Raw genomic sequence first — 61,083 nt, 5'->3', positions numbered from 1 at the left:
CACAGGCATCGCCATTCCTCTGCATCCTACCACACCACTTACTCTGTTAATCGAGCAGTTCCCTCTGCCAGCCAGCAGAAAGAAGGGAAGAAGTCTCCTGCCACTACATAGTCTAGTGTTGCAGAAACCTGCAGTCACAAGGTTCACCCAGACCCAAGCTCTCCTGGGGGCAGAGGGAACAGGACTTCTGCCAACACTAGTTCTTGTATTAAGAGGGGAGAGGAAAGTGGTGCCCACCTGCCTTCTAGCACTGTGGAGGAAGCACAAGCAGAGGCACTCTGAGACCACCCTGCTGTGCAGTGCTTCCCAGGAAGCCAAGCACTACTTCCCAGGAAGAGAAACAACCCCTGCTGTTCTCTCCCCTCCAGCACCTGCTGTACATCAGCCGCCTTACACAGAGCCAGCTCTTGAGGCGGTTCACTTTTATGTCCATACTGAAAGTACATGGCAATTGATATCCTAATTGACAAGTAAACACAAGGGGAGAAAAAAGAAAAATTGACAAAAATCAATTACTACTTGTACAAAACCACAGCATGTGCCTTTGGTCAATCAGCAACTGTTGCTTGCTCACCTTCCTCTTAACATAAGAAAGGGTGACTAAATCAGGAATTGCTACTTCAGAGTTGAATTAGTATCAGCAAGGAGACATGAGGCAGGGATTAGCACGGGACAAAGCAGAAAACCCGCTCCTTGTTGCACAAACACAGATTTCTCATCCAAACACCATCTTTTTACAGGTGCTACCAGGTCAAAAAAAAAGCAGATCCTAGTAGTTTGGTGAGGGAAAGAGTGTTCGGCCAAAACGAGGATGTTCACAGGACCCCACAGTTCCCTAATACCACAGAGCATCAAAGCAGGCAGCCCAGGGAGTGGGAGCAATTGGTGCTGTCACCTCTTACTTGTGAAGTCATTTGACGCTGAATTCTCCTGCTGATCACCCACTGCTCCATCAGCTGTGGTCTTGTGTAGACATCTTCCCTCCCCAGCTACCCCCAACAAACCTTTTCATGGTCCCTTTTATTTCTGCCTTCATCACCCTCCTCCAGTTTATACCTAAGTAATCCACACCACTTTTGTTGTCACCCATAGTTTAGCAACTTTGTAATCTGACTCCCTATTTCCAGGCTCCTCCTCACATCACCAGGCTACCTTACCATCTCCTTCCAACAACCACAGTCAGTACACTTCTCTACCAAAGTCATCTATCAACTCTTTGCTTTTTGGTTTCATTACTCCTCTCCAATATATCTAGAAATAACTGTCAACCATTTTCCTTGTAACAATGCACCTTGTTTACGTAGTGGCTCCCAAACGTACTCTTCTTTTTCAGGGATGTGCATAACTATCATGCTGTCCATGCCTGCTCTACTTACTTACAGTAATTAGTGCCTGCAGACTGAGATTGGAGCCTCACTGAGCTAGCACTGCATCCTTGGACAGGAGACTCTCCTTGTGCCAGAGAGGTCCCAATCTAAATAGACAAGTGACAAAAAATGGTGGAAGGTAAGTTGGAATTTTTTTTTTTTCCCTTACAAACTGGGGAGCAAGGTGCAGATTAATGAAGTCAGCTGCTGGATCGTTTTATCTGGTAAAGCAAAAGTATGTAATTTCCAGTATTTTTCCCACTTTTATCTCCTCTTTCGGATGGAGTGATTTGAGAGACTACTAGTCAGAGATGGGTCGGTGCCCTGCAGTCAGAATGTCTTTCCCTCAAAGGCTTCCAGGTTGAAAGCTGTATCCAAGAACCTTCTGAGTGATACCAGATGCGTGTTCTTGTTGCCTGTGGCAGCTGCTGCAGCAGGCTCTCGGCCAACATACCTTTGTGACAAAAAGAATTGGGCAGACAAATGAGGTGAGAAGAGAGACTATTTTGACACTAACAAGCATGAGAACATGCTGCTAAATGCATTCAAGTCAGCCTGGCAGATTTGGACATTTAATCATCGATCTTTCTTAAATAAAAATCAATCTAAGTTGCACCATCAGTTATACCTTCTGGTCAGCTTCCCCCTCTTTTCCCCCTCCCATCAATATTAAGCTGTGTCTTCTCCCCCATCCCCCCCAGAGCAGCCAGCTACACTGTCTCATAATTAAGTAACTTGCTTTTGGCGATCAAGACTCTCATTCCTCCAACAGCTGCATGGGCAGATCCGAGAGTCAATTATCTAAAATAAATGCAAAGGTACCTGGACTGAGCTCTTACAACAATTGTTTCCTCCAGAAACCTAATATTTGGAGCGAAATTCTTAAAAAAAGACAGAATCTTAGACAACAAGAGAGAAAAATCCAGGACAGCTAAGTGCTGTGCTAAGTGACAATAAATACAGAGCTAGCTGCTACTGATTTTCTTTTAGAACTACAAGGAGGAGCAGGATATGCATGATGCATTTGAAATAGTCATCTAGACTGTTCCCTCCTTCACCCAAGAACCCAAACTCAGAGGTTCTGATTTGTGAAGAACCTGACTTCCCCAGGAATAACATCCTCAAATAAAAAACAAATTTAAAGCAAAAAAAACCCCCACAACCAAACAAAAACCCCCCCAAATTTAAAAGCAAATTTAAAACCAAACAAATCAGCCCAGGAGACAGAGCAATTCTTTAAAGTCTCATACCATATAGGTCGAGTGTGGTTCACAATAGTGCGGAAACGAGGTTTGACATAATCATAATATCCACTGTTTTTGTGTTCCTCCTGACACCAAACTAGATCAGCACCTGGATACTTCTCAAGTTCTTCTTTCAGCAAGTCAAAGGGGAATGGTGAGATCTGGAAAGAGAGGGTAATAACTGGCAAACCTTTCCCTTACATGGTGTTAGCCCGCGGTAGGAAAGCCTTTTATCTATCAGGTATTACAACCACCCATTGTAATTAACCATTTAGTACCCAACATAATTGCTATATGTTCTTTAAAGTGACTCGTATTTCTTCAATTCATTTCATGCTGTCAGAAGTGAATAGACACATATTTTATAGTTGTACCAGTATGAACAGAAGTAGGTCATAGTCCAGATCTCCTGCATTCCTACAGTTTTTCTAGTGAAGTAGCTGCGACAAGTCCTTAATCAGTGAATGACAATATAGCTGCAAAGTGTACTATTCACAACTTTAAACCAAGCAGATTGGATATACAAATTTAAGGTGCCATAATATTGTAACCTTCACTTTGTTACATTGTTCTGGAAAAGTTACCAAGCTTTCTGGGTCTCATTGTCCATGTCCTGGTTTAACCCCAGCCAGCAACTTAGCACCACGCAGCTGCTCTCTCACTTCCCCCCCCACCCAGTGGGATGGGGGAGAAAATTGGGAAAAGAAGTAAAAATTGTAGGTTGAGATAAGAACGGTTTAATAGAACAGAAAAGAAGAAACTAATAATGATAATGATAACACTAATAAAATGACAACAGTAATAATAAAAGGATTGGAATATACAAATGATGCGCAGTGCAATTGCTCACCACCCGCCAATCGATGCCAGTTGGTCCCCGAGCAGCGATCTCCCCACCCCCACTCCCCCAGTTTATATACTGGGCATGACGTCACATGGTATGGAATACCCTGTTGGCCAGTTTGGGTCAGCTGTCCTGGCTGTGTCCCCTCCCAACTTCTTGTGCCCCTCCAGCCTTCTTGCTGGCTGGGCATGAGAAGCTGAAAAATCCTTGACTTTAGCCTAAACATTACTTAGCAACAACTGAAAACATCAGTGTGTTATCAACATTCTTCTCATACCTAACTCAAAAACATAGCACTGTGCCAGCTACTAGGAAGACAATTAACTCTATCCCAGCTGAAACCAGAACAGTCTAGTACACTCTTGATGTGTTCCTTCTCCACAAGGCCATGAAGGATTAGATAATGTCTTGTAAGATGCAAAGTGCTATAAAAATGCTATCACCATCCTTTCTGGCACGTGATATCTATTTAAAAGCATAGGAACCCCTTGCTGAAAGTCTCCTCAAGGACCCTGTCTTCTGAGGATCAGGGAGCTCACCTGTTCAAGCCTGGTTATAGCTACTTGTTTCTCCAGGTCTTGATTCTTTCTCTCTTTCACAAGATCATAGTATACTTTTCCTGTGCAGAAAATCACTCGCTTGACCTCATGTGGTGCATGAGCTGCCAGCCCATTCTCAGGAATCACGCGTTGGAAAGTGGTACCTAGTTAGAGCACAAATTAGAAAAGTGATCTCAGTGAACTGCCATTGTAATAAAGCAGCCCAGGAAACAGTCCTTTACTGAGCAAGCAGCAGGTTGCAATGGTCATGGCGCTCTGCTGCCTATCTACTCCTACTTTTCAGACCAGTAATTCTGCTAAAGTGCTAAGCAGTTTAGTTTCAAGAAGTTAAAAGACTGTCAATAATCCACTCTTCCACACTTAGAAACATATTAACAGTGGATTCTTTTTTAGCTTTGTGTTGCACATTACACCTTCAATTTTAAATTGATTGGATAGCTCACCTTTACTTCCATTTTTTTTTTTTTCAGAGAATTACCTGAAATATTGTTTCTTCTTTCCAAGATGATCTCAACCACGTAACATTAATATAGGTTTAGAAAATTTTAGAACATTTTCATATAAAAAGCATAACACATATTCATAATGTAACTAAATCTGGCAACTGCAGAAATATTTACACAAGCACACACATTACTGCCATAAATTTATGTGATTTAAACCTCTGTTTGAGAGCTAAAATGGTGTTAGCCAAAGGAAGAATTAGCATAGTACTGAGCCATATGTTTAAGTGGTAAGATACAATATCAGATGCATATCCTCACTGCTAGATATCTTTTCCCCTGTGATATCATCTCCCAGGAGAACAATTTGCTTGGGATACATGAAACCGGAAGAGGAACTTTATGGTCTAAAAGATCCTTTCCTTTGCTCTCTTATATGCTTGATTAGAACTATTCCCACATTAACCAACTGCAAGGTAGCCGACAGTGGCATGACCTCCCAGTCTGAATTAGCACACCCACTTACCAGGAGAATAAGCTCCTGTTTGAACCATTTATCTTGGGGGGAGAAAAGCAGCAGCACGACCATATGAAAGAGGGACTGATTTATGTCAGAATTATCCTGTCTCACTGAACAGCAGAATTCTTCATTAAAAACGACTGAATCTGTGCTTCACTGGGTCAGCTAGAGTCAGTCTTCCTCTCCTTCTCAGCTTTCCATTAAAAATAGAGCAAAAAGAGTTAGCTGAGAGTCAGCAATGCTTTACTACTTGCTGTCCTCTTCAGCAGGAACATGAAAGTATGTCAGAATTCCATGTTAATTAGGAGTTTGGCCACTGTTGAGTATTAGCCTGAAGTAGAGGGGACTCCCAAGACAAAGTGACAAATCTCAATCTCTACAGAATTTCTAATCTGACTAATTCAACAAAGCTTTTAAACAATAATCAAAAACAGCAACTGCCTTTGCTTGAGAAGCAAACTTTACTCACCTACAAAAAGGAGATAATGCAATATTTATGCATGTTTATATACTGTAACTTGCTTTTAAAAAACCAAGCAGTTACTCTTTGCTGAAAGCAGTCAATACACCCACTAGAACTGGAGTCAGACCACCACACCTATTCTCTCCACACCTCTCTCACTCTGAATGATCACTTTAATCACTCACTCCATTTCACTACATTTCCTCATGCCACTCTAACACGTTCTAACCAGTGCATGGCAAGACAAATCCCTCCAGTTTTTGGTATTACCTCTGCAGTTGCTACATATCTCTTGGTGCTGACGGCATGCCAACAACAGCTGGAGTGGTAGCCTACAGCTCTGAACTCACTGATCTCACTTCAGATCACTGGCGTGACATGGCAGCCCCAGAACTGAGCATTGTAAGAAGAAATAGGACCCTCATTCTTCCAAATGGGCACAGTGTGATTACAACCTATCCCTCACATCTGGGGGCGGAGGGGCAGTACAAAGAACAAGTCAATTTTTATATGAAGAAAAAAAGAGCAGAGGGACCTAACAGCCTATTGAGAGGAATATCCCTGCAGAGAGGGGAATGCACTTTCCACTGCCTTTAAGATTAACGGTTGATTACAAGAGAAGCCTGTTAAAATTAAGAATCTGTACTTGAAAGCAGACTTTTCAGCAAAAGTCCATGCTAGATCTCACTACAACAGCCCCACAGAAATTGTGCCAAAGGAAAAGGCAAACTCTCCAGAGCAGATTCTCTTCTTCACAGTCTGACATGCGACTTGGTATAGCTCATTATTTGTCCACAATACTTTAAGGTGACCTACCAGACACCATTTCATCAAAACTGGATTTAGCTTCTGGATGCCTCAGCAGTGACTTGGGTGTCAAAATAATCAGCTGTAAGACAGAAATATTTCCAACGCTCAGGAACTGCTTTATCTACATTATTACATGCAACATTTGTAACACTATTCATACAAAAACCACAAACTGAATATGCTATAGATCAAATTAATGTGAATAGCAAACACAGTAAATTATTTTTTCCTGTTTTGAAAGCCTAGGAAGTTTCAAAATTATTCAAAAGATTTGGGTACTCCACTCCCTTTAAAGGTTCTCAAAAACCATTGCTTATGCTTCTTTTTTGAGAACAAAATGAAATCACAGGCTATGAACCAGTAATACATTCAACAGTTTTATCTTAGGTTTTTGAAGTTCCAGCAATTAGACATGCAGATTATAGTTATGTAACCTGTTAGGTACATTGCGTCTTGACAAGCTCATCTGAAGGTCTGCACAGCTAGAAGGAAGTAAAGCTGAAAATTAAGTTTTACTAAGTCAGAACTGAGTTTCATTCCATCAAATCAGCGATTTCAACCTGTGTTCAATTAAGGTTTTTCACCAATGATTCTTGTTCTTTTCAGCAGTATGTCATACACAAAGACAGACCCCTCTTTATGTGAGGGTTAATATACCTAGAATAATCAAGTCCATTACAGTAACTTTACCGGTTTTCTGAATGGCAGCAAGATCTGTCTTCTGAGGACGTGAAAGTAATTGGCTGGAGTTGAACAATTCACCACAATCCAGTTGCATTCATACAGCTGAGAGACTTCAAACTGCTCACTGAACTCCTGAGAGAGACATTAAAGGCATTAGAAAAACATCTAAAAGATCAGAAAAAAAGGCTTGAAAGCCATCCTTCTATTTCTGACTCTTAGCAACTCCCTTCCTCAAATAACTTAATTAGCAGATCTCTGCTGAGATTATATTACTAGCTAGGGAAGCATCCCTACAAATCATTCTCTTCTGTTTCTACTTCTTCCCAAAAATGTATGCAAATAAATGCAAAAAGCTTCCATTAATTTCGGCAAGCTGGGAAGTCCAGGATGGAAGGGTGAGGAGGACTAGGACTTCAGTAGGTGGAAGACAAAATAGAACCCCTTTGAAAGAATCATAAAACTATAATTCATTTTTTGAGTGTATGGTTAACTCTCTCTCCCCCCCATTTTTTGGTAGGTATCCTGTCCTCTTATACTATATTTTAATACATAAAATTCATATGGTTTATATTTATGTATTTTACAAATATGGGGGGGGGGTATCCATATCTACATGCATATATATTAGGTAAGCATATATATAGGTATAGGTACAATAATCTCATTACAGATTGGTACAGCACCTAACATGATTTCCTGGTCCATGGTTTGAGCTCCTACCTTCTATGATAAAATTTCTAACTAGCTTATTGCGTGCAATTGACAGTGCTTAAATATAGTCAATCAAACAGGTCTTTATTCTGCCAGTACACTGACAAAAATCACTTTTAGATGAGGAAGAACATGGCTTTGGAACTATCATTGCCCCAAGGGTAACAAACTCAGGGCCCAAACAGAAACATCCATTTTATTCTGCTTTTTTTTTAATTGGTGGGCTTTTCAATTAATGTATAGCAGTGTTTCTTAGGAAATCTGTAGTGGGGAAGTGGATGCCCAGTATCCTGTAGAGCCATGTACTTTATCTGTAGAAATGAATGACCAACGTATGAAGGTCTTAGCTGAATCAAATTTAGAAGTTGCTTATTTTCGTGTTTCCAGCAGTACTATTTAGCTCCACTGCAAAAAGCCAGGTGTAGTCTCACTTGGCCTCCTTCAGAAATTAGCTAGAGACACCTATTTGCAGCATGCACAGCAATATAAACAAGCAGAATCACTGGCCCTGAGGAACAGCCATAAAAAGATCATGCTGCCAGAGATTAATTGTATGTGACCTCAGCTTTGCAATGAAGCAGCACATACTGCATACTTCCATTACTTTTACTGGGATCACGTTAATGTTACACCAAGGCCTGAAGCTAAATCTTACCCCACTATACCTAGCTAAAAGGATGCTTCTTACAAAGAAAAAAATCTCCGAGATGTGAAAAGCAAAAAAAGGACATGGCCTTTGACAAATCTACTTACTGGATAAGCATCAGAATCATCATTGCTCATCTGCAGAAACCTCTCAGGCCTGGCTGATGAATGCTCTGGACCCTGGTAAAGGTATCATTTAAAACAACATTAAAAAGCCAAATCAGCAGTTAGACATCCGTCTAGGTCGCGCACTGCGTAAGTACCTCCTGTCACCCTGGCAGGTCTGTACCAGGCTGCACACCTGCCCCCCCCAGCCAAAGGCATCAATGGCAGCAGCAGTAGGAAGAGAGGACACGCTGCAGGACTGGAATTCTTTGTCTTCCATAAACTGTTTTCACAGGAGAAGATTAGGTTTCACATGGATTTCCAATGATTTTACCAGCTGTAAGTAATTTCTAGCTTCTGTATAGCTGCACAATGAAGACCAGTGAAAGGGCAGTAGGTCCATGGGGGCACAAGAACAACCTTGCTTATGCAGGGCAAAAAGGAGCAGAAGGAATGTCAGGAAGTGAAACACTGCATGCGTCAGTGTACTGCAGTGACTCACACTTCTTTGGGCCAAATCACAGTTGCATGCTGAACAGAAGCAAACACAGAAAGTTAACTGCCGACTATCTTTGCTATATTAGCAACAAAAGCAGACTCAGGATCTCTCTCCTACCATTGTTCACTGTTCAGTACCAGACAAAATAGCCTAGATGAATGCTTCAGCTAAAATGGATCAAAATACATGTACGCATTATCTGCCAAACTAACCTACGATTAATTTCTGCCTCCTCAGGAGGTATTTTACATTCTGTCAAAGTACTGAACACTCACATCCACTGCCTCACTAGCAGTACCCAAGGTAATTTCTTCTAGTGCACAAAAATTGTTAGATCCATTTTACACTAGCAAAACATGCATGCTGGCCATGGACTATATCAGGAATAAGGAGTGTAACAGAATCTGTTATCTTCCCTCTCATGTCCTTGTTTATAAAGGATGAGAGAAAGCTGTGAGGAGTACGAGAATGCAGCGTGCTTTTTTATTTATTGCTAATGCTGGCAGCCTTTGCTTGTTCAAGTGACAGTTACTGTTAAGAAGGACTTTCATTTTGGAGACAACTGCAAAGTACTTTAACCTGAAGTTATAAACTATTACAGCTCTCAAATCTCTCCATGACTCCTAAGCTAACAATGTTCATAAGGAGCTTTTTTCTTTATATGGCCGTCTCTCATCATAACTTCCTCTGTTGAAACCTTAACATATGATCTCCAAAATCACTCATTTTTTTGACAGCTAGTAGTCCACCTTGATTCAACACATCATCCTCCCTGATTTCAAGTGCAGGAGTCACATCTATGGACTAAGGGAATTCAAAGGAAAAAAACACTCCACCAGCAACAAAGGAGTAACACAAACAGCGAAGAACTGTGCCTTGCATAACTACTCTTTCGAAGTCTGTCTCCACCTTTGAGGCACCAAATAATCTGGTCATAGATGGGTAAAGGCTTGAGAACAAGAAGCAAAGTCACGCAAAACTATGGTGCATAGTAACAGTCCAATATTGCAATACCTCTGCTGTATACATCTATTTGCTGTAAATCAAATCCTACACTAAGTACAACCTATACATGCACAAACATAGTGCTTCGCAAGCACACTGAATTCAGTACGCTGGAAACAGAGATGTTACTAGCAAACAATTAAAGGAGAGACACGTGAGGCTTCCCTCATACACACATACGCTGCCCCAGCAACAACCTCAATCCAGAGCCTCAATGTTCACATCCATCTTTGATTTCTCTGCTGACACCGCCAGTCACGTTGCCAGCAACTGCTGCGTGGGATGGCTTAGGGTTTACTGTGACCACCTACGCAGTGAGACCTATACTGAATCCATTAGCTACTTTCAGATGAGTCCCCAAGGAGCCATTAGGCAGCAGAGTCTTTCAATCACAGCCAACTTGCCTGTGAATGCATGACCTAAAGGTGAAGGGATCCATATCCCATTACGAATCCTTCCCCAAATCATTCTGTCCCCAACACTGTAGTTATAGAGAGAATAACGCTTCTGTAATGGAAAGCTCCTCTGGGAAGATAACAGATTTCAACAGCCTGGTGGGATTCTTCAATATTATGAAAACACCTGACACTAGTAGCAAAATCAGCGTGTTTCAGAAGATCTGGGCAAATCTTAGCTGCCAAGTGGCTAAGAGAAAAGAAAGATTAACTGTATTTTAAGTAGCAGAGAATGAGATCCCTTCAGCGGAGCGCTTCCCCGCAGAGGATCACACCTCCTGCTGAGGGCACATTCAGGCTGTCTCTCAGGATTCATTTAAAAAAAATTAATTTATCAAAACTCTCGTGAACAGTGTCAGACCCTTTATTCTTTACGCACAAATGGGTATGGAAAGCTATTAATAAGATATGAATGCACCCCAGTGTATCAGGACAGGATTATAATTGATGGAAATAAACTGAACTGTTTGTGAGAATGGAAATGACGCAGTTTGTAGTGAAAGGGTCTAGAGCATTTATACAGATGGAGATTGCCACTGTGGCACATACTATGCTTTTCTTAATAGAAAACTAGAAACATACATGCATCAATTCACGAATGTTGATGCACTTGAAAAGGAGAAAATCAACATAGCCTGATATGATGTTCATGTAACTTTTAAAATAATTTAAAAGATTTGAAGAACAATTCTACTGCTGCTATGAACTTCATACATTATATACAGAGCGTGCCCATGCCCTTTCCCTTTAAGACACTGTCTAGTTCTTCCTACTAGCCACCAAAGAAAACAGTCAACAGCTAGGAGAAACATTTTCCTTTTCAGAAAGAGGGAAATTTCTTATTATATCAAACTTACTCAATGTCAGTGATTTTTGAAGAAGTTTTAAAGCTGTTTCATATCATTTCATTGCAAGAGAAGTTAGTGCAGAGTTTACACAGACATACTTCATGCAAAACAAAACCAAGCAAGTACTGCTAGACACTAATGATTTCTTTCTTACTGTACACTAAGAATCCAGCTTTCTAGGGAAAGAAGGCAGTGTCTTAGGGAAAGATAGAAAGATACCAAAAAAAGGGAAAGAAAAAAGAAAAGAATGGGGAAAAAGTGGGATGTGCCACTAAGAAGGACACAAAGCTAAGAGCTCAGAAATATTTCTCAGGTTTTTTTGGTTCTCACCAATCAATCTATCCACATTCTTTTCTGTAGCACTGAAGCAGTCCAACATGCTAAACAGTGCCTTCCTCCCCCCAGCTTTGTATCACTATTGGATCCCCAAGACACCTTTGGCTTTTACAGCCACAGAGGATGGCACAGTAGGCAGCATTTCCCTGCCACACATGCCAGCCAGCAGCTCTCACCATTCCTTCCATTCCATGTGGCAAGAGCAGGACGATCCCATTGTGACGAACCCACTTGGCCTGGCCAGAGCTGATGAACTGGTCTATTATACACTGCGCCGTGTTGTGGAAGTCGCCAAACTGGGCCTCCCAGCACACCAGGGCATTGGGACTTGCCATAGCAAAGCCAAGTTCAAAACCTGAGAACAAAACAAGTAGGAGAATTAGAAAAGAAACTGACTTGCTGAGAATTCTGTTTGTTTCTCATAAACACCCCCCCCCAAAACTAACAAAAAACCCAACCAAAACAAAAACCCAAAACAAGAGCATGAACTGGATTTTTGTGGCCCTGTTATAAATCATGCAGTTTTCAGTAGTACCATTTTCACCAGAAAGATTAGCAAATAACATTTTTCCAATCCTGACCCCAATCCTTCAAACTTTTCCTCAAACATTTAAATATCATAGGAGTTTCTAAATGAACACAAGTAAAACCCCTTGCTTAGCTCAGACTTTTGTGTGACGTTTTCCCAAGAGCTCACTGAGGTAGATACCATTTTTTCCTGTAAAAATCCACTTACAGCCCATTACTAGTTCAAGAAGCTACTTGTTAATTTTATGACTTGCACAGCCTTGCACAACAGTGTCTTTTTTTTTCCCCTCTCATATGCAGGCCCTGAACAAAATTATTGGTGACATCAATCTTCAGCCTATAGGCAGGATCATCGTCTTCAGATCTTCAAAAAAGCTTGAATATAATAGGTGCATGTGAGACACATCTGGGACTTGTGTAAACAATCCTTTCTTTGGCAGGGTTAAGGACCCTTTAGGTCTCTGCCTCAGTGGCAGAGAGGAGAGCAGAAGTGCTCTTCATGGGGAGGACATCACTACTTCAGCTAATGAAAACAGAGAGAGGTAACCTTCTCCCTCTCCACTCTGTGTCAAAGATTTCAGGTGGTTTACAGTAGCAGGTAAGTGCAGAAATTTCCCTAAACTTGTGCTGTTTGAACGGTAAATTCATCAGAGTAGAGCAGAAGGGCCACACATTCCCACCTCCTCAGCCATGTTGGGTTAATACAGCAGGACAGACGTACTGCAGCAGCCTGGCTGACAGCAGCTCAGGTGTTTTGCACAGAGCAAGCCAGGCAGCTCCTTGTCTGCTCTTAAAACTTGTCAAGGCCCAAACATAACTGAAGGCTCTCGACAGGCTCCACGAATATCTCTTAAAGGCAGAAATAAATTATTGCTCTGAGAGACCTGCTGCAGTATGATAAAGCCCCAGCCCTGCAACAGGACCTGGGGAGATGACCAGCAAAGAGAGAAAAGAAACTTAAAACTGCTACTGCAGTGTAAGCTAGGTAATCGATTCCTAGTAGCTCTGCAGAGGCAAAAGATAGAAAACTACAAGGGTGTTTGCATATGCTAGGTAGCCTCTGCTGTCTAGCATTAAAAAAAAAAAGCAGAATTTTGTGTCGAGTCAGAACGTGAAAACCTAGCTATGTGCAACGTACCTGTCTCAGTTTAATGACCACACTTAAATTTAAGGTATTTTTCTATACCACGTTCCATAGTGAACACCTAAATGTATCTAATAATATAAAAATATATATTTGATATCTGATCATATTTTCCTTTGATACTTCGATATAGCTGAGCCTGGAGGGCTGAGCGAATACCTGTATTCGTATTCTACACCTACAGTTTGGAATGATTAAAACCAAAAAAGTTAAAGCTCTCAGTAAAAAACAGTACTATGTAGCACTGCTCTGGACGTAGAGGTTCTGACTGAGGGAAAACTGATTCAATACACATAGAGAATAAATATTTGATGGGTAAATATGTTTTATGTTGAAGTTTTTAAGTTCTGCACAGAATATAAAGATCTGCTTCCAAATACAAAACTGCAACACAGGAAGACTCTCATTGAAGGTTACCCCAAGCAGAGCAACTAGCTTTGCTGTTGTAAAATTTTATTTAAAAAGCTATGATAATGAGCTGTAACTCTTTCCTGAGTAATTGCAAGACTGTAAAAAAACTCAGAGTGAACTAACAGATTGATATGGATTTCTTACGTCTTGCCAGTTTCTTTATTTTAAGATCCGCACATGTAACCTAAGTTGCAGAGAGTCCCATCCCACTACCATTGATCTACATGGAACTCAGCTTCATGTTTTTGCTATGTACAAGTTACTGTAATTCCCATTTTTGCCTGGTTTCCTTACTGTGACACGGTAGCTGCTCAAATGCCATTCTACAATATAGGCTTGATAACAAAACCAGCTTAGGTAAAATGAACAGTTTCTGGTAACAAAATATCTGTCCTGCTTAATTTATCCCACTGGGCCCCAGCTTCCCCCCACCTCCAAACACTCACAAGAGTAGTGTACATTTAATTAAGACAGAAATGCGCGCAAGACTGGCATTTGGTATGCAGAGAGAAATCCCTTCATATCTGAGAGGACAGTACACCTATCTAGATACTATGCATTAATTTGGGTTTCTCCTCCTTTTTTAACTTGCAGACATTCTCAGGAGTACAGGACAAAAATATCAATCTGTAAAACCTCATGCTGTGGATAGTATTCCCGAGACCCAAAGGTAGCTATGAGCCCAAATACAATCGTAAGTCAGGTACCTAATATGTCTCCTAAATATTGTATATCAGTAAAATCCAATGCTACTTTGTGACCACCAGTATTTAGTAAACTACAGTAAACTGTTGAAAAGCCATGATAAAACCCAAAGTCATTGGAACTATAGTTACTGACTCTGACCAAACTCACTATACAACTCTTCTAATTAGAAAAGTTTCAGGAACATCAAAAAACTCAGGCTTCCTGGAAGAGACAAACTTAGCATCTTGCCATTCTCCACCCACAGAAGGCTACGGGGTCACCAGCAAGTGATAGCTGACATCTCTCATATACTTACATTTGTGAGTTATACCCTGGTGACTGGAGGCTGCAGTCCCTCTAGGAGAGCCTCCCTTTGTGGAATTCAGTGGGTAAGAGAACTACTTCAAAGGGAACTATAATACCAAAAAACTATATAAGCAATAATAGAAAAATACCTAAAATACCTTTAAGATGGCCTGGCATTCCAGGCATTAAAAAAATTTAATACATTATGAGATAGAAGAGAACATGTGGTACGTACAGCATATGAGTTACTTTAATGTTATCAGTGCAAGGTAATTGACTTAGCTATGGAGGAAGATTTCAGGATCAAGTCAAACCTATTCAAACGTTCTTTGTCCTTTTTCAGTTTTGTTCAACTTTTACTTTATGTTCACTACCAGAGAGATACTCAGATGTCTAAGCTAAGATTGAGGTCTTCGCGTGCTGGATGCCACAAACATACACAACTAGTTCCTTCCCTGAAAGTTTTACTGTCAAAAGTGCAAACCAAAAAAAGAAAGAAAAAAAAGAAAAAAAAAAAGAAAAGAAAAAAAGAGAGTGAAGGACAAGCATTTCCACCTTGCAAAACTCAGAACTAATGAACGTGCGGTTACAGGAAGTTTAAACTAACTTGTCCAGTTCCACAAGGAAAACCCTGAACAAAACTAGTTGAGATTAGTCATGTATCAAATAACTCCCTCCGTAACATGAACTACAAGAACATCCTCCCAACACTTGACATGAAGGTTTGACATAGGTCATCTATGCACGAAACTGAAATTGCTTTAGCTTAACACGATGACTACAGCTAAATTGGGACTACAGGATTTCTTTCTTCTGCTCCAGGAACAGACTCTTCAGTCAATGTCAGTATACAAACTTTCCTGGAAGGTTAATAGAGGGACAACTGCAGGACAAATTAACTGCATGAGAGAAAAAGCAACAAAAGCTTCAAGTGAAATTCTTTATTCACAAAGAAAACAGTTTTACATATTGTTTTTATAGTGTGTCTTCATATTCTACTCCTTGGTAATTCCAACCCAGCTTTTTGTTTACCATCTCCATAACAAGAAATCTTTGAGTCACTTGGCTTCTGGACTGCTGAACTCTGAACAGTCCATCCATGACTCCAGCAGATGCTCATGTTCACACCAAAAGGCAACTAGTAAGTTAGAGGCCAGAAGGAGACTGATAAGTCAGACAGACGGCCTTTTGTTTGTGAGTCACCATGACAGTGCATTACCAAAGAGGATGGCTTTTGCTGACCATTCCTTTGGTCTGACTGCCTGAATGGCCTTTCTTTCAGAACATTTTTTAAATCTGTCCTCCTTATTTGTGTGATTCTATTGTTTTCAGCACAATGCAAACAGTGGAAAAATTTACACAACTCCTTCAATGTGTGTTCCCAAAGGTATCTGAAAAATAGATTTCCCTAGATAGGCTTGAATCCCATTCTAATTTTACACAAGCATTAAGAGACCATTTCCACTGATTGGGTGACATGGTTGAGAAAATATGCAATATGTTCAAGACTTATTTGCGCATATGCTGCTCTCTGTAAGGATGGAGCAATCTAGCTTTTAGAGAAGAACAAACTGAGGTCTTGACTGCTTGGAGTTATCAATAATCACACAGTGCTTTTCAAAGAGTATGGACCTCGATGCATACTTAAAATGTGTTCAGAGCACACAACATTGTTTCATATACCAAAATCACCCCTAAAATTCACATGGAAAAAAACAGTGTCATTTCTTATTTCCTATCTTGTTGCCTACTTTGTGCTAATAATCTCCACAAGGTGACAATGTCCCAGGTGAAGCTGCATTGAAGGGTGTGATCCTAACAGATACCTTTTGCAAGCTTTCTGACAGCCACAAAAATATCTGGGAAAATATATCCAAATGTAATCTATACATTTTTATTAACATTTTGAAATTATTTCTGCCAAGACTACTATTTCATGGAACATGTGTCTGTGGTATACCCATCTTTGGTAGAACTAATTTTCCACCAGGCAAATGACGAGTTCCTAACATTAAAGCTATTCCACCAGTGTTTATAGCAATTGCTAGGGAGTCTGTCAAGAATTACTACTCCTACCTGCATGTGGAGAAAATCATTTAAAGAGCAAGATCTGAACTGCTAAATTAAAAAAAAAAAAAATTATTGGCGGAAAGACGTCCAGACAGATGCAAGGTGAACAACCCAGGAGAGGGTGAGGTGCTTCTCCTGAAAGGGATTTTTTGGGGCACCAGATGAGTCAAGGTCAGGGAAGGTGACCCGAGCTAGAAAGACTCCACAGTTCTAGAGACAGGGCATGAACTGCAGGGGAACAGGTTCCTACCCAGGCCCCTCATTAGGGCTCAACCTCAGACCAGAGTAAAGGGTTAAAAAAAACGCAGCAGAGACCTTGCAAACTTTCATTGTTTGTGTCTGCAGAGACAAGAACGGAACATCTCCTCAGAACTGTGCAAATTTTGTGAGTTTAAAGGATTAACTCTTGCACAGCTAGAAACACAGAGAACAGGTTTAAGCTGTGAGGAAATCCCGTGCCAAGACAACCAGGCTGCAAGAGGTAGCTTTCAAAGAATGACAGGTAAAGAATCTGCACACCCAAAGGGTGGCGTAGAGCCACCAGCCAGCTCCCAAACACCAGGCAGCCAGCCACTCAGGGCTCAGAGCACGCCAGGGCACAGGGGACCAGGACCCAGCACAGCAGTTTGGTAAAGTTCCAAACTGAGAGGAGAGAAGAAAGAAAAATACACAGCACTTGACTAAGGTTGCAAAACTAATGTTTTAATTGCTGAAGTTCATTAAGGTCCCTAGATGACAGGCATAGCAGAAATTCTTGTTTCTATTAGTCCAGTTCCTGCTGTGCTCCCTTACTGTTCTTTCATCACTCTGGCAGAGAAAGAGGCGTTGTCAAGCAAAGTGGCAGCTTACGCAGCATATTATGCTGTGTTTTTCCCCACAGCAGTTTTCATGACCGTCGTAAGAACTGTAGCTTTTCAATTAATGTAAGTAAGGCTATAGCTTAATTCAGTATGATTTCAAAGTGACTTAAGGCATGAATGTTAACTCATGGTTATAGAGGGCTTATCAGAGCAGGGATTTAATGTCAGAATGAAGAAAGTTACAAAGACAGATTTGTGCTATGTTTAACAGAAAATCTAAGCACAGGGACTAACGGAGGGACACGCACCCTTTCACAAACCCAAACACAGCCCAGGAGAAAGTGAAGTTAATACCCACCTGGTGGCTGACTATTAAACAGAAAGACTGATGCCTTCTTAGAGCTCCATGCAGATGCCATTGAGAACCTGGTCCTTCGTTACTACAGTCTGTCCTATTTCCTAACACAATTTCTGACAGGTAATTGTATTTGCTACTCCTAATCTTAAAAATATGTTATTCTGAATGAATAGTAATACTACATATTTCATCCTAGGAGTGTACTGCAAAAAAAAGTTTAAATCAGTACCTGTCCCCTTCCCTTTGTCTTTTGCTTTAGACATGACCTTTCCCCTTGAAAAAGCTGTACTCCAGGTCTCATCGTTCAGGAATTTGCTGAACTATGCGCTAGTTCCAAGTCTATCTTGCCTGGATGTTCCTTGGAAGTTCCCAGTACAGGATGTTACAGCCCAAGACCTCTCAAAGCCAGTACTGAACCTGACAGAGGGAATCATACCTCCTGGATGGTGAATCAACACTACCCAAGTCATTCTGAGGGTAGTAAAGAAAGACAGGAGATCCTTTCAAGTATTTAAAAAACGCTGAAGAGGTAGCACGGAGTGCCTGTAAGTTACTTTTGCTTTTCTCCTCTATCTCAATCAGCAAATAAACTCAAACTTTTTTGCTTAAATGACTTCACACAGCCATCACTTATACTCCCAAACATTCAGTTTCAGTAAAAGGGAAAATTTATAGCTAGATGAGTGGATGCACAACTAGATTGTAATAATCTGGATATAGCTAAAAATAGTAGACATAGGATGTCAAACAAAATTATCGGAGGTTGTTAAATACTCTGACTTAATGCCCCAGTAACACACACTCCACAGCCTCCTGTATACAAAACATAAGCAATTGTTTGACCTACCAGTTAACAAGACTGCCTTTGTTTTATTTCTAAGTGAAATCAGTCTTGTCAGAGTATCATTTTAATGGAGCAGTTACACCCCAGGTGTTCCTAACCAGCTCAACAATAACTTGGTGCAAAGCTCACAGCTCCGAACAGATGTCAGATCTTGGCTTATGTACCTGCCAAGGAAATAACCTGTAGTTTTATCATGCTGGGATGTTCAAGCCATTTTTACTTAGCTCTGATTCACAGAAACTAAGGGAATTCCCAAAATGTTTCCAAGGTGCTGCATGTTAACAGAGTCATAAATTAAGTTCTTAACACCTTTTCTTTTTTTCCTTTATATCCTCTCACAACCCTCCCACCCCTCACCAAATACTTTGGGGCACTAATCCCAAACTGTTCCTTGTAAGAGGCTTATATAGTAGAAATAGCAGTTAGAGAAAATAAAGTGTTGGCGGTTTTTGCTACTTCTGAAGAATCAACTCCGTGTACTGCAAGCGTTCACTTATTCTTCCATGTACTAAAAAGGAGACCTGGTGGTGTTACCAGCCAAACGGGTAAAAATTCTAATTGCTCCTCTTTGACTGAGATGCTTAACTAGAAGAGACATGTTCACATGCTGCTGCTTATCCCAACACTGTCTCTCTATGGATACAATACACAAGAGTAAACATGTTGGAAAAGGTTGATATGTAAAAGCTAGCAAGGGAGAGGAAACTTAATTATAAAATCACTTCAACATAGAAACATGGCATTTTTTATTAAAAAAAATAATCATCACTTATCAACTATTTCTATCAATTTAATCTCCTTTACTGCTAAAAAAAAACATCTCAGACATAAGGGATTTAAAGTTCTAAACAATTAAAAATATCAGTACTATTAGTTTTGAAGAAGCTGTCATCACATCTGCTGAAGCAGAATTGCACAGAAATGGTAGTCTTGTTTTCAGTGTATGAACAAACCTGTACTTTGCACTATTGCTTGTATTCAGTGGAAGTTATTAAATCAACTTTCACAGGTTGCCCAGAGAGGTTGTGGATGCCCCATCCCTGGAAGTGTTCAAGGCCAGGTTGGTTGGGGCTTTGGGCAACCTGGTCTAGTGGAAGGTGTCCCTGCCCATGGCGGGGGGGGGGGGTGGAACTAGGTGATCTTTAAGGTGATCTTTTCAACCCAAACCATTCTATGATTCTATGATTTCTGTTGCTGGGGAAGGTGGAAGAGCAATAGTGAGCAGGATGAGATCAAGAAAGAGAAAGAAAGAGAGCCCGCTTAGTTAATTGTTTAAAGAACAGAATTGTAACAATAAGAATTGCCCTTCGGACCATATCAACACTAAGCTTCCTAGACCTACTGAGGTGTAAATTTTGGAACAAAATCAGATTTCAACCATGTCTAGACATTTGTCACTTTCACTTTTGGATAGCTTACTTGAATGTAAAAAAAAACCCAAACCAGAAACCTATGACCCACTTACCCATAACATTTGCAGGAACACTGTAAACAGGCTCAAGTTAAGAAACCCCAGACCAAACTGTGAGAAACAATAGGAAATTGGAAACAAACAAACAAAAAATCATTCTCTGAAATTGAAGTCTTGGTTTTTATCTATGCCAATTATTTGCCTTATGTTTATACACATCCTCTCTTGCACTCTCCTATTTAGTTTACTTTTACATGTTACTATATTAACTTATAGAGATACAAACTTCTGTTCACACCAATTCTGCCATAGCACTAACAAAAATACCTAAAAAATCTCAGCTCTTAAGCCCATACTCCAACTATACAGTTTTATACCACTTTAATTTTAATATTATTAGCAATAGGTAATACATAGCATATGTTAAAATGACTACGTGATCAAATATTTCTGGAACTTTGAAGCAAGCAGCTATCAATTACCATCTTTATTTACTACAATGTTTCATCTTTTTCCTTCACACTAGCTCCAAAATGGATATGAAACAATATTTCATTATTTATCCATAGAATCAATAACATTTTTTATAAATTATTAGATGTATTTGTTTTGTGCTCCACATTCCTCTTGCCACCCTCATCATGTCAGAGTGAGGTTATCCATTCTCTGCAGCCGAAGGTAAAATGTCTGTCCAGTACCAAAAATACAATTCACTATGATTAACGCTATCACTAACAAGATTTTGTTTTCTTGAAATAGCACATCCAGAATAGTAGTTCAGATAAGGCTAGGATGGATTTTTATATCTGTATTACAAAGTGTCCCTGATTTTGTTGGCAGTTCCTCCCCTTTTGAGAAAGAATTAGGTGCATGTTCCAGCACTGCCAAGATCAACCACAGCAGATGGATACTTTCAACTGAAACCCAAAATTGTAAAATGTGGAGATGCTTCTTTAAGAGATGCCAGAACCTGAGAGGGAGAGCTTTGATATCTGTTTCATACATATTTGTTTTACAGCTTTTTTTCCACATTCTCTTTCTTGCCAAGTTCTGCTTCTTGTATAGCTACATTATTCTCTGAAATTCATCTTCTGTCATTACTACGTAATCTCCTGTTGAATACTAATGAGACCAATGCTAGCATGTCCTGTGACTTTTCCACCAAAAGCTACTTAAGTCTCCCAGTTCATAGTTTTGAAGTACAAGCAGGTTCTAAGCAGCCTAAACAAATCGATGCACTATTTGAAGAGCGCAGAAAGTTTTGCACTGCAAGCACACTGAAACCTGCAAATTCATATGCCTGATACCACAGGTAACACATTCAAAAATTACAAGAAAATAATTAAAAAAAAAAAAGAAACAAAACCCACAAACACACACCCAGTTGAAGTTTTCCCCTCTAATTTTTAATTTATTCTAAAATGTTAAAACTAAAATATACATTAAAACCAAGACCCATCATAGCACACTGTAGGAAAAAAACCAAGAGTTTGGTTTAAAGTGTATACTCCTATGATTTTTTAAAACTTCAAGGTAAGAAGACAATAAGGGACAAATCTTACAATGAACAGGGTAAATTTACTGCATCTCTTGGTAGAACCACTTTTTTCAGGGGGTGGGGGGAAATCAGTTTAGGCATTTTGATTGGATTTTAGGCCCCTGTTCTGCAATTCCTGGCTCTGACCTGATACAAAACTGTTATGAATGTGATAATGTCAAAATACAACAAAGGCAGAGTTTATTATTAAATGCTATAAGCAGAAGGAGATATTTTTTGTTTGTTTTGAGGCTTGGCAAACTCAAGTATCAAAGTAAAATTTTGTAGCCAGAAGGCTTAACCACATTAAAGCAAAATCTGAAAAAAAATTCCTCTTAATTAGCAGTCATCATTTCCTACATCTTGTTTGAGACCTATTTAAACACAAGCAGATCTGTCAGATAGTTACCCCGAGACATACCTAAGACACCATATTCAGAAAGGGAGCTGTTGCACACAGTATAGGGGGCCTGCTGCTCCCAGAGATGATTCATGGGAACACACGTTCTCTTGTCAACTTCTTGATCATGAAGCACATGATGACGATGGCTGTAAATAGTTGTTGAAAGAAATTTATTAGCTAAGAATAACTTTGGGCTTTAACAGACCTATTTTCAAAGATAAACCATCAAAGCTATGTTCTAGAAAGCATGCAACACAGTTATCTTTGCTTTACCTAACACCCTGGTTTGGTTGAAACCTAGCAATATAATCATGTCTAAATACAATTGCTGCACTATAAGGACTTTCACTGACTATCCAGGCTTGTTCTCAAGCACTCATGGGAACTGAAAATACCTTATTACTAGTAGAACTTGGGGGGACCGGGGAAGGGGTGGGGAGTTGTTGCTGTAAAATAGACTGATTAAAGTAAAAAAACAGACAGAAGAACAAAATTGTTACTAAAAACATTTCACACTGCCTCCCTGGCAAATTCTATTAATCTTTTCCTTAAATCAACTGTTGCCTTTTATGCAAAAATTTAATCTAATCTAATCTAATCTCAGCACCAAGACTTGAAGCAATTGTATCCTCTTTTCTGCTGTTTCCACTCACATGCACCATTTACAGTTCTCTAGAACACCATTAATCAGCATTAGAATGGGGCACCCAGGAACACTACCAAAACAGAGATGACTGAAGTAATTACTGTAATCCATTAACTCTCTGAGCAGACTAACTGAGTGAATCACACCAATATGTCTAGCTTTACAACTGCTAACATAAAGACAGTTATTATACTGGTAACAATTACCATGTGTTGTATGGCTGCCAACACTGAACTGAAGACTGAATCTTTTTGTACTTCCCTTTGCCATAATGAATGCTAGCAAAAGAGCTCTGAAATTTATTTAGAAGTCAACAATATAAGGCCAGGAAAAGATAGAATCCTTGAAGAACAGCACAGGGAGGGAAGTAGACAGAAAGGAGAAAATACACACACCAGATAGCTGTTAGGCAGAAAACATTTTTGCCACTGTCATTTTATTTTTGTCATTCAGCTAAAGATAGAAGGCCTAGCTAGGTGATAAGCTTCTTGAGCACAAAGTTTTGTGTTTCCCCAGCAAAAGGTGATTACAACGAGCATAGAAGGACAGCCAGAAATATACAGACGTATAAGTCAGATATTGCTGTTGTGCAATTGTCAGGTTTACTGACATCAAACTAGTACAAATCAAGTCTCTCTCTCCCCCTTTCCTTCCCTTCTCCAGAGTCTGTCTCCAAGATGAGAAGGGGCCCAGTCCTTCCATCTGCAGCTTTATCTAGCTTCTGTCTATTGATAATGTTGAGTACTGAAACAGGAAGAAAGCAAGCCATCACATTGAATACTGTCAGAAAGTACTATTTTCTAGACAGCATTTCAGAAGTTCCAAAATAGCGAAAGCACTCCCATCGTGATGTTTTCATTATGGCAATGCAGTATCTTCAGTTATTCCCAAATTCTAGCTGATACTGTCTCTTCAATCAGTCCCAGATATTTGAGACATTATGTACTTCAAGGATTTTGGGGGAAGAAGGGTCTCCTCAGTACAGAGAGAAGATAAAATGACATATACTTTCTATGTGTTTGCAGTGTCGTGTTTTCCGATGCACCAGCATTTGCAAATGTCTTCAGTTCTTAAGGAAGTTGCTCACCTTTATTATAAATGACAAAAACTCAACCACAGCTAAAAAAGAGCAGCTTTACTGAGAATGGCAGTATCTCTTAGATGTGTTTGTACCACGAGTTAACTTTTCTACCTATTCCTCTGCTGAAATGAGCCTCAATACAGTATAATAGACTGTCTTACACATTTCTGCAGTGTTCTCTTCTGTTTAACAGAGTAGTTGAATATTCTCTGACTTCCTCAGGTCTGAGGCATTTTTTTAATCTCACCCTTTATTGTCCAACTGCCCTATCACACTCGTAACAAAAATTCATCATCACACCATATGCTAATGTTTTGTAGACCCCACTACCCATCAGGCAAACTCAAAACCCAGCAGTAAAGCAGAACCAGGTTACTATAAATCAAACATCTGCAGTACCAGCTTCAGTCCTGAACTTCACAAGAATTTACTTGAATAACTTTTTACTCCTTTTCTGAAAGACTGAATAATAAAATCAGATGGCACAGGAATCCTTAGCTGGTCTTCGCCAGTCTGAATAGCTTTTTATTTGAACATGGTTTTTATTTTTTCCCTATATTGCTGTGAACATAAAATTATTTTTATCTTAAACATCAAGAAAATCTGGATGCTAGTTCTGGAAAATCCTCTTCCACCAGTGAGAGAGCTGGGAATACAGAGAATCAGTACTCTCAAGACAACTCTATAGGCGTGTGCTAGACATGACTAAGCACTCACCTGAAATAGGTGGCTACGTTGCTAAACAATGAACATGTGTGTTCCTCTCCCAGGAGATGCTCACCACTTTACAAGACCATGGTACTGAAAATCAAGGAGGATGAGAAATCGGGGGTGGGGAAATCTCCCTATTTTCAGTTTTGTTTTCAGGTCTTGTCCAAAGGATTTTGTTAAACTGCCATTAGAATGGGAGCAAAAAGAAGAAAGCCCAAAAGACGGGATACCAAATGAAGTTCAGCACAGAAACAGAGCACTGTACCAGAGAGGAGAGGCACCAAGATTTATCTCTCTCTTCTGCAAGCATTAACAATGAAGCACAGTGCAGCTGCTAGTTCATTCACCCCCAGCAATGGGCTTCGCATCAAAGGCTTCAATTAAATACATCATTAACATTTTACTCCATGGAGAATCAGGTAAGGCAGCAGAACTGTATATATTTTACCAAGTGATCAGATTCTGTGTTGATTCATGCTCCACAGTCACTAAAAGTCTCAGTACAAAGGACCTTATTTCACTTAAAAAAGCCTTGCCAACTGGCAGCATGTTTGTTCACAGGATACCCAAGCTCCAAGCAGCCACCACTGGAATGGTACTTAAAAGACTTCAGAATCTGCAGCAGCAAATACCCTTCTTTTACTTCTCAGCCATTAGAAGGATTGCAGCTGAATTTTTAGGTAAAAAGCAAAAAACAAAAAAAAAATTTTTATTTTCAGCAAGAGAAGAAAGTATCTAAGAACATTTGTTCTACCTTAAATACAATTCTTTAAAATGCTGTTTACAGAGACACAGGTGATTTGATTATTCTTGACTGCCAGGATCTATAACATTCAGATTGATACTGAATAGCCTCAACTTCCCCACAGAAGACCATATTGTTTAAAAAATGCCAAGGTGTTTCTTTAAGCATGGGACAGCATTTAACAGTTATCTCGGTACTCACCTAAAAGTACCCCTCTCCACATCCTGTCCACTTAGTCGGACATGGATCCCTTCTTTCAGAAAAGAGCCAAAAGCCATGTATTCTGCTAAGGCCCAGTCAACAACCCTGTTCTTGGTCATTTCCAAGCGGGCTCTCAAAATCCGAGAGAGTCCTACATTGGAATAAAGATCAGAAATCAATGGACCTACTTCAGAGGTATTTTATATTCACATTATATTGACCATTCTCCTTCCCCACTGGCTAAGTTAAACACAGATCCTAATAGGGTCTACAAACTGTCCTTCTAGAACTGAACTGCTAGCAAAGTAAAATAACTTGTTTCCCAGGCAAAGGGTTGCATAATGTTCATACCTTGTTTTAGAAGATGAAAATAAGATTGGCCATGTAGAAACTACTGAGGACAATTAAAAAGACTCATGGTGAAATACTTCTTCCTAAAGTTTTATTTTCACATCTCTAACACCAAGTACCGTTTTATAAGAGACTGAAAATATCAGCTATTTGGTTCGTGATTTTTTTCTTCTCTCTCATTTTATCTTGGCATTTGTCTTATTAGACTTCTGGAGACGTTACAAAGTGAAACAGGCCGGATTAATCAATACTATGAATATCATATAAATAGGAAATTGTAGCAGCTGCCAACAGATTTTCAGTTGGTAACCAAAAGCTGTTTTTTTACAGTGAAGATTTTATAACTTGCTAAGCCAAAACACAAGTTACAACATTGTGACTTTTAAAGGGAATAAAGCTTCGAAGCTGCACCCAGATGCTTACAGCTTTGAGGCTATAAGCCTCGTGTATTCAGTGTCACTTGACACCATCTTATTTTCATATCTGAACTGACGCTTTTGGTAAGCTGTCCTATTTGTTATTTTCCCATATTTCCTTTTGTTACTTTCCCCATTTTTACAAAAATCGCCCTGCTTTCTTTCCACATAAAACTTTTCTCTCATCAAAACTGTTGCATTTTAAGTAAAAAAAAAACTTGAACTTTTCTCTTTAGAATACACAAAACATTTGATAAAACAAAATAAACTTCCAATTGTTTGTTGAAAGACTGCAAGATATTAAGCTGTTTCATTCTAGTGGAAGGACAAAGTACTTCAAAAGGTGCTCTTCCCCTTCTAATTCTCCCAAAATTTTCTCTCTCATGGCCTTTTAAACTGCGTAAAAGAATCTAGCAGACCAAAGTTTGCTTTGAGCCATAAATCTATCTTATATACTGGCAAATATTACTTAGTGTCAATGGTTAATCAAGTTACTAAAGAGAGACCATCCTACCTTTTTAATTAGCATGTCTAATATTAAATTTTATTGGCTGACTATAATTTCCAATTTAATGGTGTCACAACAAAGTACACAAATGTTTAGAAGAGATTTAAAGTTCATCAATTAATTGTATCTGCTCAACAAGCTTGCAGTTGATAACTGGGAATGCCCTACCATCATTAATTGTAACTGTTTAATTGTCCCAAAGGAACACAAACACATAGAACATCTACAGCAGACACACTTTATCCCTTGATGGATGACTCTGGAGAAGAAAGATTAGCTAGAGATTTTACACAGGAAAAGAGCTCTTTCTCCTGATCCTAAGTACATTGCCTACAAGCCAACAAAAGAAAAAAGTTCCCTTAACAAAGTGTCTCCATGTTCCGCCATGGAATGAACATGTTATTGCTCCCTGTAGAGCTGCTAGACTTCAACCTCACCAGGGAGTAAAAGAATTAACTCAGAACTTTGACACAGTGTTGGGGCTCCCCAGTGAGACAGGCACATTTAACTGCTTACTGTAATAGATGCCAAATTCAGAACTGAATCTCTTCAGACCAAAAGCCAAGACTTTGAGAAAACACTAGATTTGTGCTATCATCAATGCTAAATGATAAGTTGAAGGAAAAAATGTCTGAATTTGCCCACTCAGAGTCCATTCAGCTGTACTAAAATTAGGCTCATAGTATATCAGCAACGTTGCCGGGTCTGAAAAGACCAAGCTATATTCCTGAGTAGAAAATTATCTAACTACAAGAAAAGTGTCTTAAGTGGACCTCAAATTACCACTGGTTTTAGCATTAAAAAAACCCACATTAATAGTGCTTCCTGAGATGGGTGCCTTACTTCCCAGTAAGTCCCACAAATGTGCTGCATAGAGGCAGCATTTTCCACAAGGACTTGAAGAATGAAAGGAGGTATTAACTGAACGTTACAAAGAGACTTTTAGCTCCCTCAGAAGAAAATCTATTTTAATGAGGTAGGGAACAGAAGTGGCGTGATACTGAAAGAACATTATGCTGAGAACAAGCAGCAGGACCTTAACTGTCACATTCTCCTTGCCCATAGGGTGGAAGAGTTAAAATAAAAGTCACAGGCATTCTCCTCTTTGGGAAATGGCCCAACAGCAACTCGTGTGCAGAAATATAAAATCTGAGCAAGAAACATAGCCACTAGGAGAAACAAAGACTCCAGCTGACCTGCATGTATTTTGAAGTCTTTGACTGGCACTGAACTAGCTACATTGCCAATGTGAGTCAGCAGGTCTTCTGAAATGCCAGTTGGAGGACAAGACATGCTCTTGGGTTCTCCATCCACGTTAAAGAATCCTGGAAGTGAAAGATTTGGTGAGATATCCAAGGACTGATTAAGAAATATCTACACTATCCACAATTTATTTAAAAACTCTCAAGTCATAAAAGACATTCTAAGCAGCAGCCTAAACCTAGTTCTTCACCTTTCACTGGGAGACACAATCATTTTGATTGTCTGTATGACAACAGCACTTGATCTTACAGGCACACAATGATCCAACTGTGTGGGCAGAGGAAGCCAATAAAGGCATATGGCACCTCAATCCCTCCGGAGGAAAAAAACAAAAACAAAAACAAAAAAACCACACAACACGGAGAATGAGACATACTTCTTCTTCCTGAAGGCATAGACAGGTAACACTACAGGAAAAACACTTCTCTGCTAAACTGAAAAGATGTCTTTTTCAAAGTCATACCTTTGCACTTTTTTTTTTTTTTTTTTTTTTTTTTTTAAGAAAAGCATCTCTTTCAAGTTGATCTGGCAGAATGTCTTATTTACTATTAACAGGGGCAAACCAAAGGTCATGTTTTATTTTAAAGGAACACTGTCTGATAAAAAACATTTAAGAGTCCTAGAATATGGACTCAAAATAAAAGCACAATAATATTAACACTAGGATAAGTGAAAGGACACTTCTTACCAGGCCAAGGTGAATCAAGCCAGTGCTTGATATGTAGGATCTTATTATCCTTAGATCTAGTATATGCTTCTTCACATATTCTATCATACTTTGCAATTTCTTCCTGTAGAACAAAAACTTTCTTTTTAAAAACAGATAAACATAACACCCTTGTATCTTACAGATGACACCTATCATTCACTATGACAAAACCAGTTATTTAACTTCTGAAGAAAATTTAGTTACAATTATGCAAACAAACAATTTCATTTTATCTAGGATCAAATTGCCTTCTAGAAACATGCTTACCCACATTACTCTAAATAAATTATTTAGTTTATTGGACAGGGGTTACAGAGGAGAGTACCAAGAGCTGAAGTTGCCAGCATCACTCCAGAATGAGACAGAACTGAAGTACCAAATATAATTTAGTCATACTTTAAGATCAGCATTATCCAGCACTCATACTTCTGGCCACCGAAGCCACTAAAGACTAGAAGAGAACCTCCTAGAAAACTAGTCTGGCTAGGAGACTCTAGCTCAGAATATGCTGGCCACACCTGTCAATGGCACCAGATACAAAGCCATATTCTGCACAGGCAGAATGCTTCTACAATATCTATGTTTCAGTCCAAACCTACACTCAAGTTACTGAGCTAGCTAATCTTTAAAGTAATTAACAGCAATGTTGAGCTCAGTCTGTACAGCAAAACACCCATCCAGGATCCTGGATCCAGTCACCAAAGCCCATGCCACTACTGGCACACTCTTACAATGATTCAGGATAGCTAGTTCTGCATGAGCTGCGATCATTCTTGCAGATAACGGAACGCACCTACACAAACTGCTTTTTTGTTGATCTGCAATACTGTGTCACTACGTAGTTAGCCACACCTTCTGAGAAAGTCCTTTGTTGCATCCACACGCTACACATTCCCTTTCAAAAAGATTAAGGTTAAGACCTAACCAGCTTAATACAGGCACCAGACTTTACACTTCATTCTTCTGGAATATTTCAAATCATCTCTGAACTTAGTTGAATTATTGCAAGAAAATAAAAAGGTTAAACTGATTTTATTGCATTATTGCTGGATACAAGCCTGCCAAGGTTATCAGTATGAAGCTACAGTTATACCAGTGAGCATTCAAATACTGTCTTACTGCTGAATCAAGGTTCTAGAGATGAAGAACAACAGCTGACAAATGCCTCCATCTCCAACACTGACATCTGATCACCTTTTACAAATCTCAGAACTGAAGCAAATTTTCTTCTGTGCAATATGTATCAATTACTTCACAGCACTTTCAGTCCTTTTATTACAACAATACTATTTATTTTACATGAAAATCCAAACCGAACTGAATCAGAAAGTGTCAAAGGGTGAAGACATCACAGTAATGAAAGGAACGTTTTTAAGCAGTCAGCGTACAGTGACAGTTGTGTCTTCCTATTGACAGCTTCTTAAGTTCCCTTTAACTCTGTTGATATGTACCTCAAACTCCTGCAGTGTTACAGTCCCATCTGCAATCAGTTTGTCAGCATACTTCTTCAGCACTGGCACCTGCTTATGAATCTGCTTGTACATTAGAGGCTGGGTGAACATTGGTTCATCCATTTCATTGTGCCCCCTCCTACGGTAACAAACCTACAAAGGGAAAGATTGTTTCCATTGGCAAGGAAAAACGTAAAATGAAATCTTTCAGTTTCACAGTTTTACAGAGATTTTAGGAGGTTTATGGTACAAAAACATTTATGGATCCTTGTGGGCCTGTTAGTTGTTTGGTTTTTTTAAATGAAGAAACTAAAGGCCATTAAAATCAAAATACATCTCTTGGCTGGGTCTTCTAAGCCACAGAAAAATAAGAGAGTAGCACATAATACACAGAATGAAAAGTTGAGAAAACCAAGACTTACCAAGTCAACCACCACATCTTTATTGAATGTGTTTCGCCATTCTGCAGCTACACTGCACACATACATCACTGCTTCAGGGTCATCAGCATTCACATGAAAAATGGGAGCGTTGACCACACGAGCGACATCAGTAGGATATGGAGATGAACGGGCCATACGGGGGTCTGTGGTGAAGCCAATCTAGAAATTCCAGAAACCTCCATTAAAATAATCTGGGCATCTCCCTCTAGTTTGTTTTGAATGCTTGAGGTTTTCATTTAATAGTCATTTACACAGCAGTAGTATCAGCTTTTCATTTTGGCTAGCCAGCTTCTTTTTGCTCCCTTAAAACCAAAACAAAGCAAACCTAATCCACTTAAGTGTTACAAATTGAATGAAATAAATGTAGGTGATAAAATATTATCCACTCAGAGTTGCTAGATACTATGACCATTTTCAGGAACATCTTAACCATTCTAATAAACAGAGGGGACAATGCACCCAGCTAATAACAAACAAGAATAAAAAGAAATACACTAGCAACTCTTCAGCAGACAAATTGATTGGAAAATGCTCTACTTGTTACCTGGTTGTTGACCACAACGTGAATAGTGCCATTTGTGGTGTAGGATGGGAGGTCACTAAGATGAAACGTCTCATAAACCACTCCTTGTCCTGCAAAGGCAGCATCCCCATGTAATAATATGGACATAACCTAAGAGGGAGGATTATACACACATATCCACACATATATTAGAAAGCAGAAGTGCAATTTAAGCTTCTCAGCAGGATTTCTTTGCTCCATATTTCTGTAGTGCTTATAAAATAGAACTGTATTTTTATAATAAACCATAGATTTCTCAGCATTCCGCTGCCTTTGCTCAGTTCACAAATGAAAGAAAGTTTTAAGCCTACTTCCTGAAGTTACCCTTGAGGTATCATATCAAAAACCTTATCTAGTTCAACAGGTGATATATCCCTTTTGTGAAGGAGGAAGAGAGGAGGACTCTGATACAAAACTACTGGTAAACTACTTTTATTAAAAATGATAGGAAAAACTACCAGTAAGAGTTACTATATTAAACAATCTTTACCTTTTTCCCTGCCGTATCCCCTCGATAAAACTGTTCAGCTTTTGTTTTCCCTTGCACAACAGGATCAACTGCTTCCAAGTGAGAAGGGTTAGCCATCAGGGACAGAGTGATTTTCTTGTTTGTTGCTCTGTTGATCCTCTCATGGTACATTCCCAGATGATATTTTACATCCCCAGATCCCTAACATGCAAGATGTAGTCACAATTCAGGGATGTCATTCATACCAGCTGCATCCGATTGACTAGGCCTAAACTTTGTGCTTCAGTCTGAAAAATGCATCTAGCCAATTGTACATCAGTATGCACTATGGGTTTGACACTGTAATTTCAAATTGGAACACTGTTCCTATTTTATTATCTCAGTGTCACTATCCAGTATTGGATATTTACAGAATATTGATACTAATTTCATTTATATAAAACAAAGAAAGATGCTTAGAGCTTATGAAATTAGTCAAATGACCTAGAACTTATCTACAATCATTCCTGAGATTCCTTCTGCATGTTAGAGGTACAGTGTAGTCTTTAAATTTGTTAAGAAGTTTCACCAAATCATATTCTTCAAACTAGAAGACCATGCATTTCAGCAGCTGATAATGCTATTTTCATAATAACCATGACCAAAATTACTAAAAACTACCTTGAATGTTGACCTCTCTATATATAGATCTATTGAAGAGGCATCTTACCTCATCAGCTGCTTCAAGTTTGGGATCAAACTGACAGAAGATCTGCTCCAGCTCTTTTCGGATTACATTAGCCAATACATTCAGCCTACCTCTAAGAAAATTCCAAACAGAGTTATGTCTCAAAAATGGTAATAACAGACTTAACAGCATAAAACTTATCAAATCACCAAGCCATGCTGTCAGAAATTTGCAAGTAAGAAGTTCACTGCAAACTTTTGAACCTGAAACCCTTCATTCTACCCTTCTTCCCATTGCAAAGTTTCTCCAATGCATTCCCACAGACATTTTGCAACACCTAGTTATCCAAGTATGAACGATGAATTTTGTACTATCTAGCAGTCTTAATATAACAACATTAATAATTAATTAAGGAAGACTGCAAAAAATAAGTCTGATACTATCTCACCAAGCTTTCCCAGTTCTAGACCTTATGCAATGGGATAGATACCACGGCTGCTGCCACATTTGCTTGCAGCTTCAAAGTACACTGAGATGAGTTTTGCTAGCATTTACCTGTGAAGCCTGCAGACTCTCACTGACAGGTATTTGTTACGGTTCTGTGTTACCATTACTCGCTATGACTGATGCTTGCTACACTAGCTTCTCTAATATCAACTTTGTTAATAAAATTCTAGAACCTGAAACTTGTCTTAAGACAATAAGCCCATTTGTTGGGGGGTTTCCATTGACATTACCTGTGAGGCATCCCCATAATAACATATTCAATTCCCATTTCACTGGATTTATCAATGATGGTCTTAAGTGCAGGAATCATTACTTCACATCCTTCCAAACCAAATCTCTTTTCGGAAGACCACTTGCGAGCAAGGAAGTCTTCAAATCTTTGCCAAAAAGAAACCCAAAAAACCAAGAGACAGTGTTTGTATTAAGATAATGTAGCAAATACTTATTGTCCAACATCTTTTGGTAAATAAAATTACATTATGCTATTTTAAGACATCTGTGACTACATGTTTTTAGGCCTCTGGAAATAAGCCACATGTAAGGAGGGAGACATTGGAGAGAATTAAGTCTTCTTTCTCCTTCATCTGAAAAGTATTTACCAGGACTTTGAAACAATTCAGAGAGGAAGAAACCCTCCACCTCAGACAAAATTCACTTCCCAAGTTAAACTCTGCTCCTTCCCATGTACACAAAATGTATACTGACCACTGGGAAGGCAGAGTGACAGCAAAGAAGTCTCTTCTATGGATTGAAGAAACCATAACAGAGAACCTCTATTTTCTGGAAGTAACGATTAAATACTTGTAGAAAACCACAGGAGAAAGCATGCCTATTTCATAGGTCCTATTCAATGGCAGGGCTCCTCAGACTGTGTGATGTAACAGTTGGTAATGTGCCAAGAACTAGGACACTGGCATCTCTGCCTCAGCTTCAGCGGGAGAAAGATGTCAATCCTTGGCAGCTCTATGTTCTTTCATTTTTTAATGCATTTGGGCCAGAGGCAAAGTGAGTGGTTAAAAAGCACCTTTTAACAAACGTTGAAAGGATCATGTGTTGTAAAGCTTGGAGATACAAAAGGCAAAGAAAATATATCTTCATGAAAATAACTGTATTGGTTACATCATCTGTGCAATGCCTCGACTCATAACACTGCCATAATCCATTAATACTCAGCTTATTCCTCATTTAGAATGCTGACATTTACCTCTTTAGATTGAAGTCCTAAAAGCAGTGAAATGAAAAGTTGCCAAAAGACTCTCCTTAGCTCACCCATCAATACCCTCACAATTCAGTCATCTAAGCAACAAGCCAGACCCTCAGCTGAGCTATGCTGCCAGAATTCCTCATGGAAATCTGTGGGGCTACGCCAGTTTATATAAAATGAAAGTGCGTCCCATGTCACCAGCAAGTCCTATAGGGCAAATCGAAGTGGTGTACACACTGCCTTCCTCCTCTCTGCAGCTGCAAGTTAAGCCAGTACTGGACAATCAGAAAGTTCATTATTTAAGCCAAGCTGCTGCTAAGTGTGCAGAACTACAATATTTCACAGTCACATCTTGCAAGTCCCCTATATGCCACTGTGATTTCACAAAGGCTGGCAGCTCATCCACTGTCAGTGCCTGTATTCAGTACCCAGTGAGGAGCAAAAGTCTTAGGAAAGATGGTTGCTCTCAGAAGGGATAATCTAGAAATGCTTGACCTGCACAGGCTTAACAAGATGCGCAGATCAGACTACACAATCAGGGTCCAACATGTTTACTAATGCATACAAGAAGTGGCTCAAAGATATACAATGAGTATTTTACAGGAAGAAGAGTTAAAAGTGACCCTTTGTTCAATAACCTGTCAGTGAACACCACAAAGGATGAGAAATCCTACTTTAAAAAATTCAGTTTCAAGTACCTGAACTATGTAGTACTTTGAATGAACTTTTTTGAAAACAGTATTCATGAGCAAAATGATGACTATCTGCTTTACAAAGCCACAAATTCTCAGGAGCACAACCAGTTTTCCACAAAACCAGATTTTTTTTTTTTCTTAATCATTTTCAGACAAAAAAAAGCATGCTAGAGATAGCTGCATAGAAATTTTTGTAAAACTTTTTTCTTCCATTTTCAGCAGGCAACTAATTTGGCAGAAGATGGACGTTTGGCTCCTTTACTCTACTAGGAACCGCAGATCTTTCCACAGCTTAGACCGGCAGGAATAAAAGCACAAATTCTTGACTCAAGAAACATGGAGATGGTTCATACTGAGGGGTTGTTAAACAAACTTACTCAAGGGCAATATTCACTTGACCATTACATGACATTTTTATTTCTGTTTAAATGAAACTTTTAACCAGAGAAACAATCTTGCCATAACATTGGCAAACAAAACACCTGGCAAAAATATCTTCCAACATCTCCAATGAGCACTTCATTTTTAAGTCTCTGAACATAGAAGCTTAATCAAAAAATGTGTCTTTATAAATCTCTAACTCTTGTGTTGATCAAAGGATATGCAAATTGTTTCAGATTGTAAGAACTGGAACAAATCTTGTGCCTGAGAAGACAGTCTTGTTCTAGGGGTAAGAGAGTAATTCAGTCTCTGGGATCACCGTATTTCTATACGGATAGCCACAATGGGAGCGATCAATAAGCTGTTTCAAACATGCTTTCATATATTGCAGAGACCAAAACTCCTGCTGCCAGGTCATGCAGCAGTACAGCACATCTTGGCATACCACAAAAAGAAAAGGGCAAAACCAGGACTTGAAATCACATTATGCCTCTCAAATCCAGTCCCATCTTGGCACAGCTTTCCAAAGAGACTGTTAGCATCCCAGTGAGTCAAACAGTGCTCATGTCACCATTTCACCCATTTAAAAATTCCCCTTGAGCTGACTATTAGGATGGCTTCCTTTGATCATGTGCTACTACAAAGATGCACAGTAGATAGAATACAGTAGAAGATCAGTATCCAACATTGTTCTGACACCTACTTTCTGAAACAAGTTATGAATCTTTAAAACAGATGCACGTACTAGTCTGTTGAAACAATTTTTTCCCAGTTTTTCTCCGCAAGCCAATGAAAACATTGCCAGATATGCCACTAACGGCTGCACAAGTGTTACAGACCACAACCTGCCTTTTCAAAAAATAGTATACTAAAAGTCACTACACAGACCCTGACATACCTCACAGCACACACTTTCCTTTGCTATCGCAGCCAGGTTAACTACACCCACCTGTACTCCAGTAACCCAGATTTCACTTAAGACTCTTCACCTCCACCTCAGCAGTTTACAGACCACACCAGCTTTCATCCAGCAGTCACAGAACAGTTTCCCAGCACCACCCCAGCGTACCTCATTGAGCGCACCAGCCTTGCCAACAAAGTCCTTTTTTCCTCATTGCTAAACTTCATAACTCCCGGTGTCTCAAACTTCTGCCGGATCCACTGGCACTGCTCCACATCATTGATGAACATAAACTCCAAGCCAATGTGTTGGCAGTAAGTATTCTAGGATGTGAGAACACCAACACAGAAGCTTTAGAAGTTAATGGGCCATAAGGAAACAAATATATTTTTTAAATTATATTTTCTGTATATATTACTCTTCTGAAAGCTATCTTGTCTTCTTCCTCTTCCACTATATCTTGCCCACAGCAATCCTATAAGCAAACAAATTATTTTACTGAATCTAGTTTTGTGCCAGAAAGCTTTGTCTACAAAGTAACATTTCAAAATTTTGAATCTGGAAGATTCTCATTTGGTAATACACAGAAAGTAGGCCAATAAACCTGCCTTAAACTGACACATATTTCACCTAACTCGCTACTGTTCTTACAGGATAACAGAGTCTTTTCTTTAGATGCACCAGCAAAGATTAAGTCATTTATCAAAATCTACCCTGTCTTTTTTAAATGCTACCTGAAATCAAGCAATAAAGACAATGAGAAGACAGCTATGAAGCCTCATGCAAATTATCTGAAAACTGTCAAGTCTCAGAAGGCTGGAAATCTGAAAAAGAATCCAAGCAGCTGAGAACAGAGAAAGGACAGGGAAAAATGCAAAGACACTTCAAGAACATCCTTGTTGCAATTTTTAAATTTTCTTTTTCCTACCTTAAAAAGAATATTTCACCAGAAAAATGTGTCCAAAATACAAGTCAACAGAAATAAGACCTATTGTGAGTTTAATTTGAGAAAAAAAACACTCTGAACACATAGTATGTGCTCTCTGCTGCCTCTAAAGAGGAATTTAATGTTAACTTCAATTAAAAAAGAGCCAAAGCTCTGGAGAGAAGAGGGTTATTTCTCTTTAACACAAATCAGTTCCTTGAGGCTTTTAGATTTTGCTATTGATTTTGTCCATTCATTTGCCCATTACAATTTTAAGGGTTATCTCTTGAAAATTGCTGCACAGACATGCTAGAAGTGCAAAAACCAAAAAGCAAATATAGAGCTCAAATGCACATCAGAGATGTTGTGGCTTAACAACTTGCCATGCTTCAGCTAAGCTGATGTAATAGTCAAACGTGCAAGTCAACACATTCTCTCACACTTGCAACAGGTCAAAGTCATGAACTCTTATATGCTCAGTAATTATTTTTATTTTTACATTCTTGTAACTCAGTTCCGTATTTCATCCTTTAAAATATTTCCTCACCCCTAGGCCTTTTAACTCCAATGGATTTCATTACCATGCAACAGAAATCTCTACAACTTCAGGACTCCAAAATCCTAGAAAAAGCACAATTAGGAATACCCAATACTTACTCACTCAGTAGTCTACAAATTCATTACCATTCCTACTTGCTGTTTTGCTATTTGGAGTTGCCCTCTAACTACATTTATTCCTTTAAATTATTTTTGCTTTAAATTATTTTAGCTTTGATGACTTCACATGACATAACCATATCACCTGTCAGATAATGAAACTCTAGAAAAAGGATTGGGGATGAAAACCAAGGACCATTACTATCTACAAGCTACAGCTGGGCTTTCATGAATTTGGTACCCAACTCTCATATTTTTACTCAGGTAAAAGTCTCACTAAAGCTAGGGGTCTGAGACCAACCCCTGCATGTCCCAAGTACTGTATGCAAAGGTGCTTTATCTGTGGTAGGACACTTAAAAGACAAGTTCTAAAGGCTCTACTGCTTTTAAACAGTGTCAGCTCTTTACAGAACTAGGGCCTGAATTAGCATTCTACCATGTTCATTCCTCTTTTATACTCAGCCTTAATCTATGTATCTCAGATATCCAGGCAATGAAATTAATGGTGCTGACACCTCTAGAAACAGTACAAGGGTTATTTTTAAAGTAATTTGAATTTGTTACATGCTTTATTAATAATTGACAATTGATAAGGTTTTTTGTGACTGACAACTGGAAAAAGTTCACTTCTGTTTGCATTAAAACAGTCACAGATCAAAAAACATCCCACTGACCTCCAGCCTTTTGATGATCTCTCTTAAAGAAAGACTGTTCTCACTTCCTCCTATGAAGGTGGTTGTAGGCAGCTGAAAGACTTTGTCCAAATCTGATTCATGCAAACCATAAAACCCTACAACAGGTACATTATCAATTTGTGAAGCAGGACAGGAGACAAAAAGGAAACAAGCATTGATTTTCAAACCACCATGAACTAAGTTTAATAAAGCAATATTAAGAAAAAAAGTACCAGATTAAAAATTGAAAGTGTCAATATTTTGGAAGCATCTAGTAGTACAATGCACTTTAGTCTGGATTTTAAAAAGAAATGTTTTAATTAAATAGTTATTGTTTGATTAGAAGTACCAAACCATTCTTTCTTAAATGCTCAGACAGAACAACTGAAATTAAAATTACCCAAACCTTTTTATATTTTACCATATTAGCAAATATGCCATCAAATCTCCATGTTATATCTTGCACTTCACTGTTTAGTAAAATAACTAAGTGTAATGATTGGGATTTCTTCCTTGCTTTGCCATGAACAGCAAACACAAGAAGAACCACTTTTCACAGACAGAACCAGTTGGTTGGAAGCATACTAGATTAATTTATACAACATCAACAGACTAAGAGAAAATACAGAACGTGTTCAACGTAACACTGTGCAAACACTCTAGTAGAAATTCCAAGGTATCTCTATTCACTCTGTTTCTCTTTATAGGGAAGTTAGTTTGAAATAGCCATGTAATTACCTGTACAGCTCTATTTCCCAATCAGCGACCCCTTATAAAACATACAGACTTTCACAGCCCAGCCCTCCCACTCCTCCACCAACTAAAACAAGGGCTTGTTTAAGCATATCATCCCATCTTGATTTAGATATATCTAAACTTGTTCTGACTGAGAATATGGTTTAAGAAAATATTTAATTATTATGCAGTTTCAAAAGCCAAAATACACAACAGACAAGACTGAAACACTGGTATCAATGCAAGTTAAAGGCTTTGCATGATAAAGTTTAATCTAGAACTGTTAAACGAAGAAAGGAAAGATAGTTTCTTACAAGTCTAAGAAGCAAATGTATAAAACTTATAATACATATTACATACAGTTATAGAAACATATATACATAAAAATTATATGTGTGTGTGCACATGTAAAAATATTTTCAAAACCAAAAACAGCTTCTCTATTTTTAATTTTGAACTCTTTATCTTGGTTCCAGATAAGCTGCAGGCATCCACTTTAACACTGATATGACAGCCTGCACATAACTGTTAAATCAATACAGAATAGTGCTCCGTATTCCCTGTTAAATGAATTTTCTGAAGATGAAAGCGAAGAAGCAATTTGGAAATGAAATAATAACAGAACTTAGCATTTAGAGTTGAAGTCGGGCCATAGGACTGCTTTGCCACCACTTTTACGCTACAGCACTGTCAGTAATAACACATTCTGTGGTTTAAAAATAATATATTTTTAAATATTCATTTTGGTTTTAATAATAGTTTCAAAAATATATTAAACGTCAAATCTGGAGTGACCAAAAAAAGTGTTTGTGTACCACTATTTCTCCTTTTCGGCACCATAATAGGTTCTTCCAGCACCAAATTAATTCTGTAATGCTAAAAAAAAAAAAAAATTAAAAAAAAAAAAAAGAGAAAGGGGGGGGGATACAGGGGATGTGAGGGGCTTTAGTGTCATTTGAAACAAAGCAGTGCTAACATCCTTTTTTTTTTTTCCCTGACTTTCTCTCAGACTTCACAGGCTCTTCATGTTCTGTCATGCAAAAACCAGAACACGTACAGGAGTGATTTGGGCATACACAGAACATCTGTGCTTTGTACTGCAGCACTGCATATTTACTGAAGCATCACCTCATGTTTAAAGAGATACAACCTTATTGAACTTCAATCGTGCAGTAGGTACACCTGTAACTAGCTGTATTTCTAGAAGCAACTCCCAGAAGAAACTTCCTACCAGAAGACTTCTCAAAAAAGAAACCATTAGATGGGACAAAGAAAATGCACAGAAAAATCAAACACTAAAATACTTTCTGTACCACCAGAGACCTTTCATAAGTTTCCTGCCTGGAACATTCAAGGACAGGCAACATTTGAGATCCTTCTCTTTTGCTGTGCCAAGACAAAGTTAGAAATGTTGTTTTCCCTCACAAACTATCACATCAGTTGCACCCTCAGACACAACCCCCCCATCTCATTCAGAGCTCTAGCATATTTTTCCTATGCTCATGAGGGCTTCAGTATGATGCCTTCTGACCAGTCATGACACTCTGTACTTTAAAGAAATTTGTGCTGACATGCTAGCAATCACCCATGCTCCGAACAAATTATATTTACTCAGTAAATGTCTAATGCATTTTCTTGTAGGCACTTTCCTTTAATTAAAGCTGACAAACTTCAAAGAGAACCCCTGATTTGTGTAAGCACCTCTCTATTTACTGTCTTAAGCACTCCACTGCCTTTATATGATCAAGGGTCAGAACTGCTTCTTTCCCTACCACCAGAAAAAGAAAACACAGCAGCAAAGAGACAGGAGATGTACTTAGAGTAAAATTAAGCAGAATGTGTTTTATCTCCTACGTGCACTATGTTTTATGTCTGGTGCAAAAAGCTTCCTTACATATCAGAGAAAAATTGATTCAGTGTCTTTACCAAGTAGAAAAATCACCTTCTGAACATACCAGGTAGACTGAAGAGTAAAGAAAAATCAATCAGATGGTTTTTTATTCAAGCAGAGAGGAGCAAAGAAATTGATCAGTGCAATTTCTCAAAGACATGCCCTCTTAGCAACCAGAACAACCTTTGCAAAAGCAAACCCCTAGTGTACTACACTCCTCCAGCAGTAAACTAAAATGATCACCATTGGATTATATACACAAGTCAAGAATTCTACACTTTGAAGTTATCAGAAGAAAACACGGAAAGAGACTTCTTCAAGTTATACAGAAGGAATAAGTATCAGAGGCTAGAATCCAAATTTGGTATGAAATTTACCCTAAGTTCCTCTATCCAGCATTTTGTTTATTGCTTGTTTTTCCTATTGACTAGCCTTCAGATGTCCCCAGTCAAAACAAGTATCAAGCTTAATGCTATAAAAGTAATTTAGATTACCAGAATCTTGGCCTAACGTATTGATCAGTATTAATTTCTCATGTGGTTCAAAACCATGAGATTTGGGGGTTTTATAAAGTGTTTATAATCATAATTCATCAGAAGGTGAATTCACAGGAATCTCAGAGTAGAAATTCTAGCAGTAGTCCTGAAATTTCAGCCTCCTTACAGATGCTCAGAGAAACTATTTCATGATACCAGCAAGCAGAAAAGGTTCCCTGAAACGTCTTATTAAATCACCTCAGCCCAACGAGTCAAAAGAGGCAAATGACCTTTGCAAATAACAAGGCATACAGTGTACGCACCAAGTTTATCGATTGTAGTGATTAAGTCAGATGGAACAAACGAATCCAAGTCTGCATCCAGAATTCCAAGGGGATCCAGCTGAGCCACATGATGGCCACGGATCTGAAAATGGAGGAAAGTGAGAGAAAAATGAAATCACACTAACGAAACTCAGATGAAGGGAAAAAGTCACTGATATCTCTCCATAGCATGTATATCAGCTGTGAAGTCCAATAAGCAAATACCACTAATGTCACAAAAGGGTCATATTTCCCAAGTTTTCCCATAAGAACAGGAAATAAGCATTATATCTCTGGATATGTTTACGACCTCTATTAAAAATTGCTGAATACACATTAGAACATAACCTTTATTTTGGCCGACATACAATTTAAACTGGAATTACACTGAAGTTTAAGTAAAGAAAACTACTAAAGATAGTACTCTAAATCTCTGGGAAAAATCAAAAAACAATGCCTAGTCTATAGATCCTACCATTTGCTAATCCAGTCATTTTGTATTTTTGCTTGAATCCTCCTTTCTGCACCTGCAGAATACTAAAATACAGCATTGCTGACCTAAAAAATAGACTGGTGCTGAAGACATTTATATTGGAAGTGAAGGGATCACTCTTCATGAGCTCTGCTCCACATCAGATAGCATCAGATAGCATTTATTTTAATTCATAAAATTTCAGGAATTTCATCTATGATAAAATTGACATTCAAGACACCAAAGAACACAAATTCAACAGGGAATTTAGCCAGCTTTCAGTTATCAATATGACTGGTGTTAATGCATGCCACAAGGTGCTATAAACTAATGCCTTATATTAACATATAACATTGCTACAGAAGAAATAACTAATTGATTCAATAAAGCCACACATAAACCCCAATTTTTTTAGTATGTCTCTTGTGCATGATTCTCATATACCAAATTAGCTCATTAAAAGCTTTTTATAGATTAATATATGAATATTTTCTCCTTAATATTTTTCTTTTTGAGGACAAATTCAGATCACTTGGATAGAATTACATTCACACTACTAGTATCCTAATTGTCTCTGGAAAAAAAAAATCTTAATAATGAATTACATCACACATTAACAGAGTGTGATTAAAGTGTGGTTCATCAAGAAGGGACTTGTAAAAACACTATTCAAATGTTCTATATTTGCAGGAGAGCTCATAACAAAATGCTTTCTACTCATACACAAACAGAAATATGGCATCTTTTTTGGAACCACCTGCCCTGTAAATTCAGCCTGGCCTCTGAGATTCTTTGCATCTCATGAATCACCAGTAATAAAAGTCTGACAGGCCAAATGATGCCCACGGCAACATCCGTGCCACCTCATTGTTTACAGAGGCACAAAGTCTATCTGACTGGAACTAAGCAAACAATTCTGTCTCAAGCATCATCAACAGGAAAGAATTCACCTCCCTATGCTACATCTGCTCTGCAGTATTAGTAGGTAGAGGAAGAGGATTAGCAAAAACACCAAAACCCAGAAGAGCAAATAAGTAAAGTGCTGTGCTATATTTCACTCCAGGAGCAGTTTGGTCTTTTATTTAAAGACAGTATTTTCCTCAATATCAAGTTATTTTTTAATAACTTCCACTTCTTTCACTGGATACAGAAAATAGTAACAACATCAGAGATCAACCTTGTGAAAATACATCCATGGAAATTTTCATCAATTGCCATAAATTTGACTAAATGCAAGTATGGACTACCTGAAACTAGACTTGAAAATCATGTTTTCTAGACAGAGGTGGAAAAAAAAAAAAATCTACATTATAAATTAATTTCTTGAGTCTTCTTTTATCTAGACTAATTTTTGTTAAGCACACACATTTCACTGGAAATCCTTCTTTCAGGGCGTCCAGTGCTCTGCATTAGAAAAAGCAATAGATTAACTGCCTTTTCAGAAGACCAGCTCAACAACCACAGAGCAGTTTACCACAAAAATCATAAAATACTGACAGGTTTGAGAAATCAAATATTCTGTATCCTTCTCCATTTAATTTCATTATCAGGCAAAGGAAGGTCACAAATTGATTGTATCCCTTCAACGCTGAATTTAGAGGGTATTAAATACCTTTTAAAAACAGACAGTTGCCTTAGGTAATCCTCTTTTGTTTGTCACAGACACATTGGTGCCTGCCATTTATACAGGCGTTTCTGTTCCATCACTTGAGTTGGACAGCACACTCTTTCAAATACAGGAAACAAACTGGCAATCCCTGAACTATTTTCAAGTAAATGGTGTCAAAGCAGCCTAACATTCTCCAATTTTCTCTAATTCTTCAACAAATTTTTACTGCAAGCAAAAGTGAATGGGCTGAAGTGGTTGTTTTGGACATAGCTATTTCTAAGCAAATTTTGTATATTCTTTATATTCACAAACCTTTCTACTCTTTTACAACACCTCTCCAACAGCTGGAATAACATGGTTCATACCTGAATCAATGGTGACAATGCGATGTGCACATAAAAAAAAGTTTTTAAAAAAAGTTCTATTCCTCTGATGATAGCAAACAGGAGTTAAAATTCTTAGTGCAGGGCAGAACAGATCTGCTCAAGTCAAACTGTAACAAACTTCTTGGGAAGTTACATACTTATTTAAAAAAAAAAAAGAAAAAAACATTTTAAAAAGCAAACTGGAATATTTTGCTCAACACAGATCTACATGTTTAGAGGGTTTTTTTTGTTTCACACTGTTTTAAAGCCTTTTATTGAAACTAAGATATTAAACACATGTCTAAATAAAAATGTTTAAACTTCTTTTACATTTAGAAAACATCTAACCAAAACCACTGTGCTATCCAAAATCCTTCTTCTTTTAAAGGAAAAAAGGAAATTAGACTTAATTTCTTAATTTAATAAAAGGGTTAAAAAAATCTGAGTGTGAAACAAAGTCAGCTTTGATGAACAGCTCTCTAAGAGAAATTCATCAAAGCTGACCCAAACTCAGTACCATCAGCCTCCCAAAATTCAGCTTCTGGTTAATTCATTATTTCTCCTTTGTCTTTGTACCTATAATCCTGCTCAAATCAGGAATCTCAAAATTCACACTAGACGTATGAGAAAGCAAGCACATTTCCTCCTTTCTTAAAGAAAGGTAGTAATATTTAGAACTGAAATACAAACTTTTCCAGAGGTGAAGACAGACTCGGATCATGGAAAAGTTTGCTGTTGAAGAGAGAAAATAGTTCTTACTTCACTGCACACATCAGGAGATTCATTAGTACTAGTATATCCAGGACAACCCCCTTCATATGAAGCAAAACTATTTGAGATAACTTAGTGTTCCAATTTGGTCAAGTAACTTACTGAATCAGAGGCACACATACACACACACAAAAAATCTTAATACAGTCAAGTGAGCCAAAAGAATAGTAAAGGGTAAGCTTTGACATGTTTGGCTCCTGCTCCTGGTAAACGGGGGAAAAAACAATAGATTCATATTCCCTTTCACAAACGACTATCTCCATAAAGAGCTTCCAGGTTAAGTCAGATGCCCAGCATCAGGACTGTGGGCAATCTGAATCCTGAGTTTGCTAAGCCAGAGGAGCATCCCAGGACCTCAGTGTACAGACACTGTGCAGGGAAGAAAAGAGCGTCTAGTTCAAGACATTTTGGATCAGAAGCAAGACAACAGGCAAGAGTTAAGACCAGAAGACAAACAAGAACATAAAAAGGAAGAAAAAGGTTGTTTGCAAAGGAGAGGCCCTCCCACACCTACCCCAAAGTACACTTACTTGGTATGCTCTTATCAAAGACTGCACAGCGAGGTGATCTTCAACAAGCTTTTCAGCTTTACCCGGTGTCTGGGCCAGGCCATGGCTCTGAAGAAACGATGCCTTTCTTTCCAACTGATCTGGTAGATGGGGATCATATGCTTGGCCAGCATTAGCATTTTGGAAAAACACATCCCAGGACTGGACATGTGTACAGAGAAGGAAAGAAGGAGGAAAATTTATTACCTCAAACAAAAGTCTCAAGCAAAAACAGCTCCTTCAAGCTGCAGATGGTACCTCACTGCATTACAGTATGAAGTACCACTAATAGCCAGCAAAAAGGGAGCACTGATAAGTTCACATCTTGGTAGCAACCGTGTGTTTCATTTACACAGAGCCTTTTTCATCTAATTTCTTACACTGAGCTTGTTCGGTGGAAAACTCGCCAGCACATACAAGTGCAAAGCATCTTCGTACATTATTCATTCACACAGCTCTTTTTAACTGTGATGTTTATTCAGGCAACCAGTAATGGGTATGATATTATGCTGCTGGTAAAGCAGTATCAAGCCTATAAAACTGAAAACCTTAATAAATGAAATTAATCCATTCCTTTAATGATACTAAAAGAATTTATGATACTTCAAGACACTCACTGAATATGCCAAATCAGAATCAGTCAGTCCTTAAGGGCCTTTCTTGAAGAAACTGTTTAAAAGCAATTACAGCTTTTCTGAGTGAGGCTTTTGGTCTAAGATTCTTTCCTCACTAGCTTAGGTTACCTTACTATGAAAGGAATTATGGACCTGGTTTCAGAGGCAAGTCATAACTTTGGAAGAGTACATATTTCAGAAGCTGAATCACAACAAACAGAAGATCCTTTTATTTCCATCTGCACTTTTACACAAGCCACTTCCTCCACGTATGCCCAAATCTTGTTTTCCTGAACTGTTTCCATTCTGGTGAGGTAGTCACTGTCCAAGGTTAGAATGGTATTAGATATATGGATGCCAACACACAGCAGCAGAATGGGAGAAAACATTTGAGGTGCTTATACCCAACAAAGAAGAAAGCCTGCACTAGTAGGGGACTAATCAATACTTATGCTTACCTTACAGTTTCCATAAAAGGTAATGAAAGGCATAAAACATTTTCCTCAATTTGGCTAACTTAGGAGAAAAAGGAAGCTATTTCAAAACTTTAAAATCTTTGTGACTGGAACAGGAGAACTGTAAAAGCTAAATTTCATTTTGAACGGTGCATGTTATTGACCCTGGCTGTGAGCTTGGAACTAATGCATTTCAAGCAACCAGTGCCAGAAAAGACAAAAAGTAGCCCAAAGATTTGATTTTTAAAAGAATGTTACTTATATATTAATTACAGAATACACAAAAGAATCAAAATAATGTAATACTAACACTGCATGACAGAAAAAATATTTATAAAATTCTGTTTTCATTAACAAAAAGTCTTCATATTGAAATTTCTACAAGCTTTAAGGTGTTGAGAAACACTATGAGAGGGGCAGCATACAAGAGCTAAACATCACCCACCCTTCCAAGTTCAAGTTATGGAACTGGGGGGACTCACTGGACCTGTGGGCAGGAATCTCATCATTAGCATGAAGTCACTGCCCAAGAAACATTGCTTTAATGCACCCCTCTTACTTCTTTATTAATACAAAGCTGCATTAATACAAATATGATAAACTTACTTGATTTATCACCCTGCTCTGACACAGCCTTGACCTAAACATAGCCTAACTTTTGTATGCCATGACAAATTAAGGCAGACAGATCATGCTTAGCGGTCACTTCCAGACACACTGATGAAGAATTCATTCCTCCTCCCTTCTCTCATTTATGCCCATTTCCTATATTCTTCTTACCTTGACACATTGCTAGCCACACTGAGATTAGAAGTCTGAATTTACACAGCATCCTATAAATGGTCTACAAGAGTCCATTAGTGTAACTGCATTTCCTCTGATATTCCCTCAATACACCTTCTTACTCTGTATTAAGAACAGTATTGTTATTACATGGCTATACAGCACCTACTTTGAGAGTTTGCAGTTCCCAGACAGTGAAAAACAGATACAATCCCTTCATTTTACAACTAAGGCTACTTAGACTGGAGGAATTATTTTGGCAATACACAGTTACTAACTTTCATTAAATTAGGAAATTCCAAACACACGTTTGGATCCATGACAAATCTGACATTTGGTATTCATTCAAAGTTTTAATAAAGAATATGCTTTGCTTATGTTAAGGTTCCTTCCCCACTTTTTCCAACACCATGATACACTACAATGATGATAATAAAGTAACCATTCCTTTGTTGAGTCAAAAGCTTTTCATTTAGATGTAAAAGTTATTACAGGACAGTCCCACAAACAACTGAATATGTTTTTAGACAAGTGCTCTGCTGAGACAGTAGCTAACAAAATCCAAATAGACTTGCCCAACAAGCTACCTCTTTAAGAAGAATAAGCATAGGACCCTTTCTTCATGCAAACTCACAAATACAAAGAAATACCTTCAAAATGTTTACACCTGAAGATGCAGCCAGCTGGGACAAAAGGAACCCACACTGTTTTTTTCCTGTCGCATTTCTGAACTTATTGATTTGTTGGGCAAGCTTGACATTTAATCAGAGGGGAGGGAAAATACATCATTTGGCTACAGAAAATTAGTTTTTTCTAGATACACATCCATCAAAGCCTTTACAGATTTCTATAGCGTCTTTCAAGATTGATACCAGATTATAGTCTTCAAGTCCTGTGTATCAATGTCAGTCTTTGGCAGCAGCATTTGCCATGTGACTGAACAGACAGAAGACCAGCTTGGTCTCACAGCAGACCTGCAGGTTCTCAACTAAATTAGTAAAGTTCTTTAAGAAAATGGTAGAGGAGAATTATAATAGAAAAATACATCCATAAAAAATAAATTACTATAGTGATACATGTGATACATGATACATTCCTTTTTTTTTTTCCTGTCAGCAAATCTATATTGTAGTTAACCATTATTTTCTCAAGTAATATAACACACTTCAAGTGATTCAGTGGCAATACTCTACTCTCATATAATAAACACTGTTGCACTTAGAATAACAAGTAACATATTTGTTATCTTGATGGTTTGGGTTTTTTTCTAGTGACATCACAATATTTATCAACTGCAGTAAGGACAGTAAAGCCTTAGAAGACACACACTGCGCATCACTACCTCAAAAAAAAGATGAAGTCAAAACAAAACAAAACCCCCACACTTTTTCCAACTACATAAAACAAGGAAGTGATTACACACTCACGGTAGAGCGGCCGCGTACAGGATAACATGGCAGGCATTATGTACTCAATATCCAACCATGCCGTTTTGTAATTAATCTTGTGATAGTAATAACTGAGCCTTGTCAAGCTTCTCTCTTATGATCTATGGCCCTGACACCACACTTCAAGGAGAAATAATGATGCCTTTTTCAGATCCCACGTCATTTTATTCTGATTGTTGTTTTGGCTACTCGAAGGATAGGAAATTCAAAAGTTAAGGAAAAGCAGGAAATCATCAGGAATGGATTTGCACAAAGAATAAAAGCTCCTATGGATATAAATACATATTCCTTGATATATAACCATGGTATACATAGAAAGGAGAGGTTCTTAGAAAAAAACGCTAGTAACACTGAATACGCTCATTGGAACGTGACAGCCATATTTCAAACAGTTTTAAATAAGCATACATGGGAAGACATGTCCAGTCAAATCTTCTGAGATGGAAATAATTTGATTAATTGGAGTTTCTAAGTAAGAGTGAATAGAGTATAATTTTTAAAGCCCAGGAAAAATAAAGCTTTTTTCATACAAGTCTTATGAGGAGCGGCTGAGGGATCTGGGGTTGTTCAGTCTAGAAAAGAGGAGGCTGAGGGGAGACCTTATCGCTCTCTACAACTACCTGAAGGGGGGTTGTAGTGAGGTGGGTGTTGGTCTCTTCTGTCAGGTGTCTGGAGATAGGACAAGAGGAAATGGCCTCAAGTTGAGGCAAGGGAGATTTAGGTTAGATATTAGGAAAAATTTTTTTACTGAGAGGGTTGTCAAACATTGGAATGGGCTGCCCAGGGAAGTGGTTGATTCACCATCCCTGGAGGTATTCAAAAAGCAAGTGGACAGGGTACTCCAGGGCATGGTTTAGGGGGCATGGTTAATGGTTGGACTCGATGATCTTGAAGGTCTTTTCCAACCGAAATGATTCTATGATTCTATGATTCTATGATCTCATCAACCAGAGGGAGGCACATCCCCTCTGATAAGGAGATATCCAAGAAGAAGAAACATGAGGAAAAATAGGAAATAAAGATGAATAAAGGGAAGAGAATGTAATGTCTAAACACCTAGCACAAATTGGCTCTCTAAACCATGCCGGACATACTGATAATGAAATATGAGTGGTCTGCAGAGACAGTCAAATTATTAACAATACCATAACCAACACCACATAAGTCATTGGTATCTGTTGACATTATTTTCCAACACTTTCCATAGCACAATGACAAATTCACAACTTGCCTACAGTCACAACTATGGCATGAATTTTTCTGTATTTTTAAGAAAACAGGGCAAGTTCAACTAGCAACATTTTTAACCTGTTTTATTAAAGCCCAAATTGAACAATTTCTGTCAACAAAAATCTTGGGTAGACATTTATAGCTTTCAGCTGATGAAATTAGATGGTTTTCGAGAAACCAAGAATTAATTTTGTTGATGAAACCAAGTAAAATTAATTGGCATCATTCTCCTCCTCGCCTTTTTTCTAGGCTGTGAAAAACCTAATTCTTTAGGCAAGAATAGCTGTAAAGTAATCTGTGATGTCCATCAATCATATTCTTTTAAGCCTCATAAATCAGGCACACAGTGAACTTACTTCAGTTCATTCCTGTTGTAAGTGTATTACATATAGTTAACCTGGAAAAGAATTCACACACTCTTAACACGCATCTTGAATTACCTGGGATCCACTCCCTAGACCACACCCTACTCCACCAGTACATTTATATTCCTGTCAATTCACTTCTGCTAATTTCTCGGTTGCTGTTCAACCTACGAACCGCATCAGCTCGTCAGGATCCATCGCCCAACTGTGCCTGAACTGCCAGACGAATTGGATAGTCCTTTTTAGCATTTCCGCCTAAGTATCAGCAACACAAGAAGCAGGTCTACGTCGAGCAGAAGCCTTTGCTCTTTGCTAGGGCGGTCGCGCCGGCCCAGTTTCCCGCCCCCGCGGAGGACGGGGCCGGACGGCGGGCAGCCCGACCGTTCAGCACCCTGGCCAGCTCCGGGGGCCGGCCCGCCTCCTGCCTACCGGTGACTTCACTGCCTAACACGTGCGTTAATTTACCGGGGTTTACGCCCCATTCGAAGCCTGCAAGACGCCACAACAGCGCAATTCACCCGGCTGTAAAGGGTCTGAACAAGAAATTTCGTTCTCCTTAAAGGAAAGAAGGTTGTCACGAGTCGACGTAACTCAAATAAAACAAGTGAAAACAAGATGTCACCAGACACACTCCTTAGGCGTGAGTTCATCCCTTCACTGTCCTTAAAATAAAGGGTTAATATCGATCTATAGCACCAACACATCACGAGGGCTTCTCAGACATTAACTCAATGCATCCACACAAGGTGCTACCCTGCTCTACATTGGCTGGAACTTTAGCTGGCAGTTGCATGACGAGGAATCAAAGACAGATGGGATGAGAGAAGCAGCCACCCCTGGAGAAGGTCTCTTCAGTTCCAAGTTCAGGTGTAACACAAAAGACCTAGGATCCATCTGCTATGTGAATAACACTCAGTCTTCAGAGTTGTAACTGCATATGTCACCTTCCAACAACACTAAATTCATACACAACATCCAAAAAAACAGCTACAAAACTGCTTTTTTGGTCTCCCCCCTCTTTTTTTTTCCTCAACATGCGTCACTTCCTCACACTCCAGATAGACTGTCAGACTTAGAGCAACAACTTCTAAGTGACATTTTGATATAAGTGCCTCAAGAATAAGGGAACACACAACCAATTTGGTAAACATTTTGGGCACAATTCACATTACTTCTCTAGAAAATTACTTGTCTGTCTTTGAATTTATCAGACTTCTCGTCAGCTTCTTAAGTTACTATACATGTATCACCATAAGAGAGCTTTCCTTGTCAGCAGAAAGCTTGTTAAAAAAATAAGTCTATACAAAAAAATATGTATTTTGTCCACAAGAAAGGATTTGGGCAATAGATTTAAAGTAAAAAAAAGCTAACAAACATGTGTCGCCTGGAGAGAGAGGGAGAGACAGAACAAAATACTTTTCAAGATACTTAAAAAGGCTTTTCTGACAATTTCAGATTCAGTTTTAAGGTTACAACTTCCATGGCTACCTAAAGGGAACTGAACATTCATCTTCTTCAGACAGTTTAGAAGTACCAATGTCAACACATACTACTTAAATATAACATATACTCTGATACAACTTTATTACAATAACCCCCAAAAACCCCTATTTTATTTCTTGGGTCTTCTTCCAGATGTAACTAATTACTTAACAGACTGCTTGAACAGGATTTCCATGGAGGAAGGCTGAAAGTTTCTGAGCAGCTTACTATTTCTGGTCTGGACTTCTCATTCTTTCCACTCAGCTCACCAGGCCTGTGGCTCCTCTGTACTTTTTTAGTTGCAATATCACACCTTACAACAATCAATATGTGGGAAATTAGTTTCACATTTTTCATTTCATACAAGACCTCTTTCTGGACTTTTTATAAAACAAGTTAAAAAAGAAAAAAATCAATTCCACTCTCAGCCTAGTATTATCACTTACAGTCAAGTTTTAGACTTACCTTATGTACGCTTTTAGGGTTTTCAAGCCACGCATAATACATTTCCTCCACATAATTTGAATTACTCGCACTCAGGAATGGTTCTGAGGTTCCTGATGAAACATACCGTTGGCCATGTAAAAATACCCTTCTGGCTATATCTTGCTTTTCCAGAAGTTTAATGCCATGCCACTTCAGCGTAGCCACGAACAGCTTCAGATGACTCATGTTTGTTTGTTAGACAGAAGATCCAAGTCTGTTAATAAGACAAAAACAAACCTAATCAGAAAAAAGACCCAATAAATTGCAGATGCATTTCAGCCTCACTGAAACTGAGTGTTTCGTAACTCAGTAACATAATCTGAGGTTTATGGCTAGAGTGCTCTTCAACAAAGCTCAGGCTTAGACATGAAGTCCTCTTCAGGAGAGAGGCCACTCCATGACTGATTGTAGAGCTACACTTACAGCAGTGGAAGTGTTGCTGATGGCCAGCCCCACATCAGTCGGCTCACCTCACAGCTTCTGTAACTGGTAACATCATCCTGGTTCCTGAAGCAATCATGATACCACTTGTACCGCATGTCCCCTGAGCCCCAGTTCCTTGAGAACAAATAAGTCTACTAATCATTGACTTCTCTGGAGCTCTTGGCAACCAGCCTTTTACCAAGCCAAGCTGGGGTAGGTTCAATGAACAGCGTCAACCACAAACGCAGTGGTTGCAAAAAAGCCTGCTACCTCAAATTTATGCCATGAATAATGCAGCTGACAAAATAATTAAAAGCGTTAGTTAAGTGTTCATATTGACATTAGCCTTCAATCAAACAGTATTACACTAAGAAAAGGCTCAGTTTAATTTGCTTTCCTAACTAGCAACATTTATCTTGTCCTTCCAATGACCCCTTATGAGTTTTTTAACAAGGAGAGCAGACTCCCTGTAATTTTGAACACAGTGAGATTCAACAGGGTTGAATCTTGGGAATGCTGAACACCATCAGCTCCCATGCTAGCAAAGGGAATCAAAGCTCACCTTCAGAATAAAAAGAACAAAAGTAGCTTACAAGTAGACCAAAAATAGTATCATCTTAATGCTGAAGTTGCTAAAATTGCAAAGGAATAGCAATAATGTAAAAAGAAATTATTTTGTTTTCACTACAGAAGTATTTGGAAAGCTACAAGAACATAAAGGGTTGGATACTAATTAAAAGGAAGAAAAATTCAGATTTAATTCTGAGGTGTCTCTCATTTGTTTTGTTGTCCATCTAGAGAAATAATTTATTTAGTCAGAAGGTAAAATTCAAGTTTTTTGTTGTTTAGTGTGACTAGTTGAACAATTGCTAAAAACAAACACAAGTACTGAGCTGCCAAATGAACTTTAAAGTGTTTTAAAAAAGACACTGTCATTTTGAGTCATAGATCAAATTTTATGTTACCTACTACATATAAAGATTATTTTATCTCTAATTCAAGAAGTAATAGATGCCTTAAAAATTCTGTATAAACATTTTCTGTATATAAATTCCATTAAATTATTTTCTCACTGTTTTTCCTCTTCCCCCTCTCCCTCCAAAAAAGGAAATACATGGTTATAAAATTCCTAAATCTGTAAGGAATAGGAAGAGCTATATTTTTCATCATCCAATTTAAAAATGAATACTGGTCTTAAAAGAAAAAAAAAAAAAGGCTCCTACCAAATAAAATAGTATTACTGCATGCTCTTCCCTGGCATCACATTTTTAACATGAGATTTTTAACTCAACGTCTATTTTGAAAGCTGCTGACTGGATCAGTTTCCTAGTTGCTGACTTTAACTGCATCATCCCAGCAGTGAACTCTCCTCCTTTATCACACCAAATTCCCTTGTCTCCTCTTTCAAGACTTCTGCAGCCTTTTCATTCTCATCCACTAGCAGATCTGACGCCCAGCTCATAACACCAGCTGCCATCATCTACTTACTGAATTTTCCAAACAAGCACTTGTTCACATTCTCCATGGTGCCCAGATACATGGAGAGTATTTTCCCAAGGCAAATACTAGTATATAAGGCTCCTTTAAACCTACAAAACCTCTTCTCTCCCCACTTGGCATTTTCAGCAAATTGGCAGTGGTTAGGCTACTAGTGTGCTGAATCCCCTATACATTAGCATTATTTCCTACCTACCTATATTCACTTGTCATTTCCCATTTCACAGACTCAAAGCTTATTACAACACTGACTTCCTCCTGTGTCAATGCCCTGTCTATGATTAGGGCTCCTAGGCAACTGTAGGAACATAAATACTATCAGCACCATTTTGAAAGCAGATTAAGTCCTGCAAAAGCTCAGAGCAACTGGGACAACACTGACAGAGTTAGCATATTGTCTACATACATAATCCTCTTTAAGATGTAACGGCACTAAAAACATTATGTATGCATCACGTAATTTTGCAAAACTTGGTAAGATTTCAACATGTTATAACAGTAAGAACTGAGAGGTCACCATGGCACTTAGGACTTTATGTCTGTGCCCATTCTGATAGGTGGAATAATCATTTCTATCTCATTCCCTGCAAATCCCACCCTCTACTACCAAACTTCCACACACATACCTGAGGGGCAGACACTCATTCCTGAAGGGTAACCTACCCTCATTTGAAGTGATTTGCAAAGAGCTGGGAGAGAAGGGAATGAGAGGAACATTCTTCTCAGTTTATCATACTACAGTGGCAAGCTTCTTAAGTACAGGTAATTTCACATTCTTTCTTCCTAATATGTCTGCCTGGAGAACATGTAGATCTTTTTTCTAGCAATTAGCAAAGAACGCATAGCAAAATAACAACAATTTGTCAGGGAGATTTGAAAATGTATGGAAATGACATAACATGTAATAAAAACAAAGAGCTTCTAAGTGGTACCAGTCACTTCCCTCCACTTCCACTTAAATTTTGAAATGGGATCAGAGCCATACTTCAAGTTGTAACTACTGAATACGCAATCTATAGGAGCGGATATGGACTATGTCACTCCTGCGAAGATATAAAGATCATGGGTGAAGAAAACTGTTATCACAGACATTATTCCCATCTCATGAAAAAGTAATGCCTCCCTTTTTATACAGGTATGAAACAAAAATGGACAAAGCCACCAATCATGTAATTCCAGTCAGATTTCAACTACAGATTAATTTCACTCGACAAAACTGACTTCTTCCTAGCTCTTCCTTTCACACACACCGCTCTTCAGCACAGATGTCAGCTGTCAGCAGCTAAATAAATTGGAGACCACCAGCATGATCATAGACTATTCCAGCCCACTCAGCCTTGAGACTGTCAGTCAAAAATCAGCACACAGGACAGCAGGCAGAAATCACAAATAGTTAGGATTGTTCCACTCCACTATGTTTCCTAAATCAACGCTGAAATGAAAACAGCGACTGGAAAGGAATCAAGCCGAGCTAAGAGCAACCTAAAGGAAGATATTAATTAAATCTCTACCGGAGGTGAAAAATAAGAAAGAAGCAGTGAACCAAAAGAACAACCTGATATTTAATGCACCAAAGCACCCTTAAAATGGTGGAAGTAAATGAAAGCCCTAAGCAGCTGAAAATTCTGCAGCTGTCCTGCAGCATGGCATGTGTGTCTCAAGCTACGAGCTCGCTTTCGCCTTGGCGCTTTCAACTCTAGAAGTGACCTAATGGCATGGAAAGTCTTGTGAATTATTCTACCCAGGTTTCTAGAGGGTAATAGACGCATATGAAAAAGAGACGGCAAGACACTTCTGATAGCAAAGTGTTTATCCAGCTTTTTTCAAGATCACTTTAAACACAAACACGTTGCACAGGCTAGTATCATATGAATCAGTATTCTCCTGGTATTGCCAGTACCCTTACCGAGTTTCTTAACTCACACATGAAGTCCTGCTACCAGTGCTAACAAATGTTCTTTATGCTCTGCAGAAGTAGTCATCAATATGTCTGGTCCATATTTCACAAAAACACTCCTTCATCCGCTATCGTGGTCTTTTCTCCTATATTCCCCATACAACTCGCTCCTAAAGCGCTTCTTAAGATTGAGTAATTCTAATAAAACAAGGCTGACAGTGAAAAAAATGGATGAAGATAATAAAGTGTCTCCAAAAGCCTGTCACGATAATTGAAACTAGAGAGGCACGGAATATCCTTATCAAATAAGGCTACTTCAGGAATATATACCTCCACATGCTAAATGTTTCTTTTCCTCCCTGCACAGATGTGCCAGACTGTGCAAAGAAGCATAATTCTCCACCCAAAAAGTTGACCTGGAGGACATTTACAAGCCCTGCATTCACCACAAGGCGTACACTGTAAGTCCTGGGCAACGGAGGCATCCCCGTGCAATAACACTGCCTGATACGTTACTCGCCCCTCAAAAAACCCCACCTTCAGTGGGTACCAAAGGGATGACATCGCCACAGACTCTTACGGTACCAAACCGTTGCAAAAGAGCAGGGGGGGAATATCCGGAAGGGCTCGGTTTTGTTCTTCTGGCCCTGCTCGTAACACAAGGACACGTCCTTCCGCGGCCACCCAGCAAAACCTTGCCACGCCAGCGTCCTGGTCACCTTGGCCGCGAGCAGAGGCCGGAGCCAGCGAGGCTGTCGAGGCGCTCCCGGCTACGACGGGGCTGAGGTACCACCGGAGCCCGGGCCAGGAGCCGCCTTCCCCCCTCACCCCAAGCCGCGCGGCCCCGCTGGTAGGCCGCGCTCCGGGACGCGGCCCGGCCCTGCGGCGCGACCCCTCACAACCGCACGGCGAGCGGCCCCCGCCGCCCTGGGGCCTGCGCGGGGGACGGTGACCCCGACCGCCCGGCACGCTCACAGGGGCCGGGCCGGGCCGGGCCGGGCCTGGCTCGGCTCCGCCACGCCGCCCGCAGCCGAGCCGAGCCGAGCCGAGCCGAGCCGGGTCCGGCCTGGCCGCCAGGCCCGCCGCCCCCCGCCCCTCGCCCCTCGCCGGCGCTGACAGACCTGCGGGGGCGGGGAGGCTCCGGCCCGTCCGTGGACAGCGGCAGCGCCGCCACCGCCCGGGGCACGGGCCGCGCCGAGGGACCGGCGGGGCGGGGCGGGGCGAGGGGACCGTTACCTGCGTCACGTGAGGCGCGCGCCGCAACGGCCGCGGCGCCCGGTGCGCGCGCCGAGGTCACGGCGGGGCGGGGCCGCGGGGCGCTGTCCCCCGCGCCGCTGCCGACAGGCGCGGCCGCCGCGCCCCCGCCCGAGGCCGCGCCCCCCCCGAGGCCACGCCCCCTCAGCCGCCCCTCCGCGCCGCTCGGCCGCGCCGCCGTGTCCGGGCCGGGGCTGGCGGCGAGGTGCGAGGCCGGGGAGCGCCTGGGTGCCGGTGTGCCCCAAGGAGGTAGGCGGCCGGTCCTGGGAGCCCCGTGGTTGCTCCCCATACACGGTGAAAGCATTTCTGCGCTGGACGCTGCCCTGGCCGGGGCGCGCGGTCCTCTGGTAGGGCCCCCCGCCACGGGGCGTCTGCAACAGGAGATCTGCCTGGCGGGGAGGAAAGCGGGACAACAGGAACGTCCACCTGCACGGTCTGCGGCGGATTGTCCAGGTGGTGGGAGCGGACGCCTTTGCAGCTGCACGGTGTGAGGCGCCACGGGGCCGTAAGAGATGATCCCGGTCTTGAAGAGCGTGCTACGCCTTCCTCACGTTCGTCTTCAGGCCTATAAAGAGACCGGCACAAAGAACGTCACTGCCCTTGACGTTAGTGGCAGAGGGCAGCGTTAAACTTCCATGTGTACACAGAAGGTCCTTCGGTCATCCCTGCCCAACGGGTTTCATTAAAAATAGAATATAAGTGTAAAGGAAAGCACCGATCAAATGAATAGCTGTGAAGGGAGCAGGGAAGGAAAACGCATCTAAAGGACGCGTTGTTCGCATAACTCCTGAACAGGAATGACTGGAAGTTCCATAAAGGAGTTATAAAGTGTTCCAAGGACGATTACGCTTTCTCCCCCAAATTTGTACATAAAGTAGACTGAAAGTAGTAGACCTTGACAAAATGATTGGAACTACGTTTGAGGCGGTTTTTTGAGTGAGTTATTGTCCCAGGTTATATGGCCCAATATCAAATGCAAGACAATACAATTTCAAGTGTTTCTTTGCTGGCAGAATTTTTATTTATGCTTCCAAGTCTTGTTTTCTCCTGGATGTCTTCAAATTACAAATGTCCATCCATTTTCTGTAATAATTCAGAACATGACATATTTGTCATTTGCCTGCGCTTAATCAAGTTACACAGTACATACAACCAAGGTCAATTGTCTATACAGACACTTAAAATTGATATTTCAGGTAAATATTGACACCATCACATAAATACCAATGTCTGATAATTTTCTAGGTAAATAATAAGGTACGAATAATGGGAAAACTGGGTACATCTTAAAAGGAAGGAGGAGAGAAAGAGAGCTACAATTTGTTCTGTGCTAAGGGTATACTGCAAAAATGAGTTTATGCAGGGTCAGGTGGGCAGAAATGGAAAGTAAAAACCTTAGGAAGGAACACAACAGGGTTCATCTGGGGCTTTTTTGCCTAATGGCCACGCAGATTTTCATGAAGCTTATTGGTTGTTACAATTGTTGATTAAAGTTAATTTCTTCTAGATAAAAAAATCTTAATTCTCACATAAATAAATCAAAAGCCTTATTATCATCTCAGCAGTTTTCTTAGCAGCTGTGTGTCTTTGAGGAGTTGATAAATACTGCAAAGTGACAGTGCGAATGATTTTGTGTTGAAATTTTTGTGATGTAGTGTTTAGTGCAGGGAAGAGACTGAGCAGAGAGACGGCACAGGAAGCAATGCAGGACAGTGTGTCCCATGGACGGTGCTGCCAGGGAGGGTGCCTGCCACGCTGGCTGGGGGACCCCATCGCCACTGCAAAATGAAATGCGTGCTGAACCAGTTACTTGCGGCTAGCCAGATGCTGGTTGAGCCTTCTGGCGAGTGGTGAAATATTGTTAGATGCTGCAGCTACTAATTGAGTTTTAACCTTATTATGAGCAGACAGAAGCCATCTTTAGAGCAATCATGTTATGCTGACTGAACATAAATTCAATTAAAAATTATAGTGAGGACAAGCAGACCTCCCCTCTACTTCAGAGGGAAACCCACATGTCAAATCCGACTTTGAATACCATTGCGGTGACAAGGGTAAATATGCTTGGATACACACTAAGATACTACAGTATGTTTTAAGTGCTTATGTTGTGCACTGAAGCCTTTGCCCAATTTCACAACAATTACGTTCTTTTTCCTTTTTTTTTTAATTCTTCACAAAAGGGGAATTTGTGTGCTTAAAACAGCAAAATTCTGGTTTATTGTGCTTTGGAGCAACTCCCGAATTCTCCAGTATTTATTGTAACTGGATTTCCCTCCCACCTCTCCTGCTCAGCTTTCGGTGCCTGCCCCACCAGCTCTTGCCGTACTAAGGCATTGCCTCACTGCTGCTGGCTTTCCTTTGTTCGGTGTCACTTTGCCACTGGTCTGTGCCTCCTGAGCTGTACCTTCTTACCACTCATCTGTTTGCTCTACAGTGAGTCCCTGTGATGGACAATCAGCTATTTTCGCATGATTCTAATTTCATTCTTACAATTTCCAATTACAGTTCTCATTTACCTGCCCATTTATATGTCCACTTGTATACTTACCTCTCCCTCACACCACCCAAAGGGAGATACATACACTGGCTTTGCTTCCTGCTAAACTATCACACTTTGAAACTGGCTGGAATGAAAGTCCATCAGCAGAATGAAAACTTAGAAAAACTGCAATTCATAGCAGACACAGAGCAAAGTTTGCCAGCTTGCTTAGCATCATTCTTTTGTCAGCTCTGCACTGAAAAATTGTTATGCATTAGAGAAGTTTTGCACTGGATAAAATGTGTAACACAGCATAGTCACAACAGCACCCCTGAAATGGAAGTCAGATGTGAAATTGTTGTGTTGAAAGACACACTGCCTCACCATGATTTATGTTTATATTTATCCTTAGTTTCTGTAGTATTTTCATACTTATTTCTGACTCTTTTATGTCTTAACTCAGGCATGAGTTAACAAAACTAGAACCAACCTATTTGAACAAACCAAAGCATGTTTTAACAAAACTAGAACCAAACTGGTTTTGGAAACACACCGTGTTGACCACTGAGGGCACAATGGGACCCATCGTTTATTCCACAGTATGGGATTGCATGACTCTCTAATGCCTTGCCTTTGTCTTTGCTTGGTTTTGGTACATCGGTTTTCCTTGCCGGATCAGCAGCTACTCACAATCAGCATTGTGGTTTCTGTGGTTAATTGCTTCACACAACTCGCTCTCTAACACAGCATGACTTCTCAGTAGGCTTGTTTCTTCAAAGGGTAATCTCATAGGAGGTGGTCTGAATACAGGATTACTCATAGAAGGACAATCTTATTAATAGCTTCCCCTCCTGAGATAGATACATTTATGTACTTTTGGCAGCTCTTCATTGTTACTGGTAAATTCCAGTAGAGCCAATGTTTACCAGAAGTTCTCTTAAGCCAAGCACAGAAACTCCATTTTACTTTATTTCCCAATATGTTTATTACACATGAAGACTACAAACTAGCATAGGTTCAAATCTAAAATATCATCTCTTTTTAAAGCAAGGCAATTTGGAAATGGTAAAGCATCCTCTCACTTTGAGCCTAACAATAAACGCAGTGAATGTCCTACAGGGCTCTGGTCATTAGGCTTGTCTAATATTTAAATTTGAGACTTAAAAACCTTAGAGCATCCTAGACCAAATAGCTCCAACAAATGATTCAGTCAGTTTTCAAAGGGGAGGCTTTGGGCTTTTTGCTGCTTGTCCTAGGTAGACAGTTCAAATA

The 61,083-nt window shown here is 39.5% G+C and overlaps 1 protein-coding gene across 2 annotated transcripts; it reads right to left on the bottom strand.

The window, feature by feature from the left end:
• Positions 1-421: 421 nt before the first annotated feature.
• On the bottom strand, positions 422-57,427 carry OGDHL (oxoglutarate dehydrogenase L). 2 transcript variants are annotated; one of them, XM_052799730.1, is made up of 23 exons: positions 57,312-57,427; positions 52,238-52,472; positions 45,378-45,557; positions 41,631-41,733; positions 38,206-38,321; positions 36,118-36,272; positions 32,999-33,145; positions 32,304-32,394; positions 31,616-31,795; positions 31,108-31,236; positions 30,543-30,722; positions 30,121-30,273; positions 28,649-28,751; positions 27,894-28,022; positions 25,423-25,573; positions 22,057-22,184; positions 11,716-11,894; positions 8,400-8,471; positions 6,942-7,067; positions 6,258-6,330; positions 3,995-4,158; positions 2,618-2,772; positions 422-1,821 (listed from the first exon to the last, which is right to left on the bottom strand). In XM_052799730.1, exons 2-23 carry the CDS (start codon positions 52,442-52,444, stop codon positions 1,698-1,700), a joined length of 3,045 nt encoding a protein of 1,014 aa, XP_052655690.1. In that variant the 5' UTR covers positions 52,445-52,472; positions 57,312-57,427; the 3' UTR covers positions 422-1,697. The 2 variants fall into 2 exon arrangements, with proteins under 2 accessions (XP_052655690.1, XP_052655691.1); XM_052799731.1 differs by having other exon boundaries at positions 57,197-57,312.
• Between the last annotated feature and the right edge of the window lie 3,656 nt (positions 57,428-61,083).

The sequence above is a fragment of the Harpia harpyja genome, chromosome 10, assembly GCF_026419915.1.
Source record: "Harpia harpyja isolate bHarHar1 chromosome 10, bHarHar1 primary haplotype, whole genome shotgun sequence".
Taxonomy (NCBI): domain Eukaryota; kingdom Metazoa; phylum Chordata; class Aves; order Accipitriformes; family Accipitridae; genus Harpia; species Harpia harpyja.
The sequence above is the reverse complement of the archived record's forward strand: the minus strand, read 5'-3'. Positions and strand labels throughout refer to the sequence as shown.

Excerpts from the sequence above, each read along its gene's own strand:
- OGDHL (XM_052799730.1), bottom strand. The coding sequence starts at position 52,444 with ATGAGTCATCTGAAGCTGTTCGTGGCTACGCTGAAGTGGCATGGCATT. Across the intron at positions 25,574-27,893 it reads AGACTTCAAAATACATGCAG|GACTCTCTCGGATTTTGAGA; the intron begins GTCAGCTGGAGT and ends ATTCCAATGTAG. Across the intron at positions 8,472-11,715 it reads CACATGGAATGGAAGGAATG|GGTCCAGAGCATTCATCAGC; the intron begins GTGAGAGCTGCT and ends TACCTTTACCAG.